General features: G+C 41.7%; 1 protein-coding gene across 1 annotated transcript; it reads left to right on the forward strand.

Annotated features, from left to right (window-relative positions):
• The first annotated feature begins 41,570 nt into the window (after nt 1-41,570).
• Nucleotides 41,571-60,732, forward strand: TXNRD3 (thioredoxin reductase 3). Its single transcript, XM_084292616.1, has 16 exons — nt 41,571-41,910; nt 48,401-48,461; nt 49,431-49,540; nt 50,115-50,228; nt 51,571-51,643; nt 52,463-52,582; nt 52,944-53,086; nt 54,163-54,278; nt 54,383-54,608; nt 54,842-54,934; nt 55,403-55,479; nt 56,451-56,607; nt 56,804-56,911; nt 57,763-57,858; nt 59,033-59,167; nt 59,458-60,732. The coding sequence occupies exons 1-16, from the start codon at nt 41,785-41,787 to the stop codon at nt 59,518-59,520; spliced, it is 1,818 nt and encodes a 605-aa protein (XP_084148742.1). The 5' UTR covers nt 41,571-41,784; the 3' UTR covers nt 59,521-60,732.
• The last annotated feature ends 9,786 nt before the right edge of the window (nt 60,733-70,518 follow it).

Genomic DNA, 70,518 nt, shown 5'->3' on the forward strand with positions numbered 1-70,518 from the left:
GATATACGTGTGCTTATTTTCAGAGGCTCACCACTCTGGATGGTGAATCAGGTCCAATGTGGACTCTGGTGCACCACAACTCCTGATATGACTTGGCAAAGTAATAGAGAAGAGCCCGTGCTTCCTATTGATTGAATTGCAGCCTGACCTCTCTCGCCTCTTCTCTGGCAAGACTTTTGTTCATCTTTCTCTATTCAGTATTATCCTCCTCTGATAGCCCCCATTCCGGTCTGCCAGCAGTATTTATTACTTTTCCACAGTATGGCTGTTTTCAGTTTTCTTACATTTCCAATTATACTGCACAGTTGCCATTGATCTGTTTTCTGTTAGCATGAAAATCAGAGCTGTGATCTATATAATTTAAGACTCTACCTTCATTAACCTTCCTTTTGTTTTTAAGGCAGACTATTTAAATTGATCTTTATTAAATAAAATTACAAGAGCCATCAATCCTCATGCTTCACGGTGTAAGTTGATCAGTGGCTAACTCAGGAAGTAATTGCCAGAGGACCTCTTTGTTAAGATGCTGTACAATTGGATGCATTTCAGGAGTTTAAATCCTCCCAGGGACTACACGGCTGCTACCAGGAAAAGCATTCAGCACTTGTTGGATCAGTGGTTAATTCTGACATGGAAGGAGAGAGCAGCTTGGCTGAACGGGCTTTTGCTATGGCAGCTCATCTCTCAGCTGCTGCAATGGCCAACACCTGATGTAAGTCCAGGGCCAAATCCCTTGGTGATGTACATTAGCACCAACCCCCTGAGTTGCTGTGATACACAGATCCTCAGCTGGTGGAGTTCAGCACAGCTCCGTTGCCTGGAGAGCTGACCCCATGTTCTTCTGTCCTCTCCTGTTGCCAGACAGTGACAGGAGTGTGTATCATGAACCTATTTATGAAGTGCTCTGTTCTCTTCCCATTTCTCCATTTGCAGACTGCTGCTAGTGCTTGTCACGGTGTTACTTGGGTTTTGTACCAAATCAGAACCCTGCACTGCCCCAGGAAACAAAAAGCTTAAGCTGCAGGACATCTGCATTCTCTAAGAAATCTCCTCCCTTGTTGTGGTTGTATGTATCCTAGCTTCTTAAATTGACTTTTCACATTGTCTAAACATATTTAGACACAAGACTTCACAATTACAGGAAAGTTGTTTTCAACATCCTCCTACTCTCATTCAGATCCATTCTCTTTTGCTCTCATGTTCTTATCATATTTAAGAATTCTGCGTAAATGAGCATTAATGAACCAATTTAAAATTATTTTTCTATGAGCAATTTCAGCTGCAAGTCACTTGATTATATGAATCCAAATGATGGGGGTGGGGGGAGGGAGAACATAAAACGTGTCTTTGCTGCAGCAACCCGTGACCAATTTAAGCGCTGGAGCAAAGGTAAATGCAGGAGGGCTGAGCTGCCACCTGAGCACTGTCTGCACAGCACTGGGTGGAAAGGAAATGGTGCAGAGCTATGAACGTCACAGAAATGCATGGGATCACACAGAGGAGGGGGCAGGAAAAACTCTTCTTCTGTCTTTTTCTCTGTAGATGCTCACCTCCCTGTGCTGCCTCTGCAGGACGTGGCATTAGCATCCACAAGCCCTCCTTTGGACATGGAAAGCAGCTAGCACAGTTGGCATCTGGCAGAGAAACAAGTGCTAGGTGGTCTGTGGGATGGTTTCCAGCATGGAGGGAGAGGTGAGGGCATAGGCAGGTTGCGTGGATTTGTGTCACCACGCACAAAGTGCACAAATCCAGCGTTGGAAGAGATTTACTGCTATGCCCGCAAGGCACAGTAGCATGTAGGGACTGACAAGACGATATCTTAAAACCCTGTGTGCAGCAGCTGCACACGCTAATATATTGTTTTCCAATGCCAGGTACATTCTATATTTTAGCTCTATAAATTTCAAAGTTAATCCAGAAACGAGTTATTCAGCATTGCAATAAAATGTGACTACCTTCTGACAGCTTTGTTCTATTCTTTATTCCTGAGGCATGAGCAGAGAAGAAAGGCTCGTGTGCTGTAGAAACTAATAACCACAAGTTAAACCACAAGAGTTCAAAGGGCTTGGTCCACCTCCTGTGGAAGTTGATAGGAGATTCCTACTACACAGAAAACAAATGTGATCTGACCCAAGCAGCTGGATGGCTGTGAGGGATGGAATGAGGCTGAGTCATGGCTCCAAATGTCTTTTTGAAGGAAGATCTAAGTTTATTCCCAGGTTTGGAGCCGTTTCCATTTTGTCTTCCAGCTTGAGAATGGGGTTTAGAGTGGTCATTACTGTCTTTGGGTTTGGATCACTCTGCAAAGGGAAGGCTGTCTGGTGGCTGCAGGAAAGGTGCTGGTTTCAAAATTCCTCTTTCGTTTCCCCAGCTCTGCTATTGACTTTCTCTCTGACCTTGGGCACATCAATTCTTCCACTGAAGTAAGTTGGAACTCAATTGCATTTTATGTTTCTTTATGAGTCAGATTCCCTTTCTGCAAAATGAGGATCATAACACTTAACTACCACTCAGAAGTGCTCTGAGGCCTAACAACAAATTAATGTTTAAGATCCTTGGATTTAAAGAAAAAAAGAAAAAAAAAAAAAAAAAGAAAGAAAAAAAAAAAAACAACAACCTTTACAGATATGTGAATTTCATTGGAAAATGTCAATTTGTAGAAACTGAAGAAGTTCTTCAATGTTTTGAATGCATTTCTTGGCTCAGGAAGGAAAAAAGGAGAGATTGAAAGCATCATTTTGAAATGGTTGAAATGCCCTGTTTCAACATTTCGGAAGTGAAACATTTTTGGTTTTCATTTTGAAATGACTTTCAATTTATTTTTTTCATTATATTATGTGCTATAAATACAACACAAAATCAAGTCAAATTGAGGCATGACACCTCTGTTTGTTAAAAGTGAACTGTTTTGAATTACCTGAAAGGACATTACATTTTTTTAATTTCCTCTGTAGAGAACTCTGACATCTCTGGGATTTGCTCTGACTGAGCACCTGGCCCAGCTTCAAAATCTACCAGAAAATGGCATTTTTGTCCTCCTCAGAGCCTGTGAGGACTTGAAGGTTCTGCAACATGGCCCCAGATGTCACATTGAGCTGCCTGTCCTGAGGAACTCTTCTGCTAAAGAGAAAATATCACATTGCAGAGACACAAGGCATTGAGAAGGAGGTGAAAGGCATGATTTGAAAATGCCCAGTTGGATGCAGTTGTGTCCACTAGACACTGATTTAGATAAAGCTGGAGATATCTGAGCATTGAAGCAGGCTACCTTCTGGTGCTACAGAGAGATTTTAAGAAATCAACTGCTACAAGATGACAATGAAAGTTTCTCATCGTGAAAGTTTCTTCGCGCATCCTTTGCGTCTCATCTAAGCCACAACACCCCAAATCTTGCTTCATTTCATCACTCACAGCCCAAGTGTAGTTTTAATTTTGGCCCCCCTTCTGGTCTCATCTGATTTCTGTCCTGTTCCAGCAGCACAACTGCTCCAACCATTCGCCACGTGGGATCAAATCCTTTGACTGCATCCCTCAGACCAGATATCTTCTGGGAAGGACGCGGGGATGTTTGTCACAGTAAGTGGCTGATCCAGCAGAGTTCAGAGGAGTTGGACACAGACCAAGCTGCAAATCACACCTCATCTTTTGTGCTGCCAGCTGCCAAACATCTTAATAGCAAGCAGCCCATTTTATCCTCTACTATAGGGTGTGCAAAACATTGCATGGGAGATCTGGCATGAGTTGGAAAAGGTGCAGCTCCAGACCTCCTGTCAGGGCTCTCTCCATTTGTTTACATACCTTACTAAGGTCATATCAAAGATCGGACACAAGTGTTATGGCCAGAGACACATTACAAAGGTGTCTGTGGTGCATAAAAGTTACTGATAAACTGATTATACCTAGCAGAATCCATTCTGCAGTTGTACGGTGGGGTCTTCTAATGTTGCCACAGAGCCAGCCAGAAGATCAGCAAGCCTGTGTTACCACTGCCCTCTCACTTGGAGAAAGGACACCTTGGTAGCCTTTGAGCCCAATGACCTTTCTTATTAGGATTCTCCTGGAGATCACATTAAAGGCAGCAGGGGGATCTGAGCTCTATCTCTGCTGATGCCCTGCATTCCCACTATTTATCAGGTTCTCTTTAAAAGGATTTCAGATTGCATTTCCGTATCTAGCATATGGAGACTTTCATTTATTTGACAGGCTGATTCTTTTATCAGACTTTTATAAGGATTTACAATACTAATGCACGCTGCATGCAGCACTGGATTTCACACAGGAAACCCATTGAAAAAGGGGTGAGCTGTCCTCGGAGCACAGCTTTGCCCTTCTCCTTCCCATCCCAGCCTTACTATGCTATACAGAGGCAGGTCAACAGGACAGAGACTGTGGTGACACTAATGTCTCTTCCGAAAATTTTCTGCTGGGATGAATGATGATGGATGTAGTGTGTACGAGGCTCTTCTCTCTTTGTGGCTGTGCTCAGAGGGATGGGGATGCAGGCAGCCAGGATCCCCTGCCAGCAGGGCGAGCAGTGACAGGCAAAAGAGAAGGCGCTGGACCCTGCAGGAAATCTACAGAGTGGAGATGGATACGGGCTTTGCTTTAGACTGAGAGCAGCAAAATAAAATCCTCTAGGACAGAGCCCACAGGGCAGGGATTTCTCTTTTTTTGACAGCATACAGTGAATGAAGCACAAAATAGCCTGCTGTCTCTGCAGGCAGCAAGGATATTTAGAGATGTCAAACTGTAGTACAGAAGATGCACAAGAGGAATGGAGACACAGCTAACTACATCTGAGACTTTTGGTTTCTTATTCCAACTGGGAGATCTTGAAGTCATGCAAGTTTTTCCGTGCCCCTACTGCAATCAAAACTACAGCTTCTTTCTGCCTTTGGATACCAGATGGAAATAAAGCTTATTTGGTCTTCGTTACCTGCCCTTGTTTCAGATTCAAAGCCTTTTTTCAGTCCTAGCAGAGCAAGGGAATAGTAGCAGATACAGCGAGGCATGAAGTCAAATTCCCCATTTCTATACTGTACAGACAACCAGTTTCTCAGATTCTTTGGGGAGTTTCTAGGGACAGGTTATTTCTGCTGTGTAGTTGATGATTTGCTTAATATAGCAATGCAGTTCCAGTCTCATACTGAAATTTCCTTACTGATTTGATTTTGACTTGACAGCTGCATTTGGTAGTTTACAGTGATCAATAACAAGTTAGCTTTGGTAATATAGTTTCTTGATTTTTAGTTTGAGTTGGCTAAATGAATCATTGATAGAATCTGTAAAGCACCTAGACACCCACAAAAACAGTTAGGACCTCAGAAACAGTTTTCAAAAAGCCAGCTTAAAACCCTAACCTGCTGCCAGTCTAACAGACCACCTGGGCACAACAGGGTGCTGCTCTAAGGCAGCTGACCCTGCCCTGGGCCTGCCCTTCCCACCTGCTCCTGCTTATCCTTGGGCAGACACCTAGTGAACTGATTGAGGAAAGCAAATTACCAGAAAAGAATAAATAAATAAATAAATATCATTTTTGTGCTGGTTTAGCTCAACACACTGGCTCAGTGCATCAGGGGTGCTTGTTCCATGGGCGGAGCAGCAGCAAAGCTGTAAGGATGTGGAGAAAACAGCTGCAGGATTACACCAGCAAGGAAGTTCCTTGAAGATAATCATGGTGTGAACATGAAGTAATCTGATGAACCTGCACAACCCATTTACACAGATCTCCTCGTTAAACACTGAGAGGGTCTTCATCCTATTTACTCTCACAGGTGACTTCCACTTGCATTATGAATGGTCACATCAACTCAGGACTTAATGAGGTTTAATTAATTTATAGCCACACCTTACTTCCCTGGTATTAATTTGCCTGCAGATGAGTATGGTGCCTTTAGTCTCTCATCTACTCTGAAGGCTGTAGGAGATACTTTGGACTTCTACAGGACAGTCTCAGCAAGGCAAGGTCAGGGTAAGGGGGGGAGGTTATGAGTGCTTGGCAATAGCACCTACCAGAGCCAGGGGTAATGTAATAGAGCAGGCAGTAAATGGGTTGCAGTGTAGGGTTTCACCTCTGGCCTATGCAGGGAAAATCAAGGCAGAGGGCATCGCTGATGCTGCCTGCAGAGAGCCCATTCTGACCCTGCAAATCATTCTTCTGTTCTTGTGGTGGGATGCTCTTAGCCTGCTGCTCTGCTTGTGCACTGCTAAACAGCTGTGAAAAGACAATAGAGAGTGGGGGAAGGCTTCAGGTTGTTTAAGAAGGAGCAGCACTGAAAAGGCCATTAAGAGTTCGGTTTAAACCCACTAACATCTAGAAACTTGCTGCTGAGCACCAGGCATCCAGTATGCCAGCAGAGTTAGATAGTGTTAAGGGTGATGGCTAGCTGCAGACAGATCCTGGCTGCCTGTTATTTTGCTGTGAATTTCCATCCATTCTGGAGAGTTTAAATCAGAACTTTAATGGGCTTTTGATGTTGTTTTAGTTTGGTGAATAGTTTCCCGTTGTATCTGCTTATTCAGTGAAATAGCGAGGAAGCGCTGTTACAGTGGGAGATGACGAGACTATAGAAGCCTATCTCAGCTGCATTTGCACAGCAGAAGCCTTTAAAAATCACTGTGCTATGAACAAGACATTTCCATATTTCACGGCTATTTTTGCTGGGTGCCTAAAGTTGATGATACAGCAAAAAAAAAAAAAAAAGAAGAGGAGGGGGGAGAAGTCCTTCTGCTGTTCCTTTCTTCATAACAATTTACATCTCAGCCATGTTGCTTGGCAAGCCCAACAAAGTGGAGCATGTTGTGGCTGTAAAGTGATAAGCACATGAGCTACACTGAGGACATTTTCTCCCTGCTATTTGGATAGGGAAATGGGGATTCACTTTGAAGTGGAACATTAGCCTTTCTTTTTTCTTTTGCTGCTTCTCTCTACCCAAAGCTTATCAGAACAGCTGTGTCTTTTGGGAGAAGATGGCTGGAGGGACTTGGGGACACCGATTATCAGGCATTTGGCTGTAGAGCAATTAACCCTTTGCATGCTTGATAGTCATCGTCTTCTATTCCCCTTACTTATTCAGGCCTGCAAAGCTCTACCAGGCTCTGTAAACCATGACAGTAAGAGAGCATGCATGCTAAAGCTAGTAATGGGAAAGTGAAATCCTGCTAAGGGCTGCTTGGTGAGTCTGTGGGACATGGCACTAGACTGAAGAAGCTGAAAATATGCAAAGGAAAATAGAAACTGAACTTCAAGAACAGTTTGCTGTTGTATTGGTCTGTTGTGTTTCCAGAGAGGTTGCTTGGGCCTCTGGGATGTTAGTCCTTCTCTGATGCTGTGCCCGAAACTATTGGTTGCTTTTCAAAGCCCCTGGAGTCTGTTTTTTTTTGGTTGCTTTTTTTCTTTTGCTTCTGTATCATTTATACTAATGATCATCTCTGACCATTTCTTAAATACCTTCCATGTGTTTGCCAGTCTTTGTCCCACTGTGAAAGGCATAGCATACACTGAAATGCTCAAAGAAAAGTGGATGTGACTCTGCAATTACCTCAGTTCTTATGGCATTGTTGAAGACAGGCTTGGGGGTATTTTTTCCAAGGTGGGATTTGAAAAAGGTTTATTGGACTGGAACTAGAAGGTGATCTTGTGGATGGTGGGGAAAGATCCCAGCCCAATACTGATGGAGGGTCCCAGTGGTGGGTGTTGTGATCCCGTACTGTGACTGCCTGATCATTTGGCTCAGACACCAAGCACCTTGCTTGTGCACCACAGAGAGCAAATACCTCTCCAGAAGCTCTTTCTAACCCAGACACAGTAAAATGCCTTGTCCTTGACCTACCTTCAACAGCTGTGAAGGGGATGAGCTTTTTCCCTTAGATCAGCAGATGAAATAAAAGCAGAGACCTGCAGTTATCCTTCACTTAAGGATTAAGGTTTCTCTGGGCTGGTGTTATTACAGTGACCACAGGCAGCCCCAGACTGGCTAAGGGACTTCCAGTGGGGACACAGGTTTAAACTACAGGTTGAGGCATCAAATTAAGGAAAGCTGTTACATCCGTATCTTTCAAGTCCGGGGCTCAGGCATGTCTCACCTGCCTTAGGGAGGAACTGAGCTGAGGCCACAGCACAGGGCTGGTGGTCAGAAAATTGGCCAACTCCTCCCATGTCACTGAACATCTCTATTGCTCACTCTCTCCATCTATAAAGCAGGATTATAACACTTGTCTCAGATGGGTGTGTGAGGATCTGTGGCTGTAATAAACCTTGCAGCTGCTGGCTGTAATGCACCAGCCTGATGCTCACTGATATTACTAGGAATAATTCTTAGCATATGACCAAAACAAACTGAAAGAGATTTTGGAGGGTAGCTCTGTGCTGAGTGACAATGACATTGTCTCAGGATTGCATAAAAAAATCCTCTACTGAAAATGGAAACACAGAAAAAGCCTGCTTGATTTTTTTAATAGTAAGAAGATCATGCAGTGTTTTGTCATATGCTTTTGGTTCTGGGAGTAGTGAAAGAGCATTAGAAGTACTAGAAACATTGGAGAAGAAGAGAATGGCTCATGTTAATCTGACCCTTGACAGAACAATGTGAACGAAGTCCACTTTCATCAGATTTCCACTATGTTCATGGGAGAACTGGGAGTAATTCTGAAAATAAAATCCAAAATATGGGACCTGTTGCAGATTACATCTGCTGAAATATCTGCAGAAGTTAGCAGCATCTACTGCAGGCTGAGGTGGAGTTTGTGGAAACAACTATAACTACCCAACAAGTAAAAATTTCCTGGCTTTGACTCCGGGTCAAAAACTGGGAAATTACTGGAGTTTCCCTAGGCTAATAGCAAAAGTAAAGGATTATAAGCCCACATGAAACATGACTGAAAATTGCCCTTTGTGGGATCATACCCTAACACATGTGTGTCTAATACAAAAAGAAGATCCATACCTGGCAACCCCCCTGGATCTTTCCCTTCCCTTCACAAATCCTATTTTGATTCAAAGCTCTCCCCAAGCTAAAAAAGGGAAACAGGGAAACTTTGAAATTAGGTCAGAGCTCTGAACTCCCATTAGAGACACTGAGGTCACTGTGGTTGTTACCAGAGTAAAATCTTGGGCTGCAATCAGGATGTGTTGCATACTTGGAGAGGAGCTGTTCCCCTGTGCTACAATAAGGATTCACTGGCCCCAGGATGGATGTGGTATAAGGTTTAATCAGGTTAGCTAGGTTTTCTCTCTTGATTTCACAGCCTCCATTCAGCACACCAGATTATAAACTTTCAACATGTAATTGAACCTGACTCAAGGAGCCAATTGTATTACAGTGAGCTTTAAAAGGGGGAATGGCAAGGGCTAAAGTTTTCATTCAACGAATGCAATTTCTATGCACAGAAATCAATTCAATTGACATCAGTTGAGCTTTAATGCTGAATTAAAGAGCTGCCAGGTTTCCCCCATGGGGCTTTTACAGTCCGGGTTTTATGAATTCATTAAAATACACACACAAACTTTTAGGGAAATAGCATTACACTGTAATAAGAGCTACAAATCGACCATATTCCTCTGAGATAGAAGTCTAATTTGAGTTGCCTAGTTGGCAAAATTGTTTTCCATCGTTTTGCATTTATTAGCAGAGGGTGTCATATTTTCCCTTGTTTCTGTTTTGCTTTCTTGCTGTTTGCTCAGTAAGGGACAGTACCATGTTTAGAAATACCAAGGGGAGATGTTATCTTTGGAAAGCAGGTGCCCTCTTGGGAAGCTGGAGCAGTATAGGATATTTCAAGGCAAGTCAGGTTGGGCTGGAAGGCTTGGTGGACGCTTCCAGAACTGCAGGATTGATAGTCCCTACAATTGGAAGTTGGAGTCACTCAGCTTGCAATGAAAGGAAAGAGCAGGAAGTCCTAAAAGACATCTGTGCTAAAGAAGCAGCTGGCTTCTTAGAAAGGACTGGAGCCAAAGCCAGCTGAGAATTGAGACTGCCAAGTATTTTAGGATCTGAAGTTTCAGTGCCCTTTCCCTCTGTTAATCTCACAAACTGACTGAAGAGAGTTGCCATCTAGCAGTCCACATCTATCTTATGTGCTAATTGCAGGCACAATTAGACTCTCAAACACTGGTTGCCTCCAAAATACTGATGATAGCTGGAAAACTGCAGGGGCAACCACAGAAACCGTGCGCACGGTAAGGATATTTGATCATGTTGGCCTCATCTGCTAGCCTCTCTATGCTGTTGTACTCCTGTTGCACACCTTGCAGTGCTCTGTCCAATAATGAACATTCGCAGGGTTTCATTAAATATGCTCTCTAATTAGATTGATGACCCTGGTGATTGGAGGTCTTGACCTATCCATGAAACAAGTGGGACTCAGAAAACACAGTTCCCTCGTGCCGCTGGTTTCCTAGCATGACTTGTCTACAGCTTTTGATGGATGAGGGAGTCTCTAGGGCTAATTCAGCTCCTGCAGAGAAGGCACAGTTGATGTCATTTGGGAAGCTGAATTTTGCAATGGGGACACACATGCCTGTGCAGGGAGACTCTACAGACAAATTTGACAGGCAGCCAACCCTCTGTCGAGTGGCAATACATAACAGTCACTGCCAGCTCCCATTTCCAGGCTAACTTAGTGATGTGGAATGACTCCATATGCTCTTAACAGATCTGATCTCCTACTCCGATGGGTCAGGAGGACCTAGAGAAGTAAAGGAAAGGGGCACAAAGGGGCTCACCAGGACAAGGCCCTTTGCTCTCAAGAAAGAAAAGTTTCCTGTGTTGTTGCTTTTGTCAGATACACACATGGTGCAAAACTAAATGGCACCTCTGCCCCCAGCAAAAGCATACAGATTATAGAGTAGCTTAAGGAAATGTGGTAGGAAACAGATTTATGCAAAAGGAATATGCATTTGATGGCTTTCCTCATTTGGTTCTCTAGATGCTGATGTAACCAATAAATCAGTGTTACATCAGCTGGGAGGAAGGGCAGTGTAGTAAGGACATTTGTGCCATTTTCTCAGTGTTTTGCAGGGACTACGTTTCTGGTAAATTTTCATGAAATATGAAGAGAAACCTAGAAGATTAGTTCAAAGATTGCATCAATACATTTTACTGGAGAGTTATTACTATTAAATAGCAGGTCTCTTTTTTAACAGAGGTTTGCATAACACTAAGGGAGGAAAATAAGAAACACTACAGATTTGCTGATGAACCAGCTAATGTATTAGAAAGAAGGGATAAGGCTCCTCTCCTCATTTTTTCTTTTCAGAGGACCATGATGATGCTTTCTAAATGAAAAGAAGGCAAGCTACCATCTCTTCACACTTAAAGAGCTCCCAGGAGCAAAGGGAGAATGAGATAATGAGACCAAGTGCTCTTACAATGAACCTTGGAGGACAGCAAGCCAAGAAGGAAGCATGTCCTTTACCCATATCCCCAAACACTGTGAACATCCAAGTGGAAAGTTCCACCCCAGCTGTCTGGAGACCCAGCAGCAGCAGGACTTGGACCCTTCTTTTTAACCTGTAAATTGACACAAATGGGCAAATTATGGACTCAGCAGGAGGGATTATGCCTGAGGCAGGCAAGATGTAACTCACGCAGAAAAAGCAGTGAGAAGGGGAAAACTCAGTGCCTGTGCTTCTTGCCCATTTCCTCTTTCCCAAGTCAAGAAGCAACACCCATCTGAAATTGTGGTTGCCTCAGCAAGGCACGAATTCTGTGGCTGGCCAGGTCCTGCAGGGAGGGGAAGAAGCCATGTGCTGAATCAGCTTGCTGGAGGCCACCTGGCTCACGTGCCAGAAGGTGCCGGCTCCAAATGTAAGGCTTTCAAGCTAGAAAATCTCTGACACTTGACAATGTGCTTGTATATACAGAAAATGCCTGTGACAGCTAGAGTGCTAGATAGACCTTAATAAGAATCGTTCCTAAAACCAAATGTTCAGAGATACTAGTCCAAAGGAAGAATTGTGTCTGAGAGAAGAAAACAAACTAAACCAAGCAAAAAACAAGTCTTGCTGGTACTAATCCCTTCCTATTAAAAGACATTTGGAAACAAAGCCTGAAAGGTGGTTTGAAAGGCGCAAATGTTAATAGCACAGGTTATTGCAAATCTCTCTTTATTTGATCCTCCCCTCCCTTCTGCTCCCACATGCACCCACCTGCAGACCTGCTGGTGTCTGTACCACGGCAATTCATTTCCCAGCAGACTTTTTTTGACTGCAGTGAATAGAAGAAGGAATACAGGTCGAAAAATTTGGCAGCACCCTATTAGAGTGCTGCAAGAAAAGGGGTGGCGATTCCTGCCCGGCGGCACCGAGGCTTGTGTTTTCATCGTCGGCAGTGTAAATACGAGCGCGGTGCCCACCCCTGCCCTCAGCCTGCCCCGGGCTGTGCTGGAGGGGCTCGGGGAGCAGCGCCGAGGCTCAGTGATGGGGTGCGAGTGACACCCTGTGGCCACCTTTCCCTGGGCTCTTCCCGGACCTAAAGAGCAAAGCTGGGGAGAGGGCTGCTGGCAGCTGCTCCAGAGGGATTCTCTCCTCTAGGCTCTGCTCTGCAAAGCGGTGCTGCTCTGGCTGGGGGAGGAAGAGGAGGCGCACTTAGGGTCAAAGGGCTCTCTGAGCCTTCCCTGGGCTTCAGCCAGCCCTGAGGCTTTGGAGGTGTACCCTCGGTCTCTCTGACCCATGTCACTAATTCCTTTTTTCCCTGCTCTTGCCCCATCAAATTTTTTTACCTGTAGCTGCACAGCTGGTCACTAACCAGGTGTGATTTCAGGAGCTTTCAGTAGCTGCAGTGACTAATGCAGGAAAGAAAATATATTCAAGAATATCTTTGGTTTTGGGTTTGCCAGCTGTGCTCAGACAGCTGTGGAGGGTTGGATGGTTCAGGCAATGACTGGAGATGCACCTTCAACTTCTCTAAGCCAATGCAAAGGGCAGTGGAGAGCCTGTTATCTTTTAATCTAAATCTAGACTTAAGAGATGTTCAGGCATTCTCTCTTTTAGCCTGTTACATGCAGTGAAACAAGTGTGATACAGATCCAAGATAGTTAATCTGAAATGTTTTGAGGCTCACCAACAGCCAGACCCACCTGCAGTATAGGCTAGGATGGAGGTCTACCTCATTTTAGACCTGAACACCAACTCTACAAGTGTTTCTCACCATGGATAGCTACATACTTGACTTTGGTTGATGTTTGTTTTGTTTGTTTGTTTGTTTTGTTTTTTAATGAGGTGGTGATGTTTTATTCCTTACACAGAAGGTATTACCCAATCCACCACTGCTTAATTCTGAGGGTGCAGAACATTTTGGTTTGCTGTTCAGAGCAGGGAGGAAAAATATCTCATATAGGAGGAAGAGAAACCCCACACTGTGATCACATAGTTTCTGTATTACTTGTCTGGATGAAGTATTGTTTTGTTCAAAATGTCAAATTCTGTGTGTCTGTTTCAGCAATCCAGAGATGAGTTATCTTGAAAATCATCCTTCTGTCACTGAATTTCCAAATTACAAGGGAAAAAAGCAAGTGAAAGGAGCTTTGCTATTAGGATTGCCAACTCCTTCCATTTCAGCAGCAAGCCACTGGTTTCACTGCCCCCTTGCCCAGTTAGGTGTTTATGATTTTAGGTTTTCCTGCAGTAGGAGGGAGAAAGTGATTAATATATAAGGGATGGGTGAGAGGAGAAACTTTAGTGTACATTCATTCAAACTTTGGGGTGCCTGCACCTCCTATCACTCTCAGCATTGCTCTCAATTGGATAATTTTAGATCTTTGCATGCCTACTAATATCCTCTGCAAAAGAGGGTGGGGAAAATGTAGATTGCATATTTGCATGTATCTACATTAATTTGCATATATTTCAGTACATTTCCTTAGACCTATGTGCCCTCCTGTTAGGAAGTGATTGTCCACCAGACTCTAATATGAACACGTTACCACGTTCCTGTCCATTTCCACAGCACAACTTCTCAGTAATGGAGCAGGTCAGCTTAAAATACAGGTTATGAAATAATGTCATATCCCCCTGCTCTGATCTGTCCTAATGTATACACAAAAAGTGAAGGCCTGCTGTCCCAAACAAGCACTCATCATTCTGCTTCTACTGGATTGATGTCTGCAGCCCCATCTGAGCTGTATGGGGAATTCCCCAAACTGCCACATTCCTCAGCACGCAAGTGAGAAAACATGAACAGGCAAACCACCAGCTTGTGAGATCCAGCAACCACACACAAACCCAAGTGCCCAAGAAATTTGGTTCTGCCAGACATTTTCCAGTGTAATATCTTAATTCAGTCATTCTCCAGTTTGGGAGATGATCAAGACAAACACCACTTTCAGGGTCCAATCTGAAGCTCAGTGGTGGTCCTGGAGGATGGCGGATCAGGTTCTCATTTTCCAGGGAACCAGAAGACTTAGCCTTCACTGAAAATTAAAACACAACAGAAAATAGAACAACCCACCACCTCTTTCTAACGCTTCAAGTTGCGAAAACTATCTTCTGAACGTAAATAGCTTCAGTAATTAAGATCGTTGAATATACAGTACCAGGGAATGAGCAGTTCATGATTTTTTTTCAATGAGAACATATTAAATTATGCCTTTTGATATCTCTTTTCAAAATGTGGAATTATCAAATTTTTATGTGCTGGATGTGTGTGCTGACTCTGTCCATACATAGCAAATGCACTTAAAATGCTAACATTTCAGTGTAATAGTTCAATTGATGAGATTTTTCTTATAAAAGGGGGAGGAGAGGGAAATCAGATAAAAGAAGCTGTGGCTTGGGGAGTTTTGATATGAGCATTTGTGATTCTCTGTTCACCCAGCTTCCAAATGATCCAACAAACGATTGAGCCCCTTCTGAGCAATCGAGGGATAAAAGTGGTTGCTGTGGGCCAGACCTTCACCTGTTCTAAAGTGCCTCATTTGCAGCAACTTGAGTGAAACTGCTGCTTTACAGCAGGTGACATTTTGGCCCTGAAATGCAATATAGGAAGAACTCTGCTTCATTGTGTGTACTATCTGACTGGGGTGGTCACTCCTCCAGAAGCTCTGTCACTGTGCTCCAGGTCTCGGGCTGGTCCCTTGCTGAGTTTCAGGGAATAACAAGCAAAGGAGATGGGATGTCCCTCCCAGGACCCTTGTCTTCACGGAGAACCGCTGTCCTTAAATTCAGTTATCCCACATCTGTCAGCTTTGCCTCTGTCTGTGAGAAGGACTCAAGAGTGGAAGTCAGAGGTCTCCTGTATTAGACTTGCCTTGGCTGCTAAGCAGATGGTTCGTTTGGAGGGAGATGAAGTCCCAGTAATTCCTCTGTGCTGCAGCTTCAGATCCATTGTCCTTTAGCTGCTAACAGCCAGAGGGAGGCAGGCATATCTGTGCTTCAGAATAGGGGCTGGAAGATTTGTCAAGCCAACCCAAACATAAATCCAGCACCATCAGGCCTTTCCCTGCAGCTATATGCTGTCTCCCATGTAATTTTAGGCAACACTTTCCAATCTACTTTCTGATAATATCACCATCTAGTAGCACTTAGGACACTGTCCCAATAATGACACACAAAACCCCTCTTCCTGCAATTATTTCCTTTCACCAAGAGAGCTACCAGGTTGTGGGCACATCTGTTGGCTTGTTTATACTTTAATGTCATCCAAGTAATAAGAGCATCAGGAAAAAGAAAACAAAACACAGAAAAGCCTCTAGTGGGGCTGGTGCTGCTGTGTGCGCCTATGGTAACTACTGTGAGCATTAAGATGAAGCACTTCAAGCATGAATAATAACAAAAAGAAAATCTAGAAGATAGATTAAAGCACTCTAGCACTTTGTAATAGTGTTTGTAATGCAGATAAAACGTTTGTACTCTAATTTCCAGCACCACAAACAAAATAAATAAGTGTGCTTGGATTGCATTTTTCTTTCAAAAACTGTTCCAAAAACTGTTCATATTGAAGGAAAACAACTTAAACTGGGTTTAGAAACACAATGTAAGCGGGAAAGTTAGGCACTGTTATCAGCATGACAAGTGCAACCGATTCCTTTGATAAATGGTGCTTGAAGAAAGACACAGAGCTCATCTGCTCAGGATCATTGTGTTTTAAGTTTAATTAAGTAGTGAATTAATGTTTGCAAAATGCTTTGAGATCCTTCAGCAGACAGTGCTCATAGACGAGCAGAGTAGTTTTAGCATGAGATGGATTTTGGGGAGCTGAACTAACTTATTCCTGTCTGAGAGCTCGATCTGAAGTAGCCAGGGAGAAGATCCTCATTGACTTCGGGCTGGATCAGATCAAGCCTGCAGGACAGGAGTCTTGATTTAGCAGGCAAGTCCCAGTGAAGAGAGCCAGAATACCTAGAGTTAGGCATGCATTTTAAGTAGCTTGCTTTAGAGCACATATTTTCATGTTTGTTATTCGTAAAGCTGCGGGCCGGAAAAGGCCATCAGCACAGCTCGGCTGACCTCCTGGTTACCTCAGGCCTTTAAATTTTGCCCAATAATCCTGTGCTGAGTGTAACAACCTGTGTCTGCTAAAGCAGATCTTCTGGAAAGTGCTTCTGGGCTTGTTTTAGTGCCAGGTGGATATGAAGAATCCATCGCTTTCTTTGAACTAATGCTTAATCAACTTCAATGTTTAAAATGTGAATCTTTTCTCTTTATTCCTCATTTGAATTTATCTGGCTTCAGCTCCTAGCCATTGGATCCTGCTATGCCTTTCTACCCTGGACGAAAGAGCCCTGTAGTAGGCAGAGAAATTTTCTGCAGCTGCGTTCACTAAGGTAGCATTACAAAGGCTACTTTCATGCTTGGGGGTAGAAGATCACTGCTTGGGATAAGAATGAAATTGAAAGAATTAATATTATTCTATAGAGATCCCAACACAGTAGCTCTGGTACAGAGATTTCTTCTGTGCTCCAAAGATCTGATAGCCTAGAAAGATAAAAACAGTCAAGTGAGGGAAGAGTAAGGCCGTGGACATGACCAACACTGAACGTGCATATTCTTGGCTCTGGTTTATTGCCGTTTGCATTGAGAGCAAATAGGAGTTTGGAAGTCTACAACAACCTCCTTTGCTGGTCAGCGAGGCCCTGTGCCTCGGCAGCACTTGGCTCTCGGTGGGAGCAGCAGAACAAGGGCTGATTCCCTACAGCAAACCTGGATTCCAGCAGGGCCGAAATCCCACTGTATTTCCCTGCCAGCACAGAAGTCATCTCTGGGCCTGGCTTAGTGCTATGGCTTGTACTATGGGAACACGCAGTCAAAGGAGACAAGAACTGCATTTGGACCATCGTGCTGGCAAGGAGGTGAAGTGCAGCTACAGGGACCTGCTGTAAGTTAGGAGCTGGATGCAAACGCAAACCCCTAAACTGAACACGTTTAGAAAGCCATATGCCGCCAACCCAGGCAGTAAGGAGGAACCGTCTGTTTGCTCAGAGCCCCGTGCAACTCCCACGCATGGTAACAGAGACGGAGCTAGATGGGGCCCCTGGAAAGTGTCTCCGGTTTCTTACTTTATTATCATCTCCAGGTTCTCCTCATAAAGCATCTGGTTCAAAAAGGCAGAGAATTTGCGAATAGGCAGGGGACACTCACCCCCGCACAAGCATCCAGCGTTTCTGCGGCTGGGATGCCTAACTGCTCCATGATAGCTCTGCCAGTGCTTCTGAGCCGCAGCGAGCGAATATCATTAGCAGCATCTCGCAGCCCCAGTGCGAGGGCTTCGTTTGCTTTACTGTTGGCTTGGTAACAGCTGCTGTTACTGCTCAAGGTGGCAGGAGGGCAAAAAAGTGCTTATTGCCTTACAGCACTTCAGGAAAACCTTACAGGCTCTTTGGCAGGGTTTAATAGCGGCCAGGCGCTCCCCGGAGCGATGTCCCGGAGATGCTGTCGGGTGATGCTCTGCAGTGCTGTAGCTGTGCCCCCGCCACCTCCACACCACACCAAAGCCAGAGGGCAGAGCCCAGGGCCAGGCTGCGGCACCAGCAGTGGCCACTAGACACAGAAAAAAAAACTGACATATTAATTGTACATAACGGCACAACAACATGCAGCTCTACCACGTCCTGACCTGGGAACTGTAAGGATGATGCAGGCATTGCTCCAGCAGTTCCTAAAAAGAAGTCTCATGGGCTTTTCCCATTTGGTGGGGCAGGTGATGGGAGCCCCATCCAGAACTACTTCTCCCTCTCTCTCTCAGCTCCGCAGCCAAGAGGAACATCTGGAAGGAAAAACAGAGCCCACGTGCAGATTTCATCAGCAGCTCTGCGTAACGTGGTGTGCAATACAATCTACTGCCCACATTTAATATGCGTTAATTTGAGGGATGTAGGTTGCAAGACATCCAAGTCGAAGTCCAACTTTTACTTCATTTTGGACTCCTTTTTACCTTCAGTTGCCAATGGTGTAATGAGGGGGGATAGACACAACATCCTGCTGCAGAGAACAAGGGCTGCCTGGTTGTGTATCAGCCTGCAGCACAATTGACTAACACGAGAGAAATATGGGATCTGTGGCGTGGATCTCAGCAGCAGATGAAGATGAAAGACAGTTTAGGGCACTTTACCTGGGAAATGTGACGTTCAAACCACAACAGCAACAAAACGAAGATGTTCAACCATGTTTGTCCCCAGGTTCCTCGTGGAGAAGGAGCTGATGCAGAGCTCACTGTCTCTGAACTCCTAAACCGTCAGGAGCTAAGACAACTCTTTGAGGAGAAGCTCTCTGCACAGAACGCCTGTAGGATATGAGTGGGGAGAAATTCAATGACAAGCTCTTAAGGGTGCAAGAGCTGCTACTGAACATCACCTTGCTGCCCATGACGGTAGGAGGAGATGCAGCTGTAGCTTCATCCACAACTTAAAATCTTGAACCTCAGCCTTGCAAAACCACACTAGGTTCAGCTGACATAAATACTCCAAAAAGAGAGGTGTTTTTTTTTCCTGAGTGAAGGCTTTTATATGGCCTTACTGTTTGCTTCTCTCTGATTGTAATCAGGACACTACCAAGAATTCCAGACTATTATTTTTAATTCTCTTCTCTCTCCCCTCCAACTCCCCTGCTCCCTTGACCTGCTACCATAATGCGCTCACAGGGAAAAGCAGTTGTGGGAACTCTCGCCCTTTCTGCATTGTGAAGGACAGGACTATCTCCGGGCTGCCATTCATTCCATCAGCCACCGCTCAGGGAAAGCACAATTTGCTGCAAGCTGATAGCGGCATGCTGACACTTAGCGGGACGGGAACGTGCTCCAGCCTGACAAGGAACAATCACACATTGCATTAAAGGAAAAAAAGGGGATGGGGAGGAGAAAGGAAAAGAGGGAGAGGAGAGAAGGGGAGAAAAAGAGAAAAAGGAACGGTGAGCTATTCAGAAGATGCCCTGTAATTTGAGTGTCAGTAATGAATGTTAGGTCAGATGTTTTGATTGAATATCAGAAGGAATTGTATGCTGGGGAGTCATGCTTCCCACTTTACTGACAGAGCAAACTAATGGGAAAATATTCCAAAGTGACTGATTTTGGTGCTAAGACTCTTTTACTGATGTCTCAAACAAGCACAGGAAATGCCACGGCATGCATAGATATATTTTACCATGTATTTAAATAAATATATAATGAATTCAAAAGTAAACTCAGATTCAGCTAAAAGAACAGCTGAGTCCCTGCAGCCCACTGGCAAGAGCTGACAAGTCCATAAAAGAAGCAAGTCTTTTTTTTTTTTTTAAACTCTCCCAGTGAGATCGACTTGATCTTCCCTCCGGAGCCCGTGTCTCTTTGGAAGAACAGCACTGTTAATTTGTTCTCTCACATGACTGGATGTAATACAGTTCCATAACCTTTTAACATTTTGCTGCTTGCATGGCATACCTGTGTCTTACTTATTGCTCATCAAATTATGCAGGGAACTCAGAGCCCTGCTAAGATGTTTTAAATACGCCTGCATCAAAAATACGCTTCTGTAATTCAGGCAGCACAAAATCATTATCACAGCCTCATCTGCATATTAGGATTCATTCTGTCAGCCTGAGAAGCCAGGGCTGAAATAGCCAAGCATAAAAGAGAGGGAGAATTTTCCTCTGGTGGCGTCTCATAAATCATCAGTTTCTAATTTACGGATCTTTTTTTTTTTTTTCCTCCGGATCTCCATCTATTTATTTATTTATTGCTTTCCAGAATACGAAGTAATTAATATTGGCTTCTACACAGCAGGAGGGAAAAAAAAAAAAAAAAAGAGAGAAAAAAGAAAAGCTACGTTGCTGGAGCACATTCACAAAGTCCTCTTCAATATGAGTTTGTGCAGATGAGGAGAGCTGCGGAGCAGGATGACTCTGTGGTTTAGGTCTTGGCAATGACCAAGGACTTCTGAGTGCTGCACACAGTTCCCACCTCTGCTCCACGTGTCCTCAAAGAGCAAATTCACCAAACTTTCAAGACTTCTTGAATGCCATTGACTTTCAGTGGGACTTAACTCTGCAATTCAGACACTGGAGTCGGGCTCCTAAATGCAGATGGCTGGTTGAGAAGGGTTTACTTTTCATCTCTCTGTGCTCTCACCTCTAACTCTGAGACCGTACAAGTTTCTCTGGGGTGTGTGCTATTCAAGGCACAGACTGTTCTTCCTGCTACATGCCTGTATGGGTCTTAGGATGATGGGCTTTCCATTAGGGCCAAGAAGTTTCACCGTACAGATAAGAAGGAAGCAGGAAGCACAGAAGCTTCAGGATTTGGTAGCTGGAAGCAAAACTATTTTTTTCTCGACATGCTGCTGCTGGTGTTTTTCAGTGTCTCTACTTATGAGTGCCCAACCTCAGACAAGTTAAAGTGACCCAATTTAGAGAGAGGAGATTCTCAGTACTTTTGGTAAAGCTGAAGGCTAAAAAATCAGTAGCGGAGGGTGAAAATCTAAGCCAAAGCTTTTTTACTTGCAAAGCTTCAGTTCAATTCTGGCTCAGGCAAGTAGGCACTGGAAGTTGTTCCTGCCTGACAGTCGCATTGAAGGCATCTGGAAAATGAGCTGCTAAGTTTCAGCTTAATTTCTAGTGAATACATTACTCAAAAACCCTTCAGTGCATACATCCTGGTACCTACCAAGTGCAATTGCCTATGAATCACCCCGGATGCATTTGTACAAATGAGGCTACCACAAAAACAAATGGTAGTGATTGCTTCATTCTATCCTTGGCACAGAAATCAGACACTAAATCATAAAAAACATTTTGCTTCCTGAGGCCAAGAACACAGAAGGAGAGGAAACAGGCCCAAATTTTGGAATCTAGAGCTAGATGGGTTTGTGTAGCCTAAAGGCTGCTCTTGAAACATTGCTGCTAGATGTTTTGTGGACTGACAGAGAAAATGGCCTCAAAGGAGGGAAAGGAAAGCAAATTAATTACAATGTCAGAGTTATACTGCAACAAAAGCAAGTGGAGGCAGAGTCACAACTGTGAGCTCAATGAACCTCTCTATAGTAGGAATTTTGCAGCAATTAATAGGACTGTGCCCTGATAAAGGTTACCTTGTCACTGCTAACGGAACGTGGTTTTCTCCCCATACCATACCTATATTATTTGTCAGAAATGAACTTTAACAAGCTTATGCTGTCAGAACTCATCGCCAGAGTGACCACACACATGGTACAGCAGATGCAGTGCAAAGATCTGCTTTGACTTTGTCCTCGGAGGTGTCAAACTTCTTTCAAACATGCATTAGAGCAATTGGCACCAAGACAAGCCCTACAACACCACCTCAGGACTGCTTTCAGGAGCATGGTGGGGTGGGAGACTGGGGGGTACAACTTAGACCTGGTGGCCACCAGAACATTTAGGAAACCGTCTTCCTGGCATTCTTTCTACAGTCAGTTACCTGTGATGCTGGGCTTATTCTCGTGACCTGAACTATTTCTGGGATCTGTTGAAAGGAAAAGAATAAAAATTTTTTATTGTGAGCACCTTAACTTGAGGAAAGTGCATTACAGCCCAGCCTGCTTCAGTCCAAGCTGAACAGAATAAGGTTGGTAGCCACAGAGGTGGTTGTGGCATGACAAGTCTGCTCTGATGCTCACCCTTTCTCTATTATAGCCAGACTCCTAGGAACTGCTCCCATCTCCTCCTCCAGGTATTCCCAGTTCCTCCAGGGAGGGAAGGACCAGGGGTGGGTGCTCAGCATCTCTTGTCACTGAGGCTTTATGGGAGTCAGGCATATAGAAACAACAGGAGCCTCTGAAGGATTCATGGACTGCAACAGTAATACAGGGTGGTAGAAGTGATAACACCCAGACAACACTTATTTGTTAACCATTTTGTAATCACAATACTTGCAATTACAGTTTGATATGGCACTGCCGACGTGACCAACATCTGGAAGTATACTGGGGTCTTCAAAATGAGTACAGTTTCATTTCCCTTATTATTTGCTTCTGCTGAGAGTGGCAGTAAACTGTAGTTAATAAAGGAAAGCCAGCTTTTATGGGCTAGGAAGACAGTAAATATATGCAAAATGGTTTGTTGAATCTAGCAGTGGGGTGCCATAAGAGGCCTCATAAAGCAGGGATAGAGTTTAGCATCATTCTTCTAGGGCTGGGAGTGATACAAAATAAATCTCTCCTGAGTCTACTTACTGACGGGCCCAGTTCAGATAGTGTATATACACAGTCAGAGCTTCTTCCTCTGCAGAGTTCCTGTTAATCACTGTTAATGCCAGTCATCAGATCACTAATCATTTGAAACAAGAAGCTGCAGATATTACAGACAGAGAATTGGGATGAGATAAATAGCACAGATCTCCCCAGGGGTAGGAAGAAGGTCTGAGCCCCCTGCCACTGATGCTGCCTGGTATGGCATGAGGTCGTGTTTGCCTTCCTAATCTTTTTTTATAATAGGAACCACTCCACTCTGACATGAACAGGGAGGCAGGAACCTTGAGAATCCTTCATATGGATACCTGGACACAGGGATTGATGTGGTCAGACCCTGACATAGGTCCTGTGCACCAGATGGGAAGAGCACAATAACTGGGCTCAGCCATGCCCTGCCAGACCCAAAGCACATGTGTTTTGCAGCAGTTTGATCAGCGAGCTGCAAGTGCCCATAGCCATACACTGAATCACTTAAGCAGCCTTGATGGGAAGCCCAGATTTCCTAAGTCCCATATCACTCTTCCAGCCCAACCTGGTTCTTTCTGCTGACTGCACAGACCTGAGAGCTGACACAACACCATTTTCTTTTGCCACTGGGGAGGGTTTAGGATCACTGTGGTTCTGCTGATAGCCAGTTGTGTCTTAGTTTATCACTTGCAGTCCTGGGAACATGTCTTAAGTTGTCTAAAACAATCTACTTTTTTGCTCAGAGCAAAGGCAATGAAAAGGTTATGCCACTGCGGTACAAATTTTCCTTGTAAATCAGATCCCGAAGTCAATGCCTGGCAGCCACCTTCTGTGATGTACTTAAGATCCTGAAACAAGGGCATGTGCCTGCAGATGTCAGGGCGTGGATTTACATGGCAGTTTGGGATGTGGGTCTCTGGCTGAATTTGCATGTACTGCCAATGTCAGCTTCATCTGATGATGGCTCTCAGAGTCCTTGCCGGAGGACATTTTACAACACAGGATGTGCCATTTGAACACAGGCTCACCTGGGTGGCTTCAGAGGGGGCAGACAACAGTATGATTTCGGTACCCAGTGACTGTTAAGGGTAATACTTCACAGTGCAGCAAGCAACAAAACTGGATGTGCAGGAGAGGAGGAGGGGAGCAGGGAGAATGGACTCGTGGCTCGATCTTGCCCTGAGCTGATTTCAGCAGGCTCCATGGGAGCTAGGACTATTCCGCACTTAACAGTGGGAGTTCAGGTAATTGTGAGATTGAGTCTTGCAGGAGACCATGACTCGCCAAAGGGGAAGTCAAATAACATCAAAGCAATCAAAGGAATTCTTCAGGAATTACTGAGTGAAATTCCCTGGCTCAAACAGGACCATAGGCTAGATTAATTACAATTGGCACATCTAGATCTAACATCTGTAAATACCACAAGTTGTGTCCATTTCTATTTTGTTCTTGCTCCCACGACTTTACCTTAAAATCCTGATCTACCTGAGGTAAAACGAGGAACAAAGTAAGGAGGAGGAACCTCGTCAGGTTATTTTTTTTAGGAGAGCTGTCTAAAGACAGGAGATATGAATGTTTTTGGAGAAGGTGGGTGAGGACTAAGTCCAGCCTTTATTCAGGCAATACAAGGAAACAGAACTAAGCAGGGTGATGAGATGGTCCCATGAAGCCTGGGTGTCAACAAGACTAGAGATACCTGCATAAAGACTCTGCCCAGCGAAATTCCTTAGCACTGCTCAGAGACCCAACACAACCACCGGTGGGACTGGTTCCAGACCAGCCTCTGCAACACCACAGTGCACACCAACATCGCTATAACCAAACGCTTATCTCACCAATCACAGAGCAACTGCATCCCCCCTGGGTCCCACCACCAGATTATGTCCCAGGCAGAAGGCAGTTGTGAAACCCTGCAGCACTGCAAGCTCTCATTTCCTAGTGAGGAAGGGGAAGGTGGGCCCAGCACCATTCCCCACATGACAGTATGGCTCAGATCTTGCTTTTAAGAGCACTTTTCAGATAGCCCTGACTCTTTTAGTTCCTATCAGAGCTGAGGGATCTCTGTTGTTATTCCAAGAATAACTTCGGGCTGTGCTGGTAAATGCTTCGTTGGATTGGCAATGATTCAATAAATTGTTTAATCTTTCTCAATCAATATATAGAGAAAAGAATGAGACAGTTGATTTATTTTTTTCCTCTCCTTTTTCTCTCAGCTTCTCTAAGAGCAAGTCCCTTCCTCTCTCCCCTCTTCCATCACTCACATGCATACACACATGCACACATTCACCCAGGACCTCAATGCCAGCTTCTCTGATACAGACCATGTACTGTATCGCTGCTGTTGGATAGCACCACAGAAGAAACATATCTGGGAGATGGTGACCCTTTACAGAGCAAATGATTCATTTCCTTTTATTCTGTGTGAAGCACAAGCTGATGAGCTGCTGTGTTAACTTTATGATCTGCAGTGTTCTTCTACACACTCCCCAACTACTTAACAACAACAAAAAAGACAAGAAAAAAAAAAAAAAAAAAAAAAACAACTTGAAAAGTATTTGCATGATATGAGGAAAGGTTGCTTCTCCAGATGGTTAAAGCAGTTTTGCATGTTTCTTTTTAAAAATTCCCAACTGTTGCTGCCCATTTCTTACCTTCGTGCTGCAGCAAAGCATTTAAACCTCAGCTTCTCTGGAGATGCAGCTGAGCTGTAAGCTGAGTATAACTGCAAACCAGTATGCACACTGGTAGGAGTATCTGCAGTGAGCAAGGTGCTAATAGCCTGCATTGTCTTGGTGAAGCTAATATACACAGCTTGCATGTTTGGTACTGTGAACTTTTTCTTTTTCTTTTTTTTTTTTTTTTCAATGAAATCCATGTGCATGCAAATCGGAAAATCTGCATTTCTTCATTTCAGAAGCAGAAGGCTGAAGAAAGCCCTCTAAAGCCCTGCTTAGGAGCCTAATGAAGTGGTCTGACTTCCAGGAGGGCTGAGTACCTGTCGTGTCTGATGTGAATCAAGAGCTAGAAATCATACTCTTCAGATAAAGTATGATTCTCATAAGACCTATGGAGAGATCTCTTCAGCCTGTCAGGGCAATGGTGAAGCAAAATTTGCACTCCAAGTCAGGGTATAAATCTTCCATGTGCCAAAATTCAGCAGTATTGGATCCAGGGTTTAGATTTAGCTCTCCTCCAGAATCTACACATAGACATAACATCAGTAGGTAAATAAAAAAACGGTCTGATGGGAAAACACTTATCATAATTTACCCTTCTAGGAGAGCAAGGAAAGAATTTTCCTTCAGTCTGAGCTATTAGAGAATTGTCCTAATGAAACTACTAATTAAGCTAGTCTTCTTTCTCTGAATCATCAGCTATATTGTAATTGCTACCAGACAAAAGGGTCCTATGGTTGATCTAGTGAGGCCGGAGAAAGGATATTGCAAATTATTGCTGTGATTTCATGACAGCCTCTGCCGTCCATCCTGTTTGACCCTTTCCTGTATGTGCTCCCTCATTCCCTCCCCTCTTCCTCAGTTTCACTTATGGCTTCAAAAAGTGTGTCCTGTCTTAGAGCTGTTCTCCAAATGGGAAAGATTTATGCTATAGGTAAAATAAGACATAGAAAACTGAGGAACTAAGCTTATTAAAAGGACCAATGCCATCATTATAGAGATTATTACAGCTGACTTATACTACATATGCCCTCCCTATGATTCCCCTCAGGTAGAACTAGCAAGGATTCCTTAGGCCTCCCTCTTGGAGAGACACGTAGCATATTTATGATGAACAAGCTTCCAAGAGCTCAGATATTTAATTTGCAGCTACCATGGTTAGTGATGATTAAGATCCTCTTGTTTTTACAGTGTTTCTTAAATAAAGTGTAAACACGTCCTGTCCAATTCTGTTAAACAGTGAAACACATGGGAATGCCAGTGAAATTGCTAAGATAATGAAAGTGGCCATGCACAGGCATAAATACATGTGGTCACACATAGATACCACCTATGCATATCGCTGTATTTGTATATATGAAAAAAGCAGCATGCTTACACAAATATAGATATATAGGGAGTTATATGTATTCCTTTTGTCAGGCCTTGATTGCAAGTAGGCTTGATGTCTGGGGACATCCACTAAAACACCGGATTGATTTCCCACTAGGAAACATGGGGAAATTAAATCAACCTGTCTGGGTACTCGGCGAATATAATTCCCTATTCACAACTGATGAACCAAGCAGATAGGCTTAACCAAACAGTACTTGCGGAGAAGTCACAAGAGAGAAGGAAGAGGAACAGAATAAAGGCAAGAAGAAACCCCATTTCACAAATAACCCCTTCCCTACATCCCCACTCCCCTGAAAGGGCCAGCCAGGTTTGCTCCTCCTGCCGTTACCCCAGAGAAGTAAGGTGAGCTAAATCAGCTTTGAAGGGCAGCTTGCTGCACCGTAGGCTGAAGCAGGTGTCTTTACATCTTTACCTGTGAATCTAGGCCTTCTCCCCATCAACCACTGCTTTTAGCTGCTTCCCTAGGACTTCCATTCCTCGAGAGGTGCAGCGACAATCTGTGACCATGCTTATCAGAAATCCCAGAAGCTTACTAAAGTCACATTTTTCCTCATTCCCAGGCGCACAGCTTCTGTTGCCCAAGTCTGCAAGTTATGGGATCACATGAAGATTCCCCAGGCTTTTCACAATGCAATTTTATATTCTGTATTTCCTTGAGTGTACAATATGGTTGATTTTAGCAGAAATTGCCCCAAAATGTTGCAGACCATGAAATGTGAATTCACCCTGTGAAGTTACTTTCTATTCAATTTCCTCACTTCTCACCAGACATCAAGGGAATATTTTTACCCTCCTTGTTTTCTGCCCAAGTGCTCTCCAGATTCAGCTGATCTTTTCCTCCAGGCTTCAGTCCACCAGGCAAATATCTATATGTATTTACACACATATCCATATATGTATATACAGCTGTAAGAATTAGCAAATAACTAAATAAACAAACAGAAAAACCTGTTACACGCTACAACTGCTTCATGAATTTATAACATATGGTGGCAAAGCACTATAAAAACTGTAAACTATAAAGAGGGTTACACAGCCCCATTCATTTATCATGTTACAATGAGTAATTTGTGCACCAGGCAGGAAAGAGAAAACCCACACAGTTGGAGAGTGCATATGTATTTCTGAGGCTCACACTAGAGAGCCTTTTATAAAACACACACATGATTTGAATTCCAAAGCGAAAGCACTGAGAGGCAGCGCACAGGCTAATATTGTTGTAATGGTGTACGCAGAGCTTAGGAGGAAAGGCCACTAGCTGATGTCCTTTAACGATAAGAGAACTTCCAAGCTGTCCGAGTTTCTGTTCCTGTCCATTTAGAAGTTGAGCTCCAGTCTGCAGCTGTAAAATCTCTCCGTAGTGCTGTTACAGAAGTGGTGAGGTGGTCTGGTGCCTAAAGAGCTGCTCCTTCTTCAGATTTTGGACAGGTTTCATTCCTTTTTTCTTCCCTTCGCGTGTCCACCAGGGTAATGTTGAACCAGTCCAAGGTGGGTCCATGTGCTCAAACTGTGTGTTACACTCAAGTTCATGTATTATGTAGAAACAAAACAAGAAAGGTAAATTTACATGCTGTATTTCTGTGGAGGATTTCTGGCCAGTGTAGTGTCTCACATAGCATATTATTAAATCACCTAGATTCTCCAGATAGCACTGAGCCCTATAATTCACACCTACCTGTTCCTGATTTGACTTTTTTTTTCCCCCCCAATTGGCAAAGAGCTTTTATGAAACATATAACATGCTCTGTCCTGGAAATGGATTAGTTTTCCCAGTGGGAAGCAAATGATGTAGGCTGCATCCTGGTTGTCATGTCCCAGTGCAAATGGTTAAGATCTTCTTTTTGTCTCAGCAAATGCCCCGTGGAACGCTTGAGCTGGGTTTAGGCCCTAGGGTCATTGCTAAGCAGTTTCTCTTTCATCCTTTTTAGCACCAGCAGACGCAGCTTGAAACGTGTATACAAGATGCTGCTTTACAGCATCCCTTATTCACTGGTACCTTGGAGACTCCAGTTCATTGAAAGTAATAAAACCAGATCATCAAAAAGAATTCTTTTGAACAGGCTTTGGGCTCTGCTGTGCTACTTGGTTACGGATATTCATCTTCCTGGAAACTGAGCTGTTTGATACAGCACAGTGGCACGAAAGCATCAGCTGCCTCCCTGGTGCATTAACCCCTCGAGTGTTGGAATCACGATCCTTGAATAGCAAAATAGCTATTGCTTGTAATTGCTTGAGGGGGGAAGCAGATTTTATCCTCCCAGGTGCAGGGAGGCTGAACGCTGGGGTTGGAGGGTTTTCCTGTCCCCGTTGTGCCGCAGTGATGGGCAGGCTGTGCGCCAAAGGAGAGAGGGAGCAACCAGGAGCAGCCTCTGGTGGTTACAGCTACAGACAGGCTGCGGGGTGACTCCTGTATCACAGGATGCCATAGAAGTCAATCCAAACCCAAAATACAGATGAGCTGAAAACACCGTCATTCTGGTACTTGGAGCTTTAACCTTCTGTTACCCTTACATATCTTGTGATGCTGTGTATTCTGCAGGGCTCTGACACCAGGGCTTTAACCCAAAGCCCTTTTGACCTGGCAGGGTTGTCACTGTTGTCTGTTTGGTGTTTTTTTCACTATATCCAAACCCTCCTTTCTTCCATCTATCTCAGCTGGAAAGAAGTGAGGGTCAAAACCAGCACCACGAGTGTGGCTCTAGAGTCCCCAAGTAGCATTTCACTAAATGGGGGGAAAAAAAAAAAAAAAGAAGAAAAAAAAAAAAAAAACAAAACAGGGATGGTGCTGCTGGGTTGATTCCTCCAGAGCTTCCTGTTGGAACAATTGGCATATTCTGCTGCATACTCTTCTCGTGCTGTGTTTGCAGCACAGGGAGGATCAGAGGCCCAGCTCCTGCTCTGGTCTCCATAGTGTTGCCACATGCCTCTGCCCTGAGATCTCTTTGGTTTGTTCCAGCTTCACACTGGGGCAGCAAACCCAGCTTGTTTGCAAATTTCCCCATTAGCACACATACCAGGGCCATGCCTTGAACTACAGCTCATCATCTGCTGGGGAAATGTAGCAGAAAAGGGCCATTCTGTCCATCTGACCTTCCCGCAGGTGAGGGGGTATCTGATATGACCTTGCACAGCCTTCCCTGTACCCTGTCTCTCATCTTCCCCTGGTGACATTCCTGGGCTTATGTCATACCATTTCCCTTGTGAGCTCTGATGGCAGGAAAACATATGGTGACTTTTTACTCATGGCTTGCAAATAAATGCAAAAATAAATAAATAAAGAGAGAGAGAAAGAGAGAGAGAGAGAGAGCACATTTTAAGTGTCCCTTTGACTCTCCTTCTCTGTTGCCTTCCTGACCCTGAGCCAGGTCTGTCCTGCTCCATCCATATCCCCACTTCAGACCCAAACATGCACCAGGAGCAGCCTGTTCTGCCTCCAGGCTGTACTGGGGACAATGCAGGAAGGAAAATGGCTGAAGTTTCACATCAGCTCAGAAGGAATCAATGAAGGATCCCCAGGAGGTCATTTTTACAGAATCGCTCTGCACGAGAACAGGAAACAGAGGAACAGGAAAGTAGTGGCTGGCATTGATCACACCTGATTACTTATTAAAGTTTATAAGGAAAGGTGTTGGAGGAGAAAAATAGAAGAATCACCTTTTATCACTCTACTAGAAGTGCTTGGGAAAGAAAGGAGAGGAAAATGGCTCAAAATGGACTCCTACCACAGTCTCTTATGTTAGAACCTTTGGGTTTTTTCTTAAATTTCCTTGCTAGCTCAGGTATTCTGAGGCTAATTTGAATCTATCACCCGAGAGGGGCCCAACTGAGCCAGGATGCAGGCAGTGATATGTGCACAGGCACTACATGAAGAAATACTGTGAAAAGATACCTCTTAATTCAAGTGTATTCGTGCCTTCGTGTCTGCACATATCCGAATAGGTGCACACCTCTTTGTATGTATCTGAGTTCCCTCTGCACATATGAGCATGTGTTTGAACATATACATAGATTTGACATGAGAAGGTATGAATCTATCTTCATATGACAGTGACAGTATAGTAGCTGCTTGTATGTGCAGGGGCACTTCTATTTCCATAGGCCAGCACATCTCCACCCATGTGCAGGCCTTAACACAGCCCCCAGAACAGCATGGGTTTGTATGCAGAGAGCCTAAAGCAAACAGGCCCTCTGCAGAACAGCTCGTAAGCTACTGCAGTCTTAGTTAAGAAAGCAACATCTCTTTATAAAACCTAAAATAAGCCCTACATCAAAAACAGTACAAACCAACTCTAAACCCCTAGGCTACCGCAGGATTATACAGTTGTGAAATACGTTATCCAGCCTTAAAAGCCATCTTTGACTATCTGCCTGGGGTCATTCAGGCAGCCCAGACTCTCAGCAACATAGCACACAAAAAACTTGAGCTTGCAGATGTTCCCAGGAAGGCAGCAGTGTGGAGGTCCAAGTTCCTCCTGCAAAGAGAGGCTGATGGGATTAGATCTGATTCTTTGTTTGCCATAATAACATCTCAGCAGAGAATTAGGTCCAACAAAAAACACTATTAGAGGAAGATCTACTGTGTTGGTGGCAGGCAGAGAAAGAAAGCTGAGTTTCAGGACCCCTGTGAATGAGTCATTGCATTGCCAAAAGGGCAGAGGGTGCTGACACCATCCATCAGAGTCCTAGCAGAATATGGGTTATTCCTTAGCAATAAGGGAGCCAGATACACTAATTTCCAATAGCAGTCTTTAGATGGATTTACAAATAGATTTTTCTATTTTACCCATAGCAGTCACACCAACTTCAGCCTTCAGTTGCTGTTTCTCGTTAGTCAGCTTCCAATTGGATCTCCTGTTAGACATTATCTCTCAGGCATACCAGGGCTGAGAGAAGGGGGCCAGGCTGCTACCTGGCCAATACAGCCTCGCCAGCAGGCATCATCCTGCTGCAAGATCTCGGCAGGATCCTTTGCACCTATGTGCAAAACCTCATCCACCTAGTCAACAGTCCCCAGAAAGCTGTTTATGCCCCAATCCCCAGGCAGTGGCAGACCCAGTCAGTCCTGCATAATCCTGACATACTGGACTGTCTGTTTTTGTCCTCACACATGGCTAATCTTGGCTATCTATCCCCACTCCTACCTCTTTTATTTTTCTCAACAAGCCCAGGAGAGGGCTGGGATCCCCCGGGAAAATGAAGCGGTGTGAATTAGTTTGTCAGCAGCTTAACCAGAGGAGAAGCCAAACCAAAGCTGCCAGCACAGCTAATTTCAGCTTCATTTCACCAGGCAGCTGGGTACTTCGAGTGCAAGAAAATGGTAGTGTCCCATGGGGTTCAGCAACCAGCCTTTGATTGACATTAGAAATGCTCAGAGCAGGAGGTCCATGTGTTATGGGGAAAGAAGGATGGAGTGACTCCATCCTATAGATCCATCTTAAGAGAAGGATCCAAATTAAGAGAAGGAAGGTGCTCAGCTGTCTCCAGAATAAAGTCAAGAGCATCCAGACAGCAAGAAGAAGCATGAGATGAAGGGAAGATATTTTGCTATGGACCCTATGGATGGTTTATTTGCCAATCAGAGCAACCGTTCACACCAGTGGCTTAGGTGGCCCTTTTATTTTGCTGGTTGTGACCCACTCCTTTGGTTGCTTACCAGCTGCTGCAATGGTGCATTTTGTACTTCTTACCAGGGCAAACTGCCGTGACTGCAATCTGTGTTCTACACAACAGCAACATTAAAATAAGCTCAAAATCAAATTTCCGTGAAAGCAAGGACTACTTTGGGGTCAGGCAGGCAGCTCCACCCCTGCGCAATGGGCCAGTGCCAGAACACCTCACCCAGGCAGCCCCAACACGGGTTGCCTGCAATCTCTCCTTGGCCTTGCGTCACCACTAACCCAAAGGCCAATTTCCTTAGGGTGGGAACCGAGGAGAGCAACTACTGCTTGTAACAAAGTGATGAAGTCCCTGGCCTCCTACAACGTGCCTGCCAATGTTTAGATGTCACTGTTGTTCCTTATGGGGTACAACTGCGAGTGCTTGCAGTCAATTTATCTTTCTCTTGCTGGATATTTGCAAGAAAACAGCAGTGTCTGTGCTTACCAAGGAGCAGTGGGAATGTCCTTTGAGCTGCGTGTTTCCAGAGCCAGAGCCAAGAAGCTCGTGTTCCCATGGCTGTGCTTGTAAGTGTGTGCAGCTGACCGCTACGACATCCCTGTTCTGGTGACCTTGGGTTCAGCCTAGCCAATGAGCCAGCTAATAAGTTGGTGTTAACATAAGCAGAAGCAATGGCGTGGCAGTCAGAAGAAAAGACATCAGAAATTAAATCCGAGAAAAGGAATTAGGGGAAGAGAATTCATTAATTTCCTCTTTGCAATGACACATGCTTTCCACTCACTTTTTTTAAATGACATTTTACCTGCTATTAGTTTACTGTGAGCATCTCCAGCACTGCCTTCACTCCCCCGCAGCCAGTTCCCTCAAGAACAAAATTAAATTTAAGCTACTAAAGTCGGACCTTTCTGAAGCAAAAAGAATCTTTAAAAATGGATTTTTTTAAAGGTCATTTTGAACTTTATCTGAGCACACACGGAGACGCAGGCCATTCAGCTAAATAATGCCATCTGACCACCTCCTGTCACCATTATGCGGATAAGAACATCATTTATGTGAGGGGAAGAGGGAAAGACTTTCTTTCCACTTGTTCCTTTTATTCCTCCTCTAATTTGTGGGGATTTGAATGATGTTCATTTTTATGGCTGCTTCTCCACATCTCATTTCTCTTGATAACCCATGGGAAAGGTCATGAACTTACATTGAACCGGGACATCCTGCCTTTGACCCAAAACAGGATTGACTGAATCCCATGCTTCCCTGAGATTAAGCTGCCTTCTCCAGGGCTTTACCTGCTCCTCACTTGTGGCATGTCCTGCCATGTTGACAGGACATCCCAAAGCAGTCTCTCTTCCTTCTTGGATATCTTTTTCTCCTCCAATAACCCAGATTTACAAATAAAATATAATAAAGCTTATTCCATCACGTATCTAAGCACATGATTAACTTCAAGGACAAGAACAATCTAATCAACCTCCTGAGCTTCCTTGTGTGTTTATGCTTCCCTGTGTGTGGGTGTAGTCTGTGACACCCAAACCTAGCTCCAGAAGCTCAGAGAAGCACAGCATTTAACCCTGCAGAGTTTCTATCCACCAGAGAAACCTTCACCACTGGCCTGAAGCATCTAGAATTAATTATCTTAACATCTCAACATTATCTTAAAAGCAAAGTCAGGCATGGGGAGATGGCTTGGCATTGTCAGCCTCCAGTCTGAATAAACAGGGCTTCCTAAAGCCATGGACTCTGTTTCCAGATGCACCAGATCCACCTTCCTGCCATCCGCTGAAGGTAAAAGGGTTTGCACACAGCTTGCCATGTGATAAGCCATGCTGCAGAGCTCAGTGCTGTGAAAACGCTGCATGTTATTTACTGTACCCAGCCCCCTCTAATCACGCCTTAAACAAAGCCATATTTATTGAAGAGAGGCTTAAGAAATGTCCCAAGGCATGCTTTGTGTGACTGGGGACTTTCCTCAAACGAAATTTCAGCGCTCCACCTCCTTCTGCAATGGCATCCATGTCCCAGTTCACAGATGCCCAGTCTCCTTGAACAAGCTTCCCTTTAACAACGCTCAAATATTTAATTTGCTGAGTGCTGTGGGAATCCCAAAGGTTTGGAAGAACTATCTATTATAAATGACAAAACACGACATTATTATAGGTAGCCTGCCTACTCGATGTCGTATGTGTTCTACGCTGCTCCTTTAATGAGGCTCTTTCAGATCCTGTGCATAATAGAAAAAGATCCCGACGCTAGCACTTCCCCCATGCTCTAAAAATTAAAACAGCCAAGTCCTTACAATACAAAAAAGATGCTTGCTAAAGCCTAAAACCTGCATGTTCAGAGAAAGAGCCTTTAATATGTGTTATTTAGTTGTACAGGCATTCGGACAGAGGCTACTCCCAGCCACACGGTGTAATTCAGTAAATGTTCTCCTGAAACCTAACAACACACTGCCCTCTGCTGCATTTTTCTCTGACATATTAAAGGGGGGAAAAAAAAAAAAAACTGCCGTGCTTTGCAGCCTATCCTCTGGCTCAAATTGAGATAAGCAGATGGTTTGTTAGCACTTATCAATGACTCAGTAACATCCAAGGTACTACATAAAACACTCTAGCCGGAGAGAAGTCAAAATAACAAAATGGATTCCATATGAGGGAGAGCAAAAGCAATTGAAAAATCAAGTAGTGAGTGCGGAAGTGCAAGCAGTCCCATGCCCTTGCCTGGCTGTCCCTCCACTCCAAGCAGAGCTTCTAAAGCAATTATTCAAGTTAAATAACTAGCTACTATTGTGCCTCCTCATGTTGTCCCTCCTACTGCCCTCAGCCCATCCACCACAGCCTCCCATGACAAAATGCTTACGAGAGCTACATAAACAGAGCCAAGGATATGCAAGATTGGCAAGAGCAAAGATCACGGTATCCACACAGCCCTGATGCCATCTAACATCACCTGGAGCTGGCTGCAAGCAGCTCCACTGCAGGGTACAATAAGGACCTCGGAAGAAGTAATTTCTGTCATCCTACTCTTCAATCTGACTGCTGTACTAGGTGTTGACATTCAATGGGACAGGGATTTGTGGATTACTGTAGAGGAGAAGGATAAACACCAGCAGCCTTGGGAAACTCCAGGGCCAACTGCACTTCAGCAGTTCTTACGTTGAGCTACTATCACTTCAGATTCAGTTAATTAAAATCAATAAACGCATTTGCTTTGATTTGGATTTTAGACCTTCACTGAACAGCACTAAGGCTTTCCTCCACAGATCCACCAATCATAAAGTCAATAATTTAAAATTAGCTAGATAAACTCTGAATATTGTCTCAGCAATGTAAGGGACATCTGAACACAGGCAGTCCAATGAGTGCACAGGAATTAGGGTTTTAAAGTAGCACCCTGCTGGTGCTGTGGCTGAAGCACAAAAACATTTCAGATACACCAAAAAGCTGTGTTTAGACCTCGCCAAACATCAGTGTTTGGGAATGTTTTGTTCTGGTTTCTGCGCTAAGCTGCTAGAATGCCATTAAGAATTCTTTGCATGGTCAGCCTGATCTTTGAGATTGCCAAATCCATATTTCCAAGCCTTTGTTTGCAACAAAAGCTAAAAGGGAAGGCTGAGTTTCTCTCCTCACCACTGTTTTAAGCAAAACAAAAATTGAGAGAGGCATCTTAAAACGCTGGGATTTGACAACAGTCTGGGTTTGTGTCTCTATCATGCTGTTATCTAGCAGGGCCATGAAAACTATCCCAGCACAAACACGGGTTTATTTGATCCTTTCCTGAAATCTGAGCTTATCTAGTCTCTAAACTTTTAGCAAATCTAGGTTCTGTTATGCCTTTCTCCTTCCACAATACCTTCTCTTGTGCTTTCTGCACCCTCCTGGGCCCCAGCCAGGCCTGGAAGCATCAAATAACCACAAGAAAGATTGCTGTTTGAGATCACCACCCAGGAGCAGGAAATATTAAGAGCCTCTTGGGCGGGTCTGTTTTTACTGATGGAACCACCCTTAGCAAATGTGAAACCTTGAATGGATCAAAATTCAGCCTCCAGTATCCTCATCAGCATTAGCCACTGTTAAGAATTATCTCATTCCAGTGAAGCCCTGAAGTCCTGAAAGGATTCTTTGGTTGTTTTTGTTTGTTTGTTTGTTTGTTTTGGTTTGTTTTGGTTTGTTTTGGTTTGTTGGTTTTTGGGTGTTTTGCTTTTTTTTTTTTAATTTGTTTTTGACATATGTAATCAACAACACCATTCTGATCAGCGGAGAGCACCAGATGTGTGAACCAAAGGGTGCACAGGGCAGAGCTCTTCACACCAAGGAATCAAAGACATCCAGCCCTATCATCCACAGAATGGAAGAAAAATCCAAGGGGGTGACTACAAACTGGGTGGGAATCTGGACACACAGAAAGATCTCTCTCTGATGCAGCTACCCTGAGGGTGAAAAACTGGGAGAATCCCTGCTCTCTACAGCACGGTATTTAATTACCTGAAGGAAAACCCATGTAAATAGACTTTAAGAGACACGCTTGATAATAAATCTATGAAAAAAAAGGCAGTGAAGAAATCTGTGCTTTTGAATTTATTATCTGACCTCCCTGCTGAGCATTCCTATGCAGCTGCAGGATAAAATAAATTGGCCTTGCTGAAAAAAAAAAATGGTAGGAAACATTTGAATATCCCCTATTCTGAAATATTAACCTCTGGTGCTTCTGACCATCTCTCTCAAGTGCAGAATGGCACAGTCACAGTGGGCAGTCAAGACACTAGAAATTTCACTGGAAGTGAGGAGTGCAGAGGGGTGTAGACCCCAGGTCAGGATCCCTGCATTGCAAGTGCAAATGAGCTGCCTTGCTAAAGCTGACTAGAATTAGCTGACAAGGAAAAAAAAAAAAAAAAAAATCATTAAAATACTCTCCTGGGAAATGTGTAACATATGACTACTTAAGGGAACTGGTTTTGCTTAGAAATACAGCCAACTTTCCATATTTCTAAAAGATTAAAGACTTTTCTATCCTTTCTCTCTACACTCCTTTTCTTTTCCTTTCTCTTTTAAGAAGCCCTTGTAAGAAACATAGCACGGAAAGGTGACTCCGGTGCACAGGAGATGGACACCATGCTGTTCATTAAAGCAGGCAAATAGCGGGCTCATTCTGTGAAGTAGCTGAGCACCAACGCTTTCTGTCAGCTCTAGAAAAGCTTCTGGCTTGTAGCATTTAGCACAATTGAATGCTGGAGGCCATTATTCTGCAGGTTTATATCTGGACCATGCCTCTCTGACATCATTAAAGCTTCACCGGGGCAAAGGGAGACCCTGGTCTGCATGAATCCTTGGAGCCTCATTGCTTTCCCTCTTGCTGCAGCCACCTGAGGAAGACCTGGCACTCCCTACACTACTGTTTATTGTAAAATACACATAACATCATAAACCAGCGTTGTGCCCTACACTTCTGGGAGGAGATATTCCCTGAGACAAAGTGCTGGCAACCTTATTATGATGCATTCAGACAGCCTCATGCTCACCTTAGTACTTTATAATAATGATGTTAATTATTACTATTATTAATGAACAATTAATCATTGTTCAAGGGACACTCATCAGACACTTTAGATTGAAAGCGTGATGGGTAAGATTAGATTCAGCAGAGCCGAATTTTGAAACACAGGACCACCAACATCACAGCTGCAGAAAGGCAAATCCACAGCCACCTCTCATTTGCAAGCACAAACTAGCAGATGGTTTGCAAAACCAGGAGAGTGAACTCAAGGAACCCACTCTGTCTATTATGACTTCACAAGCATGAGTTTTGCATGGAAAAAACACATGTGCACATCATTAGCAGCTGCAGGTCCCAACTGTTCCACTTCAATTATTTCATTTAACTGCCTTGTTTCTGATGCCCCCGAAAAAGGAGCACAAAGGTTTCTCGCTATTTATTCAAGAACTGGAAGAAAAAAATAATTCCTGGTGGGTCTTGAGCTTCCCCCATTGACTTCTCAATAGCAGTTAACTTCCAGGCCTCATTTCAATGCTCCACCAATGCCCAGACAAGCATTTCAGGGTGGGGTGTTGGATCTTTACAACAATGAAGATGTGATTGCCCTCTGCTGTGTGCGCGTTCACTGTATTTTAGCACTACCGCTGCTAACAGAAGTTACTGCTATGCCCAGCCCTTCCTGGAGAGTGTTTCTTCTCAGCTAAAGAGCTTATTTCCTCTTTCTTCCGTGAAGGAAGAACAGCCATTCCCCCTCCCTCCCTGGCTGAAGTCTCTTATGATCTGAAAGGCCCTCTTAGTCTCAGGCCTGAAGCACAGGGTTATTACACGGTCTGTATTTTGTGTGCCACCAGGACTCCAACAATGCCGACGGTAATGTATTTAATTGTGCCAAAATCTGTGAATGTGCCGGCAGGCTTCTGACATCATTTGCCACGAACGCTAATTCATGAATTCAGAGCTGCAGGCAATCTGCATGTCACCCAAATGACTGGCTATCAAATCGGGTTTTCAGCAGCCTCCAGCATGGCTCAGTCTCTCTATTGTTAATGTTGACAAAGGGTGGAACCATGCTCATGGCTAAAGACTTCATCTGTCTCCTGGATTATGAATGATTTCTACAGTAATGCTTGAAGCTCTAGGCAGATACGAGCTCCTTTGGCAAAAGAGGAAATGTGGTCCTAAAATGTGCCCCCCTTATTCTTCTCTTGATGCAAAGGGTAAGCTTCCAGCAGATCAAGGAAGGCACTGGCATAATGTGAGAAAAAAAAATGGGCCACAGTTCAGGGCTTTTGTCACCTTCGTGATCTTTAAGACACATTTGTAATTCTTTCTTAGCTCTGTTACAGCATTCTGGATGCGTTAAAAAGGGAGAAACCTTGGGGAATAACTCCTCATAGAGAGATCCCCAGTGGAATATAAAGCTGGAGATAGGCCACGCTCTTTCCATTCCTGTGCTGTGACATGAGGACTGAATCAGGGAACAAAGGGATGTGGCTACAAGGGAGCTCACTGTCTATTCTTCACTGTTAAATTGACTCCCTTTAGCAGCATAAAGGCTGACAGCTATGTGAATGTCCCCAAGGAATGGGAGCAAGCCCAGGTGACATATGATTTTGGTTTCAGACAAAAGGATGGCTAAAGCCTTTCATGTTGTTATGTTTAAAGTAGTTCCCTTGTTCTTTTCTACCAGCCATTTGTTCCTTCCTCCAAATCTCTTCTTGCAACCAGTTTTATTTGCAGCTTCCAATGCCTGCTGTCTTCATCAATTTGTTGTTTGGAGACTTTTTTTATGGCAGAGATTGTCTTACTCCATGTTTTCAAGGGTGGTGTGTAGGTTTACACTTTTAAGTATGAGATCAGATGCCAGGATGCCAAGAGCCTTCTAGTGCTGTGGAAGAGCTGTGGAAATTATGTACCTTTATTCTATTCTGTTCTGTTCTATTCTATTCTATTCTGTTCTGTTCTGTTCTGTTCTGTTCTGTTCATCCTATTCTAGAATCTCTCCTGTGTGTGTTTTACCTCAATGTCTTACCATGGCAAACCACCCACTTGTGTTCCAAGGTGACATTGTCCCTCTTATCCATTCCCGATCTATGTTAACACTGATAACAATAACCAACAGCAGAAAGAGCACACAAAGGAAAAACTCAAGTGACATTATTTGCTTTGGACATTCATTCCTCACAGAAATTGACACATATCCATCATTGGTGAGAGTCAACAGAAAAAAGTATTTTGAATGTTTTTTCTGTTCTGTGACCTTTCTAGAGCTGATGGATCCCAAGTTCAGGATGAAAACACTCCAGCCTTCAGACAGTGACACAAAATCTTGAGCTTGTGATAATAATTACTGGAAGAATACAAAGGGTAGCGATCTTTCTCATCTACCAGAAAGAGTGTAAGGAGGGAGAACAATTAGCCAAAACTAGGAACCAAACAAGCAGTTTTTGCTGGACTATGAACCATGTACAGTGGATAGTTCTGGACCCTGCATGTTATGTTGAAACTCAGCAGCTGCAGTACTGTATCCACTTTCCTACATGCTGCTACTGAAATAAGAGGCTGCAAAACTTGGATTTGTTTTTCTCTGTGGGAAGCATAGAAACACTTAGTCTAGAACTCTTTCATTGTCAACATTAAAATACATGTAATATACAATTTTTCAAGCTCACTGGGCAGCGAACACCACTGATATATGTGATCAAAAAGGAATTAAGTTGAGTAAGTTGCCTTCCACCAGGCCCATTTTCATCACTGATGGCAGTACAGCTTATATATGTTATTATTTTTAGCATTACTAAATAGCAGTAAGGCTGGTCTGTGGCAGGCGTGGGAGGGTGCACTGGACTTTATTGCCGGCTTTGTTAGAAACTCCCCACTGAACTGAGTAAATCACTTTTGTCTCTGTACTTTTGTCTCCCCACCAGCCGAAAACGATTCCTGTCACTCAGAAGCTGGCAGGGTTTGTTCTAGTAACACCAGATGATAAACCAGGGTAACTTCTTATGACTGCTTACGGAAAGCTATTGCCGCAATTGCTGAACTTGGGCATGCTCTGCAGGAAGATAAGCAGGTTCTTGAGACCTTGACACGCTGCCTAGCGTTCCCCAGCCAAAAATCCACCAGAGCAGGGGAATAACCTGACAGGGTGCCTCCTGCTCCATGCCCTGAGTCAGGCTCAGGTCAGCACCATGTCCCCTCCACCCTGCAGTCCTGAGAATTACTGATTCTTGGGAAGAGGATAATCAGCCTAATCAGAGACGTGTGTAATGATAAGCAGGACACATGATAACGCTCCGGCATCCGTTTCCTTTAACACAACATTAGTTAAGAAAAGGGATTTTCTTCCGGCTGCCTCAGCCGACCTGTCCTCAAGCCAGAATCCATTTTATTTATTAATAAACAAAAGTATTTATTCCACGCGGGGACACAAGGCGATCCCCGCCACCTCAGGCCCGGACGACCCTGTGGAGCCTTGAGGCAGCCCTGAGGCGGCCCAAAATGCCGGCAGCCCCCCCTCCGCGGGCACAGCCCCTCTGCGCATGCGCCCTCTCGTCCCCCTCCTCTTGGGTCATTCCACAGCTCTCAGCGGGGGGGGGGACGGCTTAAAAATACACGTTTACCTCCCTCAACACCACCTCTACATAAACACTAACGTTTATTTGTATAGATAGAAAAAATTCTAGATTATGTCACGATGGCTCGCGTTGCTGGATGTCCTTATTATTTGTTTACCCCCCCCCCTGCGGCGGGTGGGTCGGCCCAGCCCGTCGCCTTCCCTGCTCCGGAAGGGGCAGGGCTGTGAGGGGAGGAGGCCGGAGCGGGCGTTGGGCACGCGCGTGGGGCGGCCGCTGGCTGGGAGGGGCGCGCGCGGGCGGCTTCACCTCAGCGCCGCTGCCCTGCCCTGAACGCGCCTCGCCTCAGCGCCTCAGCGCCTCAGCACAGCCCGGCACGGCTCGGCTCGGCTCGGCTCGGCTCGGCTCAGCACAGCCCGGCACGGCACGGTTCGGCACAGCACAACCCGGCCATGCCGCCCCCGCCGGGCCAAACCCAGCTCCCGGACTGGGACGGCTTAAAACTCCGCGTGCGGACCCTGATCGCCTCCCACCGCGTGATGATATTCAGCAAGAGCTACTGCCCCTACTGCAACCAGGTGAGGCGGCGGCCCCCGAGCCCCCTCGGCCTCCCCTTCAGGCCCGAAGGCCCAGGCCTTGGGCTTCTGAGGGCTGAGTGAGGTCGCTGCGGGGATGCTGCTTCGTGGCAGGGCTCCTGTGGGGTTTGCGCTATGTTTTTGAGGTGCTGTGCCCGCCTTGACGCCCGGTGAGAGCAGGTTTTGTAGGGATTGAGGTGAGGTGAGGTCCGAGCTGGGGTTCTGGGTGATTTTTTAATTTATTTTTTTTTTTCCTTTGCCACGTGAGCAAAGGGCAGCGGAGTGCGTGGGATGTGCGACACAGCGTGAGCCTTCCTCCGCTGCGGGACCTGCTGCTTCAAGGTCAGGGCACTGGCAGGGCTGCTTTCCTGCCACAAGTGTGAGCACCTCGTTTATACTCAGCTTGGTCAAAGCTGCGCCCTCTCTTAACAGAAAGCTAAACTTTCTGTTGTTTTTGAAATCTGGAGGAGAAGGTTGACTCTAGGAAAATCATAAGTTCAAAATCCTAGTCATGAAGCATCTTTTCCCAAAAGAAGTCACTACTGCTGAGTTGTGATGAGATCTTCCCTAGCCCTGTTATGTGTGAATCACACAGGTTAGCTGTAACTGGTGAGCAAGAGTCATTAAAGAAATGTGGGATCTTCATTAGAATTCAGTGATACCAACAGGCTGTAGTCATAGCCCTCACCGATCTGGGTGTTCATAGGCAGTACGATTCCTGGATGTTTACAAACAGCATGTTGTGGAATGATATTTAAACCTAATAATGGCATGTTTGATGTGGCCACGGTGGAAGAAACACAAGTGGGATTGAGTTCTGATATGCTTTAATGGAGCTGACAACCTGGGAAGGTTCCCAGAAACTGCACTCCTGTGTGTAGCTGGGCTTAGTTACAGTCCCTCTTGTGAGGGAGGACGTGTTTGGGCCTTGCTGTAGGAAACTTGAGTGAATGTATTCTGTCACATTTGCAACTTAATTGATGCTTTCAGAAATTATGCTTCTCTGTGTAAGAGGACAGGACAAACTAATCAGTGTTGTTTTCTCTTGATGAGAATCGTTTGTTGATGGCTTCAGTGCTGTCCTTTGAGGAACAGTTAAAGTCATTCCTGTCTGTATTGTTCTGTGTGCTTGTAGTGATCGTGACTGGCCAACTGTTGACAAGTATGGCACTCAATCCAGTGGTTTTTGAGGTCCTAACATGGCATAGTCACTTTATAAAGTTTGCAACCTGTTCATTCGTCTCTTTTTGGCATTGTGGTGGGACTTGACTAACACAAGGAGCTTTAGGTAAAAATAGACTTGATTGTAGTCCAATAAGTAAATTCCAGAATAACGTTCTCTTCTTTGCTCAGAGTTTCTTCACTGGGCAAGATTACTTGCTTTGAGGAAACATTCAGATCTGAGGAATGTAATCTTTATTGTCATGGAACAGAGAGGAACAATGTATGAAGTATGAGGACCCTCTCTCATAGCACTTTCTAGGAGGGAGAGTTAAAAGCCCTACTATGAATCTTTGAGGAACAGGTGATAAATTGGCAGGGAGTGGGAGATGAGGGAGAGAAGAACTGAATTCTGTTCTAGGCAGATTTCCTTGGTTTACTTTTCATTTTGGGGACAGGAGGGAAAGGTAATACAATGAAGAAAGCCAGTAGAAATATATATTGCAGAGAGACGATTATAAGAAAGTTTGAGAGAGAGGCCTCAGGAAAGGCATCAAGTGGTAAAACAAGTATCTCCAACAGTATGAATTTTAACACCTCCCTATGAAGACTTAGAAAATAATGAAAGGAATGAGAGAACAATGGATAATGCAGTGTTCTTGCTAGCTGATTTAGTCTGCAGAATTAATGAAGTGGATATAATTTGAAAGCGAAGTTACAGCTTGGGTACTTAGCCTTTAATCACATAGTTTTGAGTTCTTAAAGACATAGGGATATCAGTGCTGTGCAGCGTGTGTCTTCTTTCACCATAGATGGTTGTTAGCAATGTGCTTTTGGTAGGATTAATTGAAAAACTGGTGTACTTGAGCACTGGTGCTCCATGTATTTGTGTTCTAAAAGGGCATAAATGGGTGCGTGGGAAGAATTCTTTGTTTCAAATGGCTGTAGCTGTGCTGGAAAAAAAAATATCTGAAGGAAAGCACAATCTTAGGAGTACTGCAAGTAATTTCTCTAAATAAATTAAGTAGTTGATTCTGTTTGTTCCATTTAGCAGCATGACTAGGCAATTGTGCAGTTCTTTCTGCAACTGCAATTTATTGTTCAATTGCTTTAGCCAGCAGTAGTGAGAAAGGGGTGGTGTTAGACTGACTTCCTTGTCACAACTAAATTTGACTGTTCTTTATTTTTTTGCCACCCTGAAACGATTAACTTACGGTAGAAATGTATAAAGAAAACATTTTTAGCATGAAAAATTGCAGAGTCTGAATGCTGTGATGTGTTGAAATAATTTTAGGAGCAACAGCTGTAGCTGTATAGAAGCTGCCAGTTATTCTTGTTACATGTTATGCTATTACTGATAATTGTCTGCATCCACAGAAATGTCAGGTAAACTCATCTCTATATATTAAAGAGTGCTAGTTGATAGGTGAAACAGTAGACACAACATACCGTGTTACTTAACTTTACTGTATGAAGCTTCACATCTACTTAGCTACCCTAATGACAGAAAGCATCTCCAGGAAGAAGAGTTTTCTGAAGAAATTTGCCTAACACTAAGTTTTGGAAAATCTGTCTAATGTTTAGTAATATCTAGAAATCTTCCTAGTTTTTCCTTGTGAAAACAGGAAAGGCTCAACAGGGAAAGAAGGCCAGTGCAGTGGTCAGAAGGCAAGTAAGTGATTGGATTGAGGAGCCATGCAACCTGATATCCTGGCTCTGATACTTATTGGAGAAATGACCTTTTTAGGACTGAGGAATAAAGAAGAAAACTTAGCAGTGTGCCACTGAAGCTTCCAGCAGTGTGGCTCCACAACTTGTTGACCCGAGTTTAATTTTATTGAGTATTAATCTTATTGAGTTAAACGTTTTCAGTGGACAGTTGTTTCATTGGCTGGTCTAGTAGCTCTTTTTGGTCTCCTTTTTAATAGTGGCTCTTAAAATGTCAGGGGTGAGAAAGCTCTCCAATTTATATATTGCATGGAAGTTTATTTCTTGTTTCATAATTTCTTTTAGTAACTTCAGTTTTTGCTGTTTGTTGAATTCTTAGTAGTTCTCAGAAATCATTTCCTGTTTACTTTCTCTAGGTTACTCATGATTAGTGTGCTGTCTTTCTATTCTTCCTAGTAATTTTCATTTCCAATCTGAAATCTTCTAGTCTCTCTTGCCTGCATTGAAGATCTCAACTCTTCACAGAGTTGTCATTTTTCTTTCTGCTTCACCACCGCTAACACATGCATATTCTGTTCATACAAGTATAAAGTGTAATAGCTACTTCTAATTGGGGTGCTGGTATTTGTCTTATTTTTCCTTTACACCATATCTTCAGTGGAGAATAAATGTCACCTAAAGGCATTGTCTTACATCTGTCTTTTTCTTGATTATAATCCTTTCTTGTTCCAAAAGTATCCTGTCTTGTCCTCCACCCTGCTGGCTGATACTGCAATGTTCAAGCTGTAGAGCATTTTTTCATATTTTTTTTAAAAAGCTGCTAATGAAATCTTGCATGTTACACCCTGCTGTCTTGCTGCAAACTAAAACAGCAGCCAAGTAGCTAATTTGGTGACTTCACATTCTTAGCGTACCACTTCATAGCAGCAATCCTCTTGAGCTTTGCTTTTTAGATCTTCTGTGGCATCTGGCTTGGGCTTTATAAAGAAGTTGCAGCACTGGAGCAGTTCCACTGCTGTTTCCCTTCTGTTCAGTCTACAGCTATAGTCATCCCAGTAATCAAGCCTTATGGTAATGGTGAGTTTAGGACAAAAGCTTTTTGGGCCATGTAGATGGTTAGAGGGCTGGAGCAAAGGGTGTGTGAAGAAGAGGTTGGCTTGTTCTGCTTCAAGAAGAGAAGGCTAAGGAGGGATTTTGTTGCCATCTTCAGCTACTGCTGAGCAGGTGATTATAGGGAAGACAGCCACACTCTTCTCAGAGCTGTAGAGTGAAAAGCCAAGTAAGGGACAGTGTGTATGTTTTGAAACAAGGAATATTCCAATGAGATAAAATGGAAATTCTTCACTATGGAGATGATCAAACATTGGAACAGCCCAGAGAGGTTGTGGTATCTCTGTCCTTGTAAATACTCAGAACTGGGTTAGGCAGTGCTTTGGCCAACATGATCGAACTTCACATTTGTCCCTGTTTGTGCAGGCAGTTGGATCAAATGACTTCCAAGGAGCTGTTCCAATTTCATTTAATTTGCAGCTGTAAAACTAATGTCATCAGTCATACATGCAGGGCTTATTGTAGTCTGCTACAATTGCTATATGATGTGGTAAGAAATGTGCCACGTTGTTAATACATAATACAAAACCTTTGTTTGAAGAAAGCTGGAACTCCAGTAGAAGACAGGAAGCAGTGAAATACCTGGCCTTTGTCATAGTAGCACTATGGATCACAGCAGCATTCTTTAAACACTTTAAACACTCCTTTATCATGTATTTAACGTTTTTAAGGTTGTTAGATATGACTCAATTTAATGAATTGCCATCAATAAATCAGGGGTTTGTTGGAAAGCTGGTTGTAGAAGATTTTTTTTTTCTGAATTATCTATCAGCAGCTTAGTGAGTTTTATTGTTTAGACTTGATGCTCGCAAGGAGCACACAGATTTAGTGCTTCTTGTTAGAGCTGTTCATCCATCACGATGGTTATGATTAAAAGCAGATATTTTACCCAATGCCTTATGATATCTGTTTGCACAGGTAAGTCTGTCAAAGTGTATTTTGAAGGAATAAATGCTGCCAGCTGTAGTATTACTTGTGCCATGAGGTATGTCCTTGTCCCTCTGGAAGAACAGTTCATAATTGCCATGCTGCTAATTTACAAATGGATGTTACTGTAAAAATATTATTTCAAAAAGGCCACCTGATTTGAATCTGGTAATAATAGCAGCCTGTCCATTCAGAACTAGTATTACAAGAACACCCAGAAGCTGTTGGGGAGGAAAAAAAATCTCAACTGAGTTGTCATTTAGGATGACTTTTCTTTTTAAGGCTAGGCTTGTACATAGAGGTTTTAGCTTGTTTGTTTCCATACTGGCTCTTGGGTACATGAAACATGTTTCTGGAACATGTTGTACTGATGTTGTGTCTGAGATACTTCATGGCAGTGCAGGGGACAAGCAGACTATTAATGACCAAGTATCATTAGACCCTTCTGTCTAGTGGGGAAGAATAGCAATTTAAAAGGTTAAAAATGTAACTTACATTCTGATACTAACTCTGTCAATATTTCACAAGGAGGATGTGAATGACTTTGTTTTACTAAGGCCAACAAGTTAGAACTACTCCTGCTTTATTCCAGAAGGCTAAGGCAGGTGTTGTTAAACAGCAAACCAAAAATCAGAGGTGGAGGAAAAAAAAAAGTCTTCTCCCCAGCCTCAGTGTAGGAGAAGCAGTAGGTCAAATACTTTTGACGTGTACTTTGAAGCCACTCACTGATGAAGATTGTCTTCTATGTAGGCTATATGTTTCAGCATCTTGCTATTAGGAAAACTATTTCCTGAGGTCTCATCTCAATCTCTTGATGCAGTTCAAGCCCATTAGTTATTGCATCCACCACCACTTTTCTTCTTCCTTATGGCAGTCAATTATTTATTGAAACAGCCATTTCTCCACATCTTTTCTTTAAGTTGAAATCAGCTCATTGTCTTCTTAGTCAGAATAATTGTTCTCCACTTGTTCTAAATATTTTCTGAGGTGCAGTGAACAAAACTGAATGTGGGCAGGGCAGCAGGTAGACATGAGCTGTCCCAGTGCTGAGTACACCTGGAGAGTCATTCTTGTTGTGGCTTTTTTATAATGCAATGTTTTTATTTTGTTTTGCATGTGCTCATCAGTGTTTTGTTTTGCAAGTTATCCTCTGCTCCCTGCTCTTCTGCCTTTCCTTAGTATTATCAAGGAATCTGGCTGCTGCATTCTCTCTCTTGATGATATAATGCGTAGCAGTTACTGTCATGGGCATTTTTTTGTCTGTCAGGGGATGGAGAGATCTACAGCTAAGCCAATTGTATAAAGAAACTGTCTCGTAAGGTCAGTAAGACTTGTAATAGAAGATTGCTCAGATGTGGGATACTTAATCTGAATGCTGTTTAATACTCTGGCTTTAAATAAGGACAGTGCAAAATGTAGCAGTAGTGCCAAACTTTATCAGAAACATCTACTGGCACTCAAAGAATTATAAATGAGACTTAGAAGTCCTTACATGCTCATATAATTGAGACTTAAGTTCTTACATCCAACGATTAGGTCTTACCCTGAACTGTGCATCAGATCTTGTGAAAGCTTTGCCTTGGCAGTCTGCCTGTGTACAAAAACACTGTGTCCCTTCCTGTTGCAGGTGAAAGAACTCTTCAGCTCCATGGGTGTAGAGTACTATGCTTTAGAACTGGATGTAACAGGTAAGTAGCAGAAAGGAAACCTACCAGGTGTTGCTTCATGCAGCTAAAAAATCAGTGACTGTGCATGACTACAAGCTCTCTTGAACTAACTGAAAGTAATAAAAAGCAATTAAAATCAGTTTTAATGCGTACAGAGATAAAAGACCGGTTAGCCTTCAGTGTGGATTTTAATGGAGGATGTGTTTTTAATATAACTGAAGGCTTTGACTCTCTGTGCAAACTGTCAACTGAGAGGATGTGAGATCAGATTTCTCCATCAGAAGTTTTGTCTTTCAGGAAAAAAAAACACAGTACTTCTCTACCTTCTCAGTTTCTTTTGTGGCTTTAGATGAATTGTTAATGTTTGACGTGGTATAAGAGTGACCTTTTATGGGGGACATTGCTGAGTCATGGGAAAGAACAGTAAATTCCAGTATCTTGACTGTTGCCAGTTTTGATTTTTTTTTATTTTTTTTTTCCTAAAGCCCAAGTTGCTTTAGTTTCACTACAAATATAGTACTGTGTGCCTTCCATTACGTATACATAATGAGTGTAGTGTTAAGAACAAATAATTTCTAGCTATTCTAATTCTCACTAAGCTCTTCACCACACCACTGGTAAACTGTTGATTGCGTGTCATCACCCACTGTGTTTTTTCTCTATATACAGAGACAAAACTTAGTTTCTAATGCTTTTTTAATGTGTTTGTGCTTAAGCTATGTTTGGAGGGAAAATATACATAATTAGTAATCTGAAGTATCTCTTTGTACTTATTTTTTTTTACTTTTAAAACGGAGATACTATGAACTAGTTATAGTTTAAGATGCACATAATACAGCTCTCAGTATTTTTCTTTTTTTCTGGAATTACTTCTCATTAAGAATACTTTTTCTTTGCAATTGCTATAATCACTGATGCTAAATAGATATGGTCTTGGAGTAAAAAGATTTTAAAATAGTTGTGTAATGTACCTGTTGCATTTATTTTTAGCTGATGGACCCAGTATTCAGCAAGTACTAGCAGAGCTAACTAATCAGAGGACAGTGCCTAACGTATTTGTGAATGGAAAGCACGTAGGTGGCTGTGATGCAACTTACAAGGTAACTTGTCTTTAAAAATCAACTGGAGGTAAACAAGACTATGGGGGGGAGTGTTAGATCAAGCCATTTTTCTTGTGTTTTTACTGCCTAGTTTGTTAGTGAATTAACTCCTATGTTTGTTACAAGTATACAAGCATTTTTCTTGAATCTGTCAGTAAGATAGGCTCTGGAACTTCTAGACTGTTCTTAGAAAGTTTGTGTAGTACTCAATCCAAGCTGTATGATTGAGGAAGTAGACAATCTGTTTTTTTTTTTTTTTTAATTTGCTGTTTGATTCTTAGTGCCTTTTCTGTGACATAAAGGCTGTTATGCAAGTAAAATGTGAAACACATTTGAATCTTTTCCAGGACCATGATCTTCACAACCACAGAATTACTTTAGGAACCCCCACTTTCAATGCAGCCTCAACTAGATCAGGTTGCTTGGAGTCTCTGGCCATTCAGATCCTGAAATTGAGGAACAGCTGCATCTTCTGTTAAGATATTGTAGGGAGATGTAAGACTGGATGATCTACGTCAGAAAAGGCAATGTAATTCAGTCTTTACTTAAAATCAATTCAAACGTGTTTCTACAGGCTTATCAGAATGGAACACTGCAGAAACTTCTTGGGGATGTCAAAGATGCGGAAACCTATGATTATGACCTCATTATTATTGGTGGTGGCTCAGGTGGACTTGCTTGTTCCAAGGTATGACACGAAGAACAGGTTCTATATGAAACTTCTTGAAAAATTAGTCTTCATATTAATCACAGTAGAATTAAAAGAATCTATATTTTCATGATTATTAGCATTCAACTTGCTAATGAATCAGTAGTGGTTCTAGTAGTGTGCTTACTCAAAAGATCACAGTCTGTATAGAGTAGTTTCAAGCCAATGCCTAGTCAGGTCATCTAATAATAGGCTTTAGGTTCCTGGGTGAGGGTGGAACCAAAAGCTTTTTAAGTATCTCCTCTTCATGTGTAGTGTACAGGCACTTGAACACATCCAAACAGTAATCTAGAAATGTACAGGCTATTCTTGAAGTATTTCTGTTTAGGATCCAGGACTACCAACAGTGTAAAATGAAAAGCTTTCAGCTGTTATCTCAAGAAACTTCCTCATGCTTTATTGCTTCTTCTAGCTGCTTTTGCAGAAATGGTAATAGAGATTATGTACTTCTTACACAATCAGCTGTTGTTCAGAATGCCTCAGGACCTGAGATGCGGATTCAGTTTTCTCTTCTACATGAGGGATTTGAACCCACAATTCCTACCTCTCAGCTAGCTATCCTAACCATCAGTTTATGGTTTGGCCATGGTGAGGTTACTCTTGGCAACGTTGCTGATTGCTCTACAATGCAGTTAAGCATGCGGCTATAACTAGATCAATATAAAAACAGCAGAGAAGGTGATACAGCTTCATATTTTATTCTAGTTTGTGGGAGAAGGTGTGAGTTCTTTTCTTTCACCAGAACTGCCTATACCCTCTACTAACACACTCTACTCTGCACCACAACTCCGTATGGACAGTCTCCTTCATTAGTTATTTTCAGAATGCTTCAGGTCTTTCCTCGAAGTGCCTTCTGAGACGTGAATTGTAACATTAGTGATAATCACCAACCTGTTTAGAGTGGGACAGTTTGAGTATTCATCGAATACAAAATAACTGGCTAATTTTAAACCTTGTTTGATCCAGGATCTCAACAACCGTGCAGGAGTTCTTAAACAGATTTGAGGCACCTAAAGACTTGATCCAAGCCCTTAAAATACGAAACAGCGAGTAGATTCAGTCAAGTATCTGGTCATTCCTTGTGTATAAGATTATTCAGATTGCAATGGACATTAGATTGACGTCCAGACAAAGCTCCTGCTCCAAGCAGGGTCAACTGTGAGGTCAGACAAGGTTATGTATTTTTGCTTAGTGGAGGAGGTAGAAGAGGCATGTATTAATGAGACTGGCAAATGAGCCTGCTATTATTGCTGAGTATATCATGACTGTAAAAGAGCAGAAAAGCTTTTCTTTGCTGAGAAGTTGCTGACATTTTTTACAGGAAGCTGCTACCTTGGGAAAGAAAGTAATGGTGTTAGATTATGTTGTTCCAACGCCTCTTGGAACCTCCTGGGGTAAGTTTCTGTTAACTTGTATTTGATGGTGCTTGAGTGCCAGTCATACTTACTACTTTGTTAGATATTACAGATTTGTATCCTTAGAAATTAGGGCAGAATTACTGTAATTCTGGAACACGTAACAAAGATGTTGCTTTTCTGGACAGTTATTTCTGTTTTGTGTATTTTTACATTTGAAAAAGAACTGAGAATTCATTCTAATTCTGTTCACTTTAATACTGTAGCCGAATACCACGTGTGCATGTGTTCATTTTCTTGTGTTTGTTTTATTATGCACTTTAGTTCATCTAGTTCTACTTCAAGGACAACTGATCTAGGTTATGTGACTATAGCTGTCCATGCCTCACCTCTTCATACCTTTTCATAATTAGGCAGCTACTGTCTGACCTAATTAATGTTATTGGCAATTGAGAATGAGTAAGGTATTTCACTGGTCAAACTTTGAGTCAAGCTTTGAATGTGCTCTTAGAGCTAAAACTTCAATCATTATGGCTAAAACTTCGATCAAATACATATTTCATATTCTACAGATAGATGATACTAAATTTTAGGAACTCTGCCATGCTTACTTGCTGATCAAACTAAAATACGAAGCACTCTGTAAGTAACTATCCTCTGTGTTTGACATCACATGGTACCGTTCTTGGCCTGATGAGTCAAATAAAGTTCACTGTATTTTAAAATGTCTAACAGCAGAAATTCCATGTTACAGCAAGCATCAACAACTGATCTATGGGTGGCTATGTAAAGCACATAATAGCAGAAGCATGTTCTGTTCATGTGGGCAATACAATAACATATTTCTTTCCATCTTAGGTCTTGGTGGCACCTGTGTAAATGTAGGTTGTATTCCAAAGAAGCTAATGCATCAAGCAGCACTTCTGGGACAGGCACTCAAAGATTCAAGGAAATATGGCTGGCAATATGAAGAACAAGGTTAGTAAGAACAGAGGACAGACAAGGCAGCCTACAGATGACAGATAGTAGAGATGGTTCTTGGACTTCAGACTTAGTAAATAAAGGCAGAGTTCCATAGTTTTCATAAGGGAATCAGAAGCATTTCTCCTTTTTGAGTCATACATGGAATCTGAAATAAATGGATTAACTTTTAGAATGGGTTTATTTCAGGTAATAACAAGTCAGGTAAGTACACCGTAGTAACACATGACTTTAAGTATCCTAATTACTGATGACAATGATGGCTGTGTAGCATGATGTACAATAAATAAGACAAGCTTTTCTTCAAGGGTTTGTTGTGCTTTGTTTTCTAAAATATGAAATTAATGGCTTGTTTCAGTTAAACACAACTGGGAGATCATGGTAGAAGCAATTCAAAACTACATTGGTTCTTTAAACTGGGGTTATCGATTGTCCTTAAGGGAGAAATCTGTGACATACCTAAATTCTTACGGAGAATTCGTTGAACCACACAAAATTAAGGTATGTGCTGTGTTGGAACATTTTATTCACCTGAGAGAGAACTTATATTCTAAAGTTGCCTTTTAAAATCCATCAAGGAAAAGGCTTCATGTTAACACTGCCAACTTAAGTCAGCCTAAGTTAAAAGAAGTCATTTCTGAAATAAGTTGGTGAAATTAATATTGTGCTTTATTACATGTCACAGTATTTGCAAACCTACTAACTGTTACATAAGAGTAATGCAGATTCCGGTAAACTTAAGTCTTGCATGAGATGGTCTTAGTTGCTAATGTCATGACAAAGGTCAGCAAACTGAGCCAAAAGCAAACAAACAAAATAACATATAACACAAAACCTTCAACTGTAACAATATGCCACTTGGAAACTCTTCATACTAAAGCACGCAAACTGTAGAAATCAAATTTGGATTAAGCACTTGCATAACACAGCTGATAGAACCTTATGCTGTATCAGCATAAGAATTAAACTGCCAGTTTTGCAAGACAAAGCACGTGCTGGTAATTCTGCTGTGAGTGATAGCAGTGTAGCAAGGTTAACTTAGAAGAATTGCATTTTGAAGACAACTGCTTGGTTCAGTGGCTGCAATTTTCTGTTCTTGATATGAGCTTATGAAAGCTGAATTAAATGTCTTTCAAACCAAGAGACTAGTGGTGAGGAGATGATATGCTTTACATACCTCATGTACCAACTATTTCTGTCCACATATAGAGGTCATTTGCTTAATAGTGTCCTTAGCATTATAAATGAATTAGAACAGAGAGTTTAAGATCTAGGTTGTACTAGGGGGAATTTAACTTTATCTGTTTTGGCAAATAACTAAAGTGCATGAATGAAGGTTTTAAATTATTTTAGGTACTCTAACCTAAAAGGATAGAGAATAGCCTAACAGTCTGTAATTTAAACCAGTTATTCTTACGTGATCTGCATGGGATCTGTAAATGTATTAGGCTTTATTTGAAGCTAGCACTTAAGAATTAAGCATATCAACAGTGCTTATAGGTGAGGATTATGTAGTTTTTAATTTGTTGTAATACCTGTTCCTGTGATAAAGACTTTTAACTCTGTCTATGTAACAGGCAACTAATAGAAAAGGACAAGTAACCTATCACACTGCAGAGACTTTTGTCCTGGCAACAGGAGAAAGGCCTAGATATCTTGGTATCCCTGGAGATAAAGAATATTGTATTACAAGGTGAGATGAAAAGGCATAATAGACTGAATTTTGTCTGCTCCAGTGTTTGCAAAGACAAGTCTGTCTTCAAAGAACCTTGTAACCTATACTTCTTCTCTTTTTAGTGATGACCTCTTCTCCCTGCCTTATTGTCCTGGCAAAACACTAATTGTGGGTGCTTCCTATGTGGCGCTGGAGTGTGCAGGATTTCTTGCTGGTCTAGGTCTAGATGTCACAGTAATGGTGCGTTCCATACTTCTTCGGGGCTTTGACCAAGAAATGGCAGAAAAAATAGGTGCCCACATGGAAACACATGGTGTAACATTCATCAGAAAGTGTATACCTACTCAGGCAAGTGCTTCCTAAGCTTTCTTCTCTCTACATTAAATTACTGTAAACAGCATAGCTAGAATGCATGTGCTTTCTGGGAAGGTTTTGGTATTGTACAAGAATAAATGTTTTATGAGACTAAGCTTTTTTTTTTTTTTTTTTTTACTGCTGAATAACAATAGGTCAAAGTTTGAAGTGCTAATGCAAGAATTCTGGTGTTTGAGGTCATTCTAAGCTTACAAATATTTATACAGGTTGAAAAGTTGGAGGATGGCACGCCTGGAAGACTAAAAGTGACAGCACAGTTTACTGAGGGACCAGAAACTTTTGTGGGAGAATATAACACTGTAAGCATTTCTGGATTTAAAATAACTGAATGTGGCAATACTATGGATATGTATTAAAATACCTTAACAGCTGTAACAGCTGTTCAGGAGAAAAGTAAAGTCTTGCTTGGAAAATTATTTATGTAACTTGCTAGCAGGAAAAAAAAAAGGTGAAAATTAAATATTCGTCTTCAGTTGTGCCCTGTCAGCAGAACAGGTGAAACTTCTCATGCTTGGAATTTGGTTCTGGTGAACAGTGTTTCTGTTTTGTTCTGCTACTAACATGTTGCTGTTTGTTGTATCTCTGAAATAAGTTGTGCTTGGAGGAGACTGAGCAGCAGGTAGCTCCTCTTTCCAATTTTTTTTGTTTGTTTTGAGAAGTCAATTCAGTCATGTATGCTTTAAAGCTTTTTCAGAAAGAAAAAAGTAAAACATAATCAGCATTACAATTCCTTGTGTAAAATTACTGGGTGTAATTTTATTTTTTAGGTTTTGATAGCTATTGGTCGTGATGCGTGTACCAGAAATATTGGTTTAGAGACGATTGGTGTCAAAATCAATGAGAAGTGAGTATTCCTCAACTCCCCTAAGCCACTGATTTTATTTTTTTAAAACTTTTTAACAATCTATGCTACTGATGCTTTTTTTTCAACCCACACTTTTAAAGGTTCACTTAATTGCCTTGTTTAACATCTCCTGAATTTGAGTACAATTTCAATTTCAAGGGACTTAATTTCTTAAATATTTATTCAATGGAAGAATTATTCTACTACTTACTTGTTGGCCACTGTACTCAAGGAGTACGTTTATTTACTTAGATTTTATACATACTAACTTTTAACACATTCCTCTAGTTTTAGTGTATATTTCATTATTTCTTGAAGGCTGTTCCACCTAAGAGAGCTTGAACTGTGATTTGACAGGAATCTCAGTACATCTGTAAAGTTTTTTTTTTTGCCTAATAGGCTTGTAAGTCTGATGCTGTGGTCCTGGAAATCATGCAAGTCAATCTGAGCATCTAAAAAAGGAGTAAGCTACTCACTACAGATTTCTTTTTATTTTTTTCTCCCCAGTGTCAGTGCAAAGCTGGTGCAAAGAAAAAGGCAGGATTATGTAGATCAGGCAATAGAATTAGAATCATCTTGCAGCAGCTAGCAACTTATTAAACCAACTCACTTATACATGTGAGTGATGATGCAGCTTTTTTCCCCCATAGGGAAAAATGTAAATTGCAAGCTGTATAATATTCAAATAAAAAATCAAAAGTCCAAAGATGCCTGACTAACTTCATTGTCATCAGACTTCTGTTGTTGCTGGAGACAAAACTGTCCCATTGAATCTTAACTTCACCCGTGTGTCAGAAACCAATGCCTTGAAGAACTTGCAACTGAACTAAAATGGCATAAGCATACTTCATAAAATACGCTGAGTGGTTAAACTAACATCTTTGTAGCAGAACATATCCAATTTGGTTTTTGCTGAGCTCTGAGGAAGGTCATGATACTGAACTCTGTTTTATTTTCTGTTTGTTTTAAAGGAATGGGAAAATACCTGTAAATGAAGAAGAACAAACCAATGTGCCTTATGTTTATGCTATTGGGGATATCTTGGAGGGAAAGCTTGAACTTACTCCAGTTGCAATTCAAGCAGGGAAACTCCTAGCCCGCAGGCTCTATGGTGGTAGTTCCACAAAGGTAAAGGTGTAAGAACACAATTTTAATTTACTTCTATGTTTTTTTCCTCAGAATTGCAGTAACACAAGTTGTTCATATGACTGAGGGCACTGCAAGTGTTCTGCAAACATAAGACTGGGTTAATAAAATTCTTCCTACGATCTACCATGTAGAACTTGCACAGTCTAAATATAAACTTTGTTGTGTTTTTTTTCAGTGTGATTATATCAATGTACCAACAACAGTGTTTACTCCCTTAGAGTATGGCAGCTGTGGGCTAGCTGAAGAGAAAGCCATAGAAAAATATGGAAAGCAAAATTTGGAGGTGAGAGCACTCAGGACTTGTTTAACTTGTAGCTTGAGGTTTTTTGTGCACCTAGATTACCTAGACAGCCCTTTGATCATAGAAAAATCTGAGTAACAAGTTAATGGATTGCCAAGAATATAGGACTTGACTTGATAAGGTTAGAATTCTACATAGCTATTCCTGCACTTCTGAGAATCATTTGAATTCAGGAAGCCAAAATTAGGCTTCAAAACTGTGGGTAGCTCTTTTGTTGTAGCAAAGTAAATATTCTTATGGCTGAAGTATACCAAACACTTGGGATTGTCTATTTTCCACTTGTTCACTGTACCTGAATTGGGAATTAAATTCTTCCTGACCTTTACTTAGGACTATGGGAAGTATCAACCACAATTTGTTTGTTTTATGGTAATTTCCAGCTTCTGCACTTCTCTGAAGACAACTTCAAGAGAGTTGTTTGCATGCCTTGTATTTAACTCCTTTGTCTTTCAAATATACTTGGCATTATTTAGTTTTTGCTTTAATTGCTTTGCAGAATAGGATTAAATAAATAGTAACTAGAAATTAAACATGCACTACTAAAGAGTTTCTCTCATTGAAAATAATCATAAGATGCTGTCTTTTAAACAATTAAAACAGCTACAGCTTTAATTGGGACACGTTTTAAGTGTTTCTCTACTAACTTTTGGAATATGGACTGCTAGGATGGGGGTGGCAGATGCTGAGAGGAAAGCACTGTTGTTTAATATGCTACAACAGTCCAGTGAGTTAAATGTCAAACCACCTATTTGTAAATACAGATTAAAAAACTAGAATTGTCTGACTGAATTAATTCATCAAACTGTTATGCTTCTTTCTTGTTATCCTCCCAGGTTTATCACAGTTTATTCTGGCCACTTGAATGGACAGTACCAGGCCGAGATAACAATACTTGTTATGCAAAGATTATCTGTGCTAAACACGACAATGTAAGTAGCAAGCCAGAATGTATGTGTCAAGTGTATTAATGAATATTTTTATTTAGACAAGCCGAAAGACAGAATATCTGGCCTGCCGTAGACTAGCTCTATCTGCTGTTAACATAAGCATTAGTTTAAGAGGTTCAATCAATTTGGAAAGAGCTGATTGTTTGATTTTGTATAACAGTTGTTTGAGCAAGTGGTAGCTTTATAGGTTTATGAAACTTCATTCTGAGTCTCTATTAAAGGATAAAGTTGTGAAGTTCTCCAGGGTTTTTCCAAGGGCTGTTGAACTATTATATATCTACAGTCTTCCCTTAGGCTTCTGGACCATCGTGTTTTTTTGCTTTGGACTTTTTGCAATGTGCAGAGATTTGTATGTTTAACAGGAACTTGGAAAACGTTGTTGATCCTAGAACCTCAGTGATAAGAAACTGTTATTTCTAGAGATCAGTGAGTTTTGTTTCAAAAACAAGTGCCAATGCTGTCTGTTATCTGTCCCAAAAACTAGGAGAACAGATGTACAAAGGAAGAATTTAGAGTGTAAAATCACTTTGGAGACAAGGAATGATATGATGAAATAGCTTGGCTGTCAAACTAAAGAGGAAATAAACTCACTCTTCCTTATTACCCTGCCAATGCCTTTTTCAAAGACTGCAGAAAGGCACAAAGTTCTGCTGTTAGTGGAGACTGACTGCAAGAACGCCAAGTGAAAAGATCACAGTGGAGGGGAAGATTTTCTTTAGATTTCTATGCAAAGCTTTTTCTAGCATGCTTAAGTGATAGGGGAAATGTCAAGTAAATAGTGTCTTTGGTTCTCTGTGTTGTAAGGAATTTGTATCCTGTCTTGCAAATTATGGTCAGACCAGGGCTAGGGCTTTTCTGAAGGCATTGGGATGTCTAGGGAAAATGTTTTAAACCATTGTTTGTATTTCTCTTAATAAATCAATTCATCAGGCAAATTAAAACAGACCACACCATTTTTATCTCATTCTTACAGGCTACTCCCATCACTGTAGATTTTGCTACACAGATAGCTTGCTCAAAATTCAAACCTAGGGTGTTTTAACAAGATTGACCTGCTTGTATAGCATATAATTTTAGGGGTAGTGGGAGTTATGTACATGAGCTTTTATTAAACTTTACCTACTTTACTCATTGTTGTTTTTCTGCACCCTTAAAGAACCGTGTGGTAGGATTTCATGTTCTTGGACCTAATGCTGGTGAAGTTACCCAGGGTTTTGCTGCTGCAATAAAATGTGGTCTCACCAAAGAATTACTAGATGAAACAATTGGTATCCATCCAACTTGTGCAGAGGTAAGAGGGTGAGGGGGAAGCTTGTTCTTAAAACCTGCTTTAAAAATAAAAATACATGCAAGAAAATAATACTGAAGTGCATTCTATACTGAGATTTATTTAGTACTCGCTTAACTTCTGGCTACAAGATGTTAGCACATGACAGGAAACGTATGTTAACTGTGCACTGCAACTTGTTTTCCACCATAATAGTTCATGGAAATCTAGTATTGTTACTTCACAAGAGCAGACCAAATAGCCACATGGATGATACAGAGCAACAGTAAATAAGCTGTTTTGGTGTCTTACAGGTGTTCACTACAATGGATATTACAAAATCGTCAGGACAAGACATCACTCAACGGGGCTGCTGAGGTTAAACCTGCTGTCTTACATGTTTTCATGTTGTACACGCTTGGTTCTGTGGAAGCCCTAATATATCCAACTGCTTTGGGGCAAACTAAACATTTGCATCAGTACCACTGCATGTAGTGCAGTAGGGAGTGGTGCTTTTGAGAGGCTTCCTCAGTGAATAGCGTTGCAAATGGAAACAGTAATACAGCAGGGAAATCTTGAACAGTGAATCCTGACTTTGCTTGGAATTGGCACTAACGTGCTTTTATGATGTTGTGGCTCGGAACCTTATTGTGAGGTGAGCTATGACTGATGGCTGCCATGCAAGGTTGGAGATCTCTTCGTCCAGTCAGATGACTGAACTCCTCCTGAAGGAAATTCTTAAGTTGCACAAATTTAAGCTGACACTTCAAGGCTTCAGTATCTTGTATAAATGCCTGAGGTAGAAGACAAATATGTAACTGAATGATTCTTGCCAACAGTTTACAGTTGACTGATTTATTTCTTTTGATGCATTTTACTTTACTTAATTGTATATCCAGTTATGGCAAGATGGCACAAATTGTATGCAAGTGATGAGCAGTGCGATTCAAGTACTTGTATCACACTTCAAGTCTAAAACTTTGAAGTAATCTAGGACATTGCTGCTGTTCATTCATAGTTGTTTGACCTCAGGTGACAGTGTCTCTAAGATGAAAAATTGAATGGTAGGAATTTTGTGTGTCAGTGTGTCAGGGTTGAAGAGCATAAATGCAAGACCTTGTCAATTTGGTCTTGCTGTTTATGACTATATTTAGAGCTTATAGTCTCATTTGATGTCAGCTCTAGTGTAAAACGTCACAGAACTCAGAAACTGTAAGTTTGTACTCTTATATAGAGTATTGAAGTTTGGAAGGAAAAATTTCAGAGCAATCTGTCCCAGTAATGTAGGTGCCTGCCAATGGTGGTAATTACAGAGAATGTCTCTTTTGACTGTGTTGCAGCAGAGAACAATGACTTGGTGTGTTGTCATGCTTTGTGTTGTGTTGTGTACAGTCAGTCCTCTGAAGCTTTCTTCCACCAATGGCATGCTGCTCTGGGAAAATTATGTTTGAATTTGGCTCTTAGTTTTGTCCAAAAATATGTTTTGAAAGATTTTTTGAACACTGTATGATAGTAAATAAACAGTTTTTAACTATTTAATCTATGATGTACCATGGAATTTGAAGTTCAATAAACAACATATACAGCACTGTTGTCTGACCATGATTTACATTATTGCATACTTAAGAAATCTTACTGTGTTTCAATTAAATTGTTCCACATGCAATACTAAAGCCTCCATAGACCTTTGCATGCTATAATCTCTCAAATGAGGAAGCAAATTATCTTGCCAAATTTGGGGCATGCTCCAGAAATCTAACACACTTGTGCATGCAGGTTTCTCTGTTCAGACTGAGAAAGCAGTTTAATACCATTTCTTGGTAATCCAGAAAGTCTCATTTATATATGTTAGTGTTTAACTGCAACATAGATGAAGGTACTCACGAGACTCTGACTAGGCTTTTAGCACCAAGTCTTGCTGGTATTTTGCTTTGGGGTTTTGCTGTGGATGCCTAGCAGTAATCTAAAGTAGTTTCACTTGGCAGTAGGGACACTTACTCTACTTCTGCTGTTGCTGTGCCTCAAAGCTCTGGGGAATTCATTGTTCCAGTCTCACAGAAATACTAGCTAGAGCCACCGGCTTGCTATCTTCTGCAGCAGCATCTTTAAGAGCAGTATTGCCAAAATCCATCATGCCTGAAAGTTTGCCTTTCTTAATAGTTCAGATATTGTAGTTTGAAGTAAAGAAGATAAAATAATGTAGAAGTGACAGTGTAGAAGTCTATAAGCTGAAGTGGGTGATCCAGAGGTTCATCTGAGCCATTTCAAAAAGTGAGTAGAGATCAGGATGGACTGCTAGGAACAAGTAACACATTGTGGACTTGGCACTGTATAAATAGCAGAATTGGAATTTAGTAAGCCAAAAGGCAGTCAAATGGCTTTATACCATGAGCAACTGGCAGGAAATGGCCAAGTTTAACTTGTGTAGTCTTCTTATAGAGCAGGTGTGGAAGGAAGCGTTAAGCCAATGAACAGCAACTTCCTGAATTTACTATTAAGTAAGAGCACTAATTGAGTTTTATTTCATACTCAGATTTGTTTTACAGGTTCAAGTTAATTGATCAATAATTACTGCTTGCATATCAGTAACAACGTACTAATGGTATATGTTCCTTGTCAAACTTGTCCAGGCTCTCAGCTCTTTCTAAATGATACTTCACATGCATCAAGTGCTCTGTACAGTTAGTCTTTAAAACTCAGCAGTTAAAATATACAAAAATTAGTTAACAGCAAAAGCAGTATTTTAAATGAATGTGTTTGTTTCACTAGGCTGGCATGTAAAGTAGAAGGTGCCATGACAACAAGACATAGTTAAAAGCCAAAGCATTAAGCTTGACAGCAGATATTAGAGGAGGAAAAGGAATCTCAGAAGTAAAAACCTAACTGAACTAAATAGTCCTGTATGTAGAGGTGGTTTTCCCCTTTTTTTTTTTTTTTTTTGTCTGAGACTGAGTTAAGTAGAATGGCTTCCTGCTTCAGTCATTTCTAAATTATCTTTTCTCAAGTATTCTGCTCCTGGAATCTAGCTGTTATGTGATCCTAAATGCTCAAGTTGTCAGTTTTCCCAAGAATTGGGGCTATATTGTATCTCACTCTCAAAGTTCATTTTGCCCAACACCATTCTGGCTTGTTGTACCTTGGGAATGCATTATTTAAAAACATAAAAGAATTGTAGGCCCTGTATAGTGGCCAAATACAGGGAGAATTTCCTGATGTGGGCCTGAAAAGACTTTGAGACAGCTCTAGCCTCTTTCATTATGTTGCAATTTCTATAGTTCCTGCTGGTCTGCCCTCTGACAAGAAACTTCAGGGGAATTACGTACATTCTAGTGCAATGAGATTGGGTTGTTATCCCAAAAGAATTATGAGAATCAGACAACACTACATTAGCTGATTAAGTGGTCCTGATTAACTGCAGGTAGTTAGCACTAGCACTTTATGTGTGTGCATTTGTTTGCTTTAGTGAAAACAATAGACACTGAAAACTATGTGGAGAGCCTCTGATTTTTTTTTTTAAGCTGCATAAGTAGCATTTAAATGAATGTCTACCCATGTTTGTATTCTGTTGTCAAACTTCCTTTGATGGAAACTTAACTAGTGTGAAACTTAACAAAACTTAATTAGTGCAGTTCTAACTGGATTTAGAATGCTTTAAAGCTATCTTCCCTCAAGCTAACAGCTACCTTGTTCTGAAATTCATTTGTATGTTTGAGTAGTGCAGCCATTCAGATAGTGACACCAAAGGCCAAATGGTCTGTTTACATTTCTGTTGTCATAAATGTTCACCAAATTCTAAAGGGCTGTTCCATATACTTAAAATACCAATAACCTTTTATAGGCTACAGTTAAAAAAATATTCAGTTGCTTACTGAATCTGCTCTTAGCTGAAGTAATGGTTTGTCTGGGTCACTGATAATTATGGGATTCTGTGTCTGGACTGTAGCTCTTGAAACAGTGAATAAACAGCAAAACTGTGTTTTAACTTATTGGTGACATTTATCTTTTCCAGGTCTAGAAGTGGTTATGATTACAGTTATTGAAAACATGGAAAACACTTAATCATCAAATTAGTAGATGGATTTCCACATAGCATGAATTTTAATTGTATTTTAAGCACTATAATTTGTCTTAAGTAACACAAGAGCAGCTAGTTGGCCTGCACAAGAATTGTGGGGGCAAGTTGACAGATACAAAAGCATGTAATAAGCCTTGAAATGCCAGAATAAGACATTAAAGACTTTTTCCATCTAACTCCACTATTTAAGGCTGCAGAGTTTTGGTATTCCCCTTGGAGTGGCTTTTGATGAAGATTTGAGGGCTTTGCCTTTATTCAATACATCTCAAATATTTAAAAAAAAAAAAAAAAAAAAAACATGAAAAATATTTTTAGCCACAAACTGGAGTTCCTATATGTTTAAATCTTTTAAGTCTCCACTGGCAAGGGAAGAATTCCTGGATATGCGTTAAGAGTTGGGAATGGCAGAGGAAGGAAAGGTCAAATGTTTTAATTAAAAATAACCAGTGGTTTAATGAAGCAAGCTATCTTCTCTTTTTGTAGGTTTGCAGCACTATGTAATCTATTCTCAAGGTTGTAATTCAAGTAAATGGAGAGGCAGTTTAGGAACTCCTTAAAAGACCTTTTTTTAATTGACAGTACACAGTGAATATTGAGTGTGGGATTAGACATCTTCACCTCCATTAAGGTATATGAGCTCGCTATTTGGAGATGACTTGCTCAGCTTCCAGTGCTGCCTCTAAAAATAGCAACCATCCTTTAAGATAATTTCTTTGCATAGCAAAAACAGGAGCAATCCTGTGCTCAGAAGTGTTATAACGACAAGATGTTTGGGAGGCACCACTGATTGCTTATTAACTGGGAGGCAAGATGGAAAATGCTGTTTACTTTGCAGAGCTGATGTGACTGGTCTGTTGCCTACTTGTGCTTTCTTTTGGACCAATAAATATGACAAAATCATGTTTGTGCATGCATGGTGATGCTCTGCAAGGGGAGAAAAGATCAGATTACCAAAACAAGCTGTGCTTGTGCCTGTAGCAGATGTATCTAGATAGGGAAGAAAAGAATGATTTTTTTTTCTGAATAGGAAAACGTGCAGGGGGGTTCTGCTCACAATGTCTGATAAGGATTTACGATCAGTGCACCTTGAACTGCAAGGAATTCAGTCTTCAAAGAAATTGTCTCCTTTCCATACTGTGTTGTCCTAACAGTTCCCATTTGTGTTTAATTTGACCTGTTTGTTTCTGCTGTTCTGAGTAGTGTGCCTGCTAACTGTAGGTCAGTGTAAATTATACCTAAATTGACTAAGAAGAGTTCCTGGGCAAGAAACTCCCTTTTAGTACTTAGTGTTGTTGCTGTTTTGATTTTAACTGAGGCTGAGAGTTGTGGGTAGATGCTGGCGTGGTTCACCACCTTCTTGCCTTGTAAAAATGACTCCTGGAAACCTGGCACAGACTTCCTTGTGTAATCTTCCTTCTGACATGCTCTGACTTGGGCTTGCATAGTTTGTGGGTGGAAGGTGATTTAGAGCACTGATGGGGTCTGAACCGTTGTGGATGGTTATTGAGTGGAAGTCATGATCCAGAATTGTGCGTTGGCAGGGAGGGAGCCCATACTGGCAAGAAGTTGGGCAGAAGAGAAAGAAATTAAGGTTGGTAGGGGGAGAAAGATTGGTTTTGTTGGGGATTTTTTCACTAGTTTCTCTATCTTCCTTCTTCTCCCCCACCTTAAGCAGGAAGAAAAGTCATGGTAGAGCCTCTACCACCTGTGGTAAAACCCTCTGCTGGGGATATGCCAGTCAGCTTTGTTGCCAAGAAGTGCATCTTCTCTGTCCATCCCATCTCTTCTGGGTGTAGGCAGTGAAACCAGCAAGACTGGGAAACAAAGATTTTGCTATGCTCTGTTCCATTCTTCTGCAGGCAGAACTTCAACAACCTGAGTAACTCTGCTTTTTCTGCCTCTGTCCTGACAGATTATCTACCCCATGAGATATGAGATCTTTCTTGTCTCTATTCCCAAAACGAGTGTCCACATCTTCCTTGGAGCAAACACCTCCAAAACCGCCCTGATTCTCTTCCCATTTCTCTTTCACTTTATATGTTTTTGGTTACAGCTGTCATCTCCTGATTGTATTTCTATTGCTCTTAAATGTTGTTTTTTTTTTTTTTAACATTTGAGAATGCTTCCCTCCTCTCAGGTGAGGGATGAGTTTTAAAAGGATTTTTCCTCTTGAAGTGGATTAAAGGTGCTCCTTGATTGCCAGAATGGTGTCTCCATAACATTCAAGGCCTCTGCTAGGCTAGGGAGGTGGAGAAGTCGTTTTGGGAAGGAAGCCAACTGCCTCCCACGTTGGATGAAGCATCACTGAACCAGGCCCTTCCCTTCAAGCTTATTTAGTAAAGGAGTTGAGTCGCTGAATTAGGAAGCCTAGGATTCTGCTGTTGAGGTGTTACATGTAATTTAGTTCAGTCTTCTCCAGAAATTAAGTTAACCTTACTGATCCTGACCTCAATCAACAGGAAACGCACATCTTTACATTGTTCGCGTCTTCTGGGTTTGCTTATTGGGGCAGTGGCAGTAAAGGTTAGAACTTCCTGGTCTTGCGTCTCTGGTGTGACTGTTGGTTACTTAACCTCTCTGAGGATAAGCATATATTGCAAGAGCACCGAGAGGATTGATTGGTGTTTGCACAGCATTTTAAAGTTATAAAATGGGATGTGTTAAGAGCAGTGTCATTGACAGGATCTGTTTGCAGGTCTGGCTGATCACCAGCAGTTGCATTAGAACTTGTTAGGGGACTCTGCAAGAAACTGAATTCAAAGACTTCTCTTTTTGTATTATTCAAATTCTTATAAACTAGGAGAATTTAAAACACGTGCATAAGCATACATATACCTGATGTTCAAGACAGTCATTTGAAGGTATTGTGTACCCTAATACCTAGGCTGAGTTTCTGGTGAATTTATGTGGATGTTCGCATGTTGGGATTTATACAGAGGAAGATGTATAACTAGATCCAAAATATGGGACTGGGAGAGGGTATCACTCAAGACAGGGAATAGGTTTCTACATTCAACTTTTGATAGGTTTTCTGCAACAGTAAGCAAGTCTGACGTTGCCTGCCTTGAGGAAGACAAATTTTCAGTTGTCTCAGATATGGGCAACTTCAGTCTGTATTTCAGGTGTCTCATGCTTATTACTGAAGTATAGAAGCACAGCTTTTGAAGGTGTCTTAGACTGATGCATCTCCAAAAGTTTTTCACAAAGGAGATAAACCTGTGGCAAACTAGTAAGTAAGCAAAAAGGGAAAGCGAGGTATCAGCTAGAGAAAAAGGTCCATTCTCATCAGTTTCACATTTTCTTGAAGACAAAACTCAAATCAGTTGCTAGTGATGTTACTAAAAGAACTAGCAAGGAAGGAACAAACTTATGAAAAAAAATAAATGGTTTGTAACATAAGGCCATAATATATGTATTCCCACTTTCTGTGCTGCTATGAACTTAGCATGTAGCATGATACTCATCCAGTGTGTTTGAGGCCTATAGGAAACAAGAAATGTTACATAATGGTGCGTGAACCTATTTCATTATGATTATCTCTTAAATGTAGCACTTAAATTTAATAATCATGTTACTGGCTAAACCTGTAATGGAATAATTTGTTCTCTACATGCAAGCTGAAGTTTGGTTATGTGTTCTGACCTTGTTCTCCGTGACAATGTTACGGGTGCTGTGATTCAGTTCCATCAGAAAAGGAAAAATGTTATTTCTCTGATCTCTCTGGTTGTTCTGGGACCCAAGCCTAATAATTATCATTTCTACTCAACCCTATGTTAGTACTTCTGACAGGTGACTTGAAAGACCTAAAGACTCCGGGGCAGTTTGTGGGATCTATTATCAACAGAGGAATTGAAAGAATAATGTTGTAGATAAATATTTGCAGATAAGCTTAAGAATGAAAAATCTTCTGTTGACGTGTGTTTGGAATTTCGCTAGTGTATCAGATTAATGTTAAATGTCGGGGTTTGACTGCTTAATTCTCTTTTATAGAAGCAACAATGAATTTCCTGGGGAGATCATACTTAAATAAGGGTACATGTTTATGCAGTGTGTTGACTTTGTTCAAGAGAGGAAGTAGAATTTTCAATAAAGTATGGATAGTATTCATTGTGGTAAAGTTTTGGATGCTAAATAGTTTTTGACTACTTTTAAGAGCGGAAAGCCCAGTTCAAAGAGTTTTAAAGGCTCAATAATGATCTGATTAGAGTTCATAAATGTTGGGCTCCAGAGTCATCTAATTCTTTATGCCAATCCCAGTATGAAAGAGGAGAGATTAACAAGAGGGGGATACTGATACTCTTTCAAGCAGCTAGCACATACCACCCAAAATGAAAATGGGATAGATTTAAGAAGACAATTGACTACATAAACAAGTGCTTGGAGACTAATAAAGAATGGTATTATCTTCTTCACTTTTTCTAGTATAATAATCCTGGTCATAAAACGTGCTCTGCTATTGACTGGCACTTGTTTTCTTGTATTCTATGATTTTATGCAAATCTTAACCATGAAATAAACAATCTTTTCACTGCTGAACTGCAGCAAGTTTTTTTCACCTATTAGCCTTTGGATTGTAGTTAGGAAGTTTATTAGGCAAAGCTGACAGAGAACAGGAGGTAATAGCAAGGAGGTTAATAGCAATACATAAATCAATAAAAAAAAATCCAAGTTGGGAGGGAATACAGTGAAGTCTTTAGAATATATAGAACAGAAGGTAGAGAGGATTAGTTGTGTAAATATAGAAGGACTCATACTCTTTATAAACAGTTGTCATTTGGGATTTAGTTGTGCAGTTCCCGTTCAAGTCTTTTGCTGCTTTTGCAAGTCTTTTGCTGCTTTTAGTTCCTGAAAACATAAACTGGCTATGCTCAGTGGTAAAAACAAAATTCAGTAAGGCACATATGCAAAATGGAAAGAGAACCTGTGCTACGGACTATTTTAAGACATTTTGGTGGTCTGTTGAAGACCTTTGTATTACAACGCTGTTTAGATAGGCCTGAATTCTTGTGGACTTTAAATACAGAAAACACTATGTCCCTGAGGAGCAAATCTGAAGGCCTAAGGGAGATCTGAGGGAGGAACTAAAGAAATAAGACACGAAATTATGTAAAAGCTTAATTCAGATAGCTGTACTTTATTGGTGTTGCGGCAAAGGGGAGGGAGCATACTCAGAATACACTTAAATTAGCACTTCTGTCTTAAATTGCTCTCTTTAAAATAAAGTGCGAATAAGCAGTTAATGCTTTTGACTTTAGATTTTGTCTTGGCGCTTTGCCTGTTTGTCCTGCTACTGTCCACTAAATAGTATTAGTAGGGCAGAGCAGTTGCATTTAGTGTCACAGCTTTTGCGCATTGCTTCAGTATTTCAAGAGCTGGTACTTGTAATCAGCGATTGAACCATCTTTGCAATTAATTCTAGTGGCATGTGATAGCAAGCATAGATTGCTCATAAAAATTGTGCAAGATTGTTGAGCTTTGAATTACTTTCTTCCAGTAAAGTAGGAACGACAGCTTTATTTGTCAGACATTGAGAAATTAATACATCTCAACATTTAAAAGTTCTAAAGAGAAAGTGAGTTCTTACTTTCCCTAAACATACTTTACTTACCTTCCCTATGTATTTGTTTTTTTCCTCTGCTCTCCAAAAACAATGGGTTTCTGCATATTTTTTTTTTTACCACTAATGTATTTTTAATTATTTTTTTTGTAACAAAATGAGATAAAAAGCATTGTCATCTCTAAACCCAACATAAATAAACTGGATTAGTTGCTCACACTTGTGCATTGCCTTATAAATGTGTTACGTTGCTTTACTTGGGATCATTTTTAGGGTGTGTTTTTGGTTCTTTGTTTGTTTTGTTTCTGATATTTAATGGCTCAAGGAAATAGAAGTAGGGAGAGGAAAAAAGGCAAAGAATTGATTGAAATCTGGTTATCCTCTAAAGCCTTTTGTGCAATACACAATGAGCACTACACATACAGTAGAGAGAGGCCATCTTCATCTCTGACTGTGATCAGCATTGTTGCCCTTCTCATGGTATTACTGACAGCAGCATCATGGATATGCACTTCACTGCTCCCTCTGATGGAGGTGACTGGGTGAGCTAAGCTATGGAGTGCTCATCTTGCTGCTTTTTAATTGCTTCTATGCTATAAGTAGATGGTTAATACTCTGAAGACCTAAAACTTTTTTTTTTTTTTCTGGCTAGCCCTAAAAATAGTAACATATAGTTAAAAACTTAATGATTTTCAAAGTGAAATATTAAAATGTCAAGATAATTCTTAAAGTAAATTGTTTTTTCATTCTTGTGGTTTCTGAAGTCATCCTTTATTAGAATAATGATACTTTAAATGTATTCATTAAATATTACAACATGAAAGATTCTAACCTTTAATTTGAGGAGTTCTTACCTGCCGGGGGAACAAAACTAAATGATAGTCTAATGCTCTTTATCACTAATTCGTGTTACACTAAAATCAGCATGCCAGTGGGCTAAGCACAGATCATTGCACAGAGCCTTACTTCATCCTCAGTTGTTTTGTTTTTCTTGTTTTCTCAGGTGAGATCAAATAGCCCTTAAAAATCGTCTTTTTTCCCAAGCTGTTTCTTCTCAGAGATTCAGCAATCCATGCAGAGTGTACTGCAGAACACATTCTAAAGGAATGTCCTCATCTCATCCAGTGGGTCTCATTCGAGCCATAGGGCATGGAAGGGTGGAGGGACTGGATTTCATAAATTAGTCTAACTTGATTGCAAGATCATAATACCAGGTGCTATTTTTAGTCTCACTCAAAGGAAAGCAGGTGTTTACTGTCTTCCCAGTTTCCAAACTGTGCATTGTCAAACCATATGTTTGGATGCACTGAAATGAATTTCATGTACAAAGCCAAAATGCATAAGCAAATTTACAAGGGTATTTTTCAGTGGCTATTAGAATAGTAATAAGTCTGAATTAACATATGTCACAGTCCCAAACTGATACAGAAAGGAGGACCATGTGAAAACACTTCTGAAAATAATGAAATATCCTTAAAAATCCTGATGGAGTGCAGAATCAGACTCGTTATGGAGAATATTTTTCCATTGCAAATGGATAAATGCTGTCTGTTATGCTTCTGGTCTTACGATAAAGGCTTTACCTATGTGCATCTCTGCAAAAGCAGAGGCCAACAAATGAACAAAAGCAGGAAAACTTGGATTACTTCTCTGGTGAAGAGCGGTGTAAGTGCTTTGTCAGGTGACTCATCTAAGGTTTCTCACAACATAGTTCTTCAAACTTCAGTGGAACGTATTTAGTTC

Source organism: Netta rufina (assembly GCF_964035555.1).
Source record: "Netta rufina genome assembly, chromosome: 10".
NCBI classification, from domain to species: Eukaryota; Metazoa; Chordata; class Aves; order Anseriformes; family Anatidae; genus Netta; species Netta rufina.

Coding starts and splice junctions, on each gene's coding strand:
- TXNRD3 (XM_084292616.1), top strand. CDS start 41,785: ATGCCGCCCCCGCCGGGCCAAACCCAGCTCCCGGACTGGGACGGCTTA. Junction 50,229..51,570: donor GTGGACTTGCTTGTTCCAAG/GTATGACACGAA, acceptor CATTTTTTACAG/GAAGCTGCTACCTTGGGAAA. Junction 51,644..52,462: donor GCCTCTTGGAACCTCCTGGG/GTAAGTTTCTGT, acceptor TTTCCATCTTAG/GTCTTGGTGGCACCTGTGTA.